The 72,089-nt window shown below is 37.3% G+C and overlaps 1 long non-coding RNA gene across 2 annotated transcripts; it reads right to left on the bottom strand.

Moving 5' to 3' along the window:
• Nucleotides 1-24,088: 24,088 nt before the first annotated feature.
• Nucleotides 24,089-61,370, bottom strand: LOC139187373 (uncharacterized). Of its 2 annotated transcripts, none has more exons than XR_011570946.1 (4): nucleotides 61,337-61,370; nucleotides 42,951-43,097; nucleotides 26,180-26,244; nucleotides 24,089-24,385 (listed from the first exon to the last, which is right to left on the bottom strand). It is a non-coding gene; the product is annotated as an uncharacterized lncRNA (long non-coding RNA). The 2 variants fall into 2 exon arrangements; XR_011570947.1 differs by lacking the exon at nucleotides 61,337-61,370 and adding an exon at nucleotides 45,302-45,610.
• Between the last annotated feature and the right edge of the window lie 10,719 nt (nucleotides 61,371-72,089).

Genomic DNA, 72,089 nt, shown 5'->3' with positions numbered 1-72,089 from the left:
TTTTCCTCTCACACTAACACAGATTATTATAAAATGATGATTTTCTTTTCTTTTCAAAAACTACAAATCCTAATAAACATTATAAATGTATTCCTGGGATAAGCCATATTGAATAAATGTCCTACTGAGACATTTCTCTCTGAGTAAGTTCAGAATTGACACTATATGACAACAAGTCTTAACTAATTTATTGATCCTACAAAACGGACAAAGTTTAATCATTCAAAATGGAGCTTTGTCAAAAATTAGATGCTGATATGCAGATATTGATAAATTATAAAATGTATTTCATAGTTTCCCTTTTTCTAACACCACTTTCTTTCTACCACTGTAAACTCTAAGAGATGGATAATGCAAACAGAGTGCTGGATGGGGCTCCACTTACATCCCTAATAGGAAAACCCTAGTTTCTCAGAGGTTGATGCTAGGTAAAAACAATGATAAACCTTATATTTTTGGTGAAGTGTTCATATAGGCCAGCCACACATTAACACTGAAACATAGTTTTCTTACCCAATGAGTCAGTCTTTTGAAAATACTATTTATTATCTAAACATGTCATCATTATGCTGTTTTTTAAAAAATGATCAAGGAGAAAATGTAGAGTCCAAAATTCACAGAGAAAAATGCTATCAATTCAACTAGATAGTTGAATGTGAACTAAATCATGAGATGAAATTAAAAGCCACAATATATACGAATGGACATTCGCTTACTTGAAAACCACCTTAGCCCAGAGAATGTTAGCTCTAGTAGACCCAAAAGAACATGGCTGCTGCTAAAGCTAGAGAAGACAGACATCTACCTGATTTGATTGCTGTAAACATATTTTATTTCCTACCTTCCTTGACCCCTATTATAATCAATAGACATGATTCAGTTTAAATGGGTTCTGGACTGAGTTCCAGACCCTCTTCTATCACATAATGTACATATCTAATGAGTTTTTCAAGCTCCAGGAGTTTCAGTAAATCATGTTTACATAGTTTTGGGGATCACTGGAAGAGTAAAGTGAGATAATAGATACCACACATCTTTGATATCCATAAAGAACTATGTATATAAAGATTGCTTATTATTACAATTAATATCAAGATTTAGGATTAAAGCATTTGACCCAGTAAAAAGGCTATTCTGTGCATAAATGTGCTTGATAGTAGTAACTCTTCATTTGGTTAGTATCAATGGGGTAATTCATTAGAATCTGTAGGAATGATGCCATCTGATTAAATTAATGCTGGCTGAACACATCCTATGTACTGGGTTTTATGGGAGGCCAGTTAACTTACACCCTGGAGAAGGAAATGGCAGCCCACTCCAGTATTCTTGCCTGGAAAATCCCATATACGGAGGAGCCTGGCGTAGGTTAAAGTCCATGGGGTCACAAAGAGTGGGACACGACTGAGCAACTTCACTTTCATTTTCAGTTAACTTATAGATGGCACTTATCCCAAACTAGTACCATCAACCCCAACTTACAGATCAAAATACCAAGGTTCTGAGAGGCTCAGTGTTTGCTCAAAGCTACCTAACTCTTAGATTATAACAGAAATTTTCTATAGCTAGAAGCATCACCAGAAAGAAAGAAAATTATACTGGATACCTAAAAAGCCAAGTTACATGTTCCAATCTGTGTGAGTACTAAGGTGACAATGAAACTGAATATTTTAAAACTGGTTCTTTTTTGCATTAAGTGTAGGACATAAGAGAGAAATATTGCTTCCATCCCTGTTTCTCCCTAAAAATCAATGTTGTTACACAAAGCCACCTACTATGAACTAGCTGGGGATAACCAGAGGAGGGTAAAACTCTCTAGACTGTAGTCATGCTGTATCCTAGATAACTGTTGGGAGTGGTTGCAGCCAGAGTTTGTGGGGTCTATGTGAAGAGCTTCAGAAGCAAAGGACTAGCAATCACAAGTTAAAAAAAAAAAAAAAAACTTAAATAAACATGACCTATTAGGGCATTTTATCAAGCTGTAAGATAAATAGACTCCTCTTTTCAAAGAAAAAAATGTTGATATATTTTTCTCTTTCACTTAATCTCTGATCGCCTTTCAGGTGATTGGGGAAAGGATGAAGTTGGAAGTGAGAGCAAAGTGATGAAGGAAAGCAGCCGGAGTCTGTCTCTCAGACATTGCTGCTAATCTGCTCCCTGCTGCCAGCCCTGTCACTCGGCAGTCTCCTAGGGGCTGAGCAAGTATTACAGAGAACCAGGAAAGGGAGCCATGCAGGGGAAAAAGAAAAGAGAAAGGGAAGAAATGGACATGGCTGGGGGAAAAGGAAGCACTAAAATCTTGTTTATAATAGACAAACGTGTACTTCTCCAAAGCCCTTAGTCAAGTTTCCGTTCAGTGTCAATCTCTTTTCATGTATTAATGTAGATAGATACCTATTTACCTACCTACCTACCTTCCAACTGGCTATGCATTTATAAATTATAAGTGACTTCTCATGGAGAGCATTTGAGTTTATTTTTTAAATCATATTTCAGCATTTCATCCACAACTAGCTAAGTATACATACATAAATAGGGTCACATACTCTAGATGATAAATGAATCAGATAAATCTACTTATAAATAGTTATTGATTTGCTGCTCTCGGCAATACTGCCACTATTGCCACTTCACACAGTAGACCCAGATGATCTATTTTGCTTCGGGACCTTCAGTTTGGCTGTAAGACAATGAAAATGATGTGTTGCTAGAAGGTAGCCCGTTAGGTTTTTGTCCTAAAGACACTGAAAAATAGGAGATGAACAAGTAGGTGAGCTAGAATCATTCTCGTTTGCTCATTCCCAGTTAATCTGCAAGACTCTTTGCTGGGATAAATCATCCGACAGGAGTCTTTACTATGGCAGAACAGCCCAGCAGGTAATACACAGTCAGTAAGCTGCCAGCTTGTTGACAGCCCGTGTGGTGGATTTCATACTCTATGGGGATGTCAGCTTCTAGGGAGTTCAAACAGAAGCCCTAGTGAAGACAAACTCCAAGACAGTAATTTTGCCTGTCAGGAATGCATGCCAGCCAGATTTAGCAGTGGCCTGACATGTCCAGACTCTAAAGAATATTTTGAAAGGACAGGAAAATCACCTAGGATCCCTTTGCTAGCCATTCCCAGCCATCAGAAACCACAGCCTTAAATTCAAGAAGGTCTCAGCAGGAGAACCAAGGGTCATAGGAAGAGATATTTCCATGTGTCAGGGGCAGACGGTCTACCTGGAACTCCACTCACTTCCAGAGTGCTGTCTTCATTTTAAATCAGAATCCTTCTATCCCCAGAGTGCTTCTTATGGCAGGTAAATCCACTGCACTGCAGCTCACAACACCTTCCACTGTGGATTTCTAGAAATTGTTTTTTTCACAAAAGAAAAAAAAAAAAAAGGCTAGCAATGGATAAGAAAAGTCTTCTAAATAAGACAGATTTTTTTTCCCTACATGAAAGCCTATGTTTACCCCACAAATACACAATATATTTTCACTTTCCCTCAGTGCCTGAATCTTATTAGAGAGAAAAGCAGAAGGCATTTAAATTGTTTAATTATAAAAAGCAATTACTAATCAAAAATGTGAAGGATCTCACTCTAGAGTTACTACTGACTTGAAATTTCTACTTTACAATGATTAACAAATAAGAATATTTCTTCAAACAGCATTAACTTGGATTTCTTTTCCTTCATAGAGAGAAATGTCAAATGGATGGCAACTTAGCAGATTGTCCTAGACTCTTAATATAGACTATCTGCCTCAGTCAAATCAACCAAGCTTTGTGAACATGATCCACGTACTTAAACAGGGAGATAATTTTCTAACAGAAACTGCAACATATTGCCTGCAGTTCTTATAAGGCATTGATGATATATCTATAAAGGGATTTTTTTTATAAGTTGATTTCAGGTAGATCGAAAAATCATAGGCAGAAGATAGATTGATAAAGATACTAAGTAGATATTGATTAAGATATAGAAAAAAGTAGATATAAAGTGATAAATATTCCTCACATTTTACTCTCATGTGCCATTAGCACATAAAGGTCCTATATTTGAATCTGGAACCAGCAAGTGAGAATGTTCTTAACCTCAGCCCTCAACACCAGTATTTCATACTCATCTTTGAACCACCCACCCTGGCTTGCCTTATAAGGCATCAGCAATATCATATATTCTCATTCTAATCTGGCCTTGTTTAGAATCAGATCTCCCTGGAGGATAATAAGCAATTGCCCTAAGATGATGGTGGGGGTACAGGTTCGGGTATAGGGCCCAGGGGGATGTGGGGAGGGAGGAAGACAAGGCAAAAATATCTCAGTGCTCCAGGAATTCCATCAAGTGGCCCTACTTCAGGGCAGAGGTATGCTAATCTTGATCCTACCTGAACAACAACTCCTAAACTGTACTATTTGCTAAGCACTACCTTTGCATTTACTTAGTATCAATATTTTATTCATATATTTATTTTTAATGATTGTTCCATTGTTCTTTAGTTGTATGGAGTCAGTCTTTGCTTGTAAACTCTTACAGGTAAGAGAATATGTTAGTCTCACCCTAATTGACCCCCATCCCACCTTTCAATTCTGAATGTAAAGAATAAGCACTTAATCATATTGTTTGTTTATGGGTTTAGTAAGACACCTTACTATCATTTTGAAGCATATCATATTCTTCTACCTTATGTAAGTTCCTATACTGTACAGCTCTATTTATTTATCTACAGGGTTATAAACCCTTCCAGAAATAAAATGTTTAGTAAGATATCTAATAGCGAGGTCCCAATATATATTAATTAGCCTTTTGAGACAGTATCCAGAATGGTAAGTTCAGAGGCTTCAGATTCTATCATCCTCACATTAAAAGCTCCACTATAACACTTTGCTGTTTGCGCTTAGACAAGTCACTTGGTACATCCACAGGTAATATTACATTCTCCATAGCCTTTGACATGGACTAATGTGAAACAATACGGTTCTGGTTGTATGACAGAAACTTTAAAAAAACTACTATCATCCCAATAATTTGTGTCAGGCCATTTAATATTGACTCTCCTTCTGGAGACTTCTGGAACTTTTTCAGTTACAACCTAGGCTTTTTTCTCTCCTTCTGTTTCTGTGTCCATCCAATCTGATTCTTCTGCACACATTTCTCTTTCTCCCCTTGATCCTTTAAATGTGGAGATTCTCTAAATTTCTGATCTCAAAACATTTTTTTCCCCTCAATACCTTCTAGATTTAGATCACTTCTTGCACTCTTAAAGGCTGCATTTCTATATCATCATGTATAATCCGGCTTCATATATCTCAGAGGGAATAAAAAGCTTTAAGTCAGAAATACCTCCATCTTTTGCTTTCAATCTTTCCCAGGATCAGGGTCTTTTTTAATGAGTCAGCTCTTCACATCAGGTGGTCAGAGTATCGGAAGGCAAAGGGAGAAGAGGGTAGCAGAGGATGAGATGGTGAGATAGCATCACGGACTCAATGGACATGAATTTGAGCAAACTCTGGGAGATAGAAAAGGACAGGGAAGCCTGGCAGGTTACAGTCTATGGGCTCACAAAGAGTCAGACACAACTTAGTGAATGAACACCACCACCACCACCCTCCCCCTATCAATCTCTAAGCCCACCTGCATCCGCCCTGTCCTTATTTTAACACTCCTGTACAACGTAGGTATGTATCTTTCCTATAAAAAAACAAAGACCCATTCCTCCACCTTTACAGATCTCATCAGTTTCAGCCTTCTCCAGGGCTTTGTACATCTGTTTTCATCTCCTGTTATTTAATCTTTCCCTTTCTACCAAATTTTTTCCCTAGGCATTGAAATATGTTTTATGGTTCTTCCATTTAAAACAAAATACAACAAGCAGCTTCCCTTTTCTCTACATCTCCTTCCAGCACATGCTTTATATATATATATATGGTGTGTTTTTTTTTTTTTTTTCTCTTTTAAAATTAAGCTTCTGGAAGGCATTGCCTGTTTGCGTTTCCTCCACTTCCTCATCTCCTATTCACTCTTCAGCTCAATCCAGCCTGACTTTGGATCCCATAGACCAAAACAAACTTCATTTAGGTCACCTGTGATACCCATGATGCTATCTAATGGACACTGGTCTGCACTTATCTTTCCTGACTTATTAGAAACATAAGTAAAATACTGGCCTACATAGCTTGTTTCTACGACACTGGACTCTCTTGGCTCATCTCAGACTCTTCTACATAATTTTAACTCCACTTTGATTAGTGTCACCTTACCTTCTACCCTATCTGTAAATGGTGATGTGCCTCAAATCCTGGCTCAGATCTGTCTCCTCACTCTTCTACCTTGTCCAAGCAACATCATCAACTGGTATGTCTTTAAATACCTTCTGTGTGCTAGATATTTCTATATCTCTGTAACTGCCCACACCTTGTATTCTGAGCTCAAAAAACTTCATAAGCCATCTACACATTATCTCCAGTTAGAATTATTATAGGTACGTTAACTTACATTTTCAAAAACTGGGCTCTATTTTTAAGTTTTTCCAGCCTAGGATGATGGCATTCCCATCTACTCAATTATTCTCGAAAGAAATCCACTTTCATACCTCCTTCTCTCTTACTTTCTATCTATGATTCATCACCAAGTCTCCCAACTCTGCCTCTACTTCCCCTTTACACTACTACCATGCCAATCCAATCCCTGTCATCTCTCACTGGTATTATTTTTTTTTATATAGTTTTTGGTGATGCCACCACAGCTTGTGGGATCTTAGTCATCAACCAGGAATTGAACCTGGGCCCTCCGCAGTAACAACGCAGAGTCCTAACAACTGGAATACCAGAGAATTTCCTCTCATTGGTATTACTGATATAACCTCTTAATTAAACCATCTCCTTTTTTGATCTCCATTATCCACCTCACCTTTGAGAAAGCACACACACACACACACAATACAAATCTTAAAAGTCATCTATAATTTGCCACGATCTTAAATCCTAAAATCCTTAGCACAGTCTAAAAAGCCTTGTATGATCTAGTCTTTCACTCCCTTTACAATTTCATCTCAGAGTTTATCTCCCTTTTATTCTCTAACCTTCAGCTCCTCTCAGATTCTCTGAGTTCCATGAATACTTACAATTTTCTCTTAGCTCAGCATTTCCATACATGCTGTTCCTTCTGCCTGAACTATATATCCAGCATCCTTAGCCCAGGTAAATCTCTTTTTCTTCAGGTTTCTATATAAACATCTTCAGAAAAATCTTTCCATTTCCCATAATTAAAGTCAGATCTCTGCTATAATGCCTAATTCTATCATTAACTTTTTCTTCATAGAACTAGCAACCATTGAAATTATATGTCAATTTGTACAATATCTGTCTTCCATGGTAAGATCCATGGAGACAGAGACCATGTCTACTTGTTTACCACCATTTCTGTAATGCAGAATTAGGCAGATAGTGGGTACTCAATGTATGTTTTGATTGAATGACTATTCAAATGTCTAGAATCTCTGTCTAGCCTTAATCCCACTTCTGAAAATCAAATCTTCATTTCCAAATGCCTACTTGACATATCCACAGAAATAAAAACACCTTATCTTAGCAAGTTAGCAAACAAACATATCATCTGTCCCCTCTCAACCTGCTCCCTGCATTCCCTATCTTTGTTATTGGCATTCATCACCTTCTTCCATTTTGAAATCTGCAAGTCATTTTTATTTCCTCTCTTTCCCTCTTGATAGCCATTTAATTGCCCAAGTTGGTCACTTCTTCCTCTGTGGCATTTCTCAGATTTCTCCTTCTACTTTCATTTCTACTGCTAACTTTCCATTCAGGCCTTTACCATCATTCTCTTAGACTCACTGAATGGCCTTTCTGCTTCCAGTATTTCATTTAGTCACTTCACTTTCTACATTGGAAAGACTGAGATAGCATAATGGTTAAGGAACACAGATTCTGAAGACATTATGCCTGGACAAAAATCTGGCTCTGTTTTTCCCTAACTCTACCATTATCAAATTGCTTAACCCTCCTGTGTCTCATTGTAAAAGGCAGCTAATAATATTAACTGCATAAGGAACTATGGTGAGGGTTAATTGAGTTAACATACATTACACATGCTCAATCTTGATTCCAGCTTGTGCTTCCTCCAGCCCAGCATGTCTCATGATGTACTCTGCATATAAGTTAAATAAGCAGGGTGACAATATACAGCCTTGACATACTTCTTTTCTGATTTGGAACCAGTCCGTTGTTCCATGTCTAGTTCTAACTGTTGCTTCCTGACCTACATACAGGTTTCTCAAGAGGGAGGTCAGGTGGTCTGGTATTCCCATCTCTTTCAGAATTTTCCAGTTTCTTGTGATCCACACAGTCAAAGGCTTTGGCATAGTCAATAAAGCAGAAATAGATGTTTTTCTGGAACACTCGTGCTTTTTCGATGATCCAGTGGATGTTGGCAATTTGATCTCTGGTTCCTCTGCTTTTTCTGGTTCCTCTGGTTTTTCTAAAACCAGCTTGAACATCTGGAAGTTCACGGTTCACATATTGCTGAAGCCTGGCTCGGAGAATTTTGAGCATTACTTTACTAGCGTGTGAGATGAGTGCAATTGTGTGGTAGTTTGAGCATTCTTTGGCATTGCCTTTCTTTGGGATTGGAATGAAAACTGACCTTTTCCAGTCCTGTGGCCACTGCTGAGTTTTCCAAATTTGACTGAACTAACACATGCCCAACAATACCTGACACTTACTACTGCTACTGCGAAGTCACTTCAGTTGTGTCTGACTCTAAGCGACCCCATAGAAAGCAGCCCACCAGGCTCCCCCATCCCTGGGATTCTCCAGAGTGGGTTGCCATTTCCTTCTCCAATGCATGAAAGTGAAGTCACTCAGTCATGTCCGACCCTCAGCGACCCCATGGACTGCAGCCTTTGAGGCTCTTTCGTCCATGGGATTTTCCAGGCAAGGGTACTGGAGTGGGGTGCCATTGCCTTCTCAATACTTACTAAGCACTCCATAAATGCTAGCTGCTGCTGCTGCTGCTGCTGCTGCTGCTGCTGCTGCTGCTAAGTCGCTTCTGTCATGTCCGACTCTGTGCGACCGCACAGACGGCAGCCCACCAGGCTCCTCCGTCCCTGGGATTCTCCAGGCGAGAACACTGGAGTGCTATCTTACTGTTAAGACTAATATTCTAAAAATTCAGACTAAATCATGTCACTCCCCATCCATGCCTCCCCAGTGCCAACAGAACAATACTTGAACTCCTTTCTATTTAAGACATTCAACAGTTTGAACTCAACCTATGTTTACCACTACCTAGTTCAATTTTTCTCAATTCATAAATTCCAAAAATACCATATTAATTCAGTGTCCCTAATTACAACATTTACTTTTATGTTTCCATGCCTTGGATTATTATATTTTCAACTTGGGAGGCCTATTCCACATCTTAAAGGCTTACACATTCAATGTCAAGACTATTTCTGTGAGGGTATCCCTGTGTCTCTTCAGTTCAGTTGCTCAGTCATGTCTGACTGTTTGCGACCCAATGGACTGCAGCACACCACGCTTCCCTGTTCATCACCAACTCCCAGAGCTTGTTCAAACTTATGTCCATCAAGTTGGTGATACCATCCAACCATCTCATCCTCTGTTGTCCCCTTCTCTTCCTGCCTTCAATCTTTCCCAGCATCAGGGTCTTTTCAAGTAAGTCAGTTCTTCGCATCAGGTTGCCACAGCTTCAACATCAGTCCTTACAATGAATATTCAGGACTGATTTCCTTTAGGATTAACTGGTTTGATCTCCTTCCAGTCCAAACAACTCTCAAGAGTCTTCTCCAACACCACAGTTCCAAAGCATCAGTTCTTTGGCACTCAGCTTTCTGTATGGTCCAACTCTCACACCCACACATGACTACTGGAAAAGCCACAGCTGTGACTGGACAGACTTTTGTCAGCAACGCAATGTCTCTCTTAGTCAGAATTAATTACTTTTTATTGTGTCTCCCCTAGCACTTGTGCCTCTATTTAGCACTTATTTTGGTTTGCTTTACATTATATTCATTTCAGTCCTTTCTGCTTCCTTACCTCACCCCCTTACCAACCACCCCTAATGATACAATAAGCCTGAAAGCTCTATGACATAGCAACCACATCTTAAGCAGCTTTGTGTATCATACAATATTGGTAGTGCTATCTGGCAAGTTTACCAGAGAAAAGCAGATACTCAACAGCTATCTGCTGAGTTTAACTGAAAAGGAATTGAGTAGTTAGATTTGACAAAAATAAGACACTTTCCCTTTTCAGAGACACTACCTAGACAGCATAATGATAGACCAGCATTTATTACTGACATTATTGCCAACTATTTAATCATGTATTGGTGAAAAAACACTATTGTAAACATTTTGTTGATATAAACTATTATTGGAAATTCCTTGGCAGTCCAGTGGTTAGTCCGTGCTTCTACTGCAGGGGGTGCGAGTTTGATCCCTGGTTGAAGAACTAAGATCCTGCACACAATACAGCATGGCCAAAGGCAAAAATACATATCTACGTATATTAAAAATACATGTATATATTTATATGTCTATTTGTGTGATGGTTTGGTTGCTATGTCGTGCTCTATTCTTTGAGACCTCATGGACTGTAGCCCACCAAACCCATCTGTCCATGGGATTTTCCAGGCAAGAATACTGGAGTGGGTTGTCATTTCATTCTCCAGGGGGATCTTCCCCATCCAGGAATTGAACCTGGGTCTCCTGCATTGCAGGTGGATTCATTACTAACTGAGCCACTAGGGAAGGTGCTATATTTGTGTATATAAATAAGCTAAATATACATAATATAATTTATATAATTATATATAAATTATAAGTATATAATATATATATTATATAGTAATATATACATACTTTCTATTTTAATATTTCTCTGTGTGTATATATTTCTATTTTAAGATAAGATAAATATACATAATGTAAGATAATTTATCAGTAAACTATTTCCCAATAATAAAAACCAGGGATATGATAACCATCATTCAAGCATTTTATATTATAAAGGTTGACAAAGCATTCTTAAGCCTTCTTTTTTTCAAAATAAAAAAGAATGCTTTGTTCACACCTACATAATCTCTGTTTGCCAAATTTCAGAACAGTGAGAGGTTTGAATTTTTTTCTTTACAGTGAAATTATTAACCTGAGGAAATGTAATATCTTCAGGCGATAGTAATGGGATTCTGAACAAAAACTTGAAATCGCCTAGAGATGTAGTGTCACTTAACTAGAAGTTTTTACTTCCCCCTTTCCAAACTGCAACCTGCCTCTGTATGGAGCAGGATTTTTGTCTTTTTGGCAACATCTTTGACCAAATTTGAATCTAAGCATCCAGTGCTCTTTTAAAATAGTTCAGTAAGGCCAGAAAAGACAATTGTGCTGACCAGTCCTCCTGTTCCAATACCTACAATGCTTGATTTTTAGACCCAATATCAGTCAAGTCAGGGTATCTCCTGGCTAGGATCTCATCTCATTATTTTTTCAATTCATATTGGATCCACTGTTAAGCTATTTTCAGTCATACACATTGACCTAGATTCTCCCACAGTGTAAGCTACTCCCCAGGAGTATGCGAGGTACTTGAGGAGACTGCATTAACACTTTCAGGTATGGTATGATAACTGGTTTTCTGGTGATTAAAATGAGCTACCTCCCAGGATATTAAAAGATACCTTCATATACTAAAGTGTCTGCTGTGCAAACCAGGGGAACTCTGAAACTAGGAGAAACTATTCACTAAATAGAAGGAAGGCAAATATTTAGATAATAGATTTTTTAAGTCTTCTAACAGAAATTACAGCGAACATTTATCAGTTAGAGCTTCATTACATAAAAGTCTCTGATCCAATACTAAAGTCAGCACAAAATTAAAGTCCTATTTTGAAGATCATAAATAATAACTTCCCCATGAAAGTATCCTCCCTATCAGTCTCTGCCACCACCACCAAAGGGTCTTCTGAAATCTTTTAAAGGTATTTCTTTACTTTTTTCTCAATTGAACCTTAAAAGTAGATATATATTCATCTTTTTAACCACATTATTAATTAGTAGAGAAACCCAACTCAAAGTAGCTTCAGCACAAGCAGCTGACTGTTGTTGGCTCTCCTAACTAAAAAATTCAGGGATAGATGTTAGAATGGAGTCAGGGGATCAAATACCAGCCAGCTCATTTCAATTTCTCCACTCTTACTTCGCTTCTTCACCTCTGAGCTCCCCTTTCTTCTGTATTTGGCTTCATTCTCTGGTAGATTCTTTCTTCATAAAGGTGGCCCTTTTATAGCCCCAGGCATATCAGCTTAGCAAATAAGCAAAAAACAATGGTTTAGTAAGAGTCCCAGCAATGAATCTGTCAACTGGCTAGAGTCTTTTTACCTTCAATATTTCGCCCAGTTCGTCTTCTACATTGGATAGACAGAAAGGAGTAAAGCATAGTGGCTAAGAGCATGTGCTCAAGGTCTTTACAGGTGATTAAAACCCCAGCTCTGCCCCTTCTTGACTGTGTGACTTTTGTCAATCCCTGAATGAGTAACTGCAGCCAGAAGACTGTACACTGCCTGCATTATGTCCCCAGTCCTGGGCAGGCACAGTAGAAGTGAGATCCATTCCTTCTAGTCTGAGATAAGTAAAGAGAAAAAAAAAAAAAATCAAGCAGCTGTTATAAGAAAATGAGTAGGCAAAAACTACAGACATCTATTTAACCCGCTATGGACAACTACCACGCATCTTAGGGTTAAATACAAAATGGACACTAACAGCATCGGCACCCACATCATCGTTTTCTCATCCTGTATTGTTGTTGCTTGTTTACAAGTGTCTCTCTCTCAATAAACCCTGAGCCTCTCAAGGTCAGAAGTTGTTTCTAGTGAGGCAAGGAGTATCTAGTAAGAGGAGAGATTTGGTAGATGTCTGCTGAATATGGGAAAAGTGGCTCCAACTTCAAACGACTTTCAATAATACATTTACAAATACTTGCACGTTTCATTTTACTCCCAAGAATTAGGCAGCAATAGTTACTTAGAAGACGACTACAGAATTCAGTAGGATTTAATGGGCTTCCTATTGTTAAAAAAAAAAAAAAAAAAAGTACTGATGGATACCAATATCTTTGATGTTTACTGCCTGTTGTATAGTACTTGAAAAAATACCGGTTAGGGGACAGAGATGAATTAGAACTTGAATTAAGCTAAGGTTGTTGATGGTTCAAATTTATTACCATCAAAAAACCTGTTTACTTGCGTTTTTGAAATATGCCAGTGGGTTTAACCCTGTGCTTAAAAGCTAAGCTCTCTTCTCTCTTCATGAGAATCTCTTCTAGGCAGGAACAGAGGTGTACACAGAGGTCCATGGTTAGACTCGCACTCATTTTTGGTGGCACCCAATTTTTATGGCTCCAAAATAAATTTACTGTCTCAGATTATCAATTCATTTTACAGCTTAACTTCTTTTTAAAAATGGCCACACAGAAGCTTCAATAAATATCTGGCTTGGAAACAGGCAAGACAGGAGCAAAATGTTCTCTTATGGTGGTATATAAACTCCTCCAAGCCTTGAAGAGGTTATTTGCTAAACGTCTAAAAGAGTTAATGATCTTCCAAAAGGGAATAAAGATCAAACTCGGTGTCCTCCAAGCGGCACTAATGGCCCAGTACACTAAATCTTTTACTCTTCTCTAAGTGACTTCAGTCTCTTTCTTTTTCCCTATTGAGACTAAAATCCTACCTCTTTAAAAAGGATAAAGGATGAAACTACTTTACATTGCATTAAAACCATATGCTGCCCAGGAAATTCAACATTAGCAGGCAGTAAATTACACTTTTAATCAGTTTGTTGTTCCTGGGTGTTGCCACAAACATACTGCAGTATGTAATACCGCTTAGGGGCTGGATAACCTATCCATGTCTTTTGGAAAACGTGTTGTATTAATGATGGACTTCCATGTTAACCCCTCAAGCTGGTTTAAATCATAGCACATCATTTTTAAGTATAAGCAATAAGTGCTTTGGTGCAAATTAATTTAGATGCCTCCATTTTGGAAAGTGAAATTAAAGAGAATTTTTTTTAGCCTAATCTCAACTACCTATTAAAGTTGTGTATATAAATAAGCCAGGTTATCTTTTTCCTTGTGAGAAATGCTGTTTTATCTAACAGCTGCTCTCCTAGCAGTTCAGTACCACACCACTCTAAATTAGGACACTTTATCTTAAGGCTTCATAATCTTACACGACTATAATTGGAAAGTTTATAAAAAAAAAAAAAATCCTGCTTTGTAAGCTTGGCAGCTGAGATAGAAGGAGGGAATGAGAAGGGCTACAGCAGAATTACACCATCACTGCTAGCCTGACTCCGCTTGACAGAGCCGTTTAATATTTTGACAAGACAAAATATAAAGCAGCATTTTATTCTGTAGAGACTTCACTAGACACAAGCATGGAAGTGCCTGTGATCAATAAAGTTTGCGGTGGAGAGTGATTTATTTACAGCAGGGTATTATGTAGAGAAAGAGCTGTGATATTTCCACAGGCTTTGACGGCATAATGGGCCCCTCTCAATCCTTACATGGAAGGGTTAGATTGTCATGGTTGCTCAGGCAGTATTCAAACGTTATCTGATCAGCCTTAAAGACTTCAGAACGAGACAGATGATTAGTTACCCTAAACGATCCTCATCATGCAGAAATTGATGATTTAATATAGTCAATGACAGACGATTCCATTTGTACTAGATAAAGTGTCTGCGGTTTGTATCAATCATAATAGAGTTATTATTGAGCATAAAAGAAAAGCATGTTTAATATCATTAATTCCAGATATGTCGCTTTCCACATCTGGCATTCATCCATAGACCAGAACCACTCCAGGCTATCATTCCTGCCTCTATGCTGGCGACTCCAGTGTTTTTTGTAATTTCAAAATGTTTTTCAGCACCTCCAGCTAAGCGCAATAACAGTTTACAGATTACCTATGTCATCACATTTTGACAAACTTCTCAATCTGATGTGACCTTCATCTTTAGCCATCTGCTTGCCTTTGTTCCTGTTCTTTTTTGATAAACCTCTACAGCTTAAAGCTGTAGTAGTTTGTTCCATATACTGTACTTCTAGGTCAACACTTCACCTGTGTAAATCCAGAAACGCAGACTGCAGTGTAAAGATGGTGACCTGGGTTCAAGTCCCCAGGTACCTGACCTTCCCTCACCCCTTTAGTTATATTTTTCATCATTCACGTCAATTTCATTTTGATTGTATGGAGGGGAAAGCACACAATCAGAAAAAAAGGAAGTACAAGTGGGAGTTGGGGTGAAGGAAGAGAGAAAAAAGATTAATTAGTACACCTGAGAAGTTATAAAAGATAGGAAAAAAATGTCATTTCTAAATTTGCCTTCTCTGCAAACAGTGTAACAATGGGAAAGCCATATAAATAATGAAGGAAGAGACACAAACTTTCTAGAGAACAAAATTATGATTACCTAAATTAAATGTGTTTCTTATTTTAAATACTTTAACTTCCAAGTGATATGTTGAAATAACAACAAAAAGTTCAGCTTCAAATATTGCACATCAACTTGTTAGGGAGGAAAAAACTCAGTTAAAACAAAGAAAAGAAACCTCTCAGATTTAAATTACTTCTACTCACAAATGTTTTTGCAGTTCTCTAGGTTGTAAAAGACACTAGGGGTCTCTTTTTTCTTTTCATAATAAGAGCTAATTTGGAGGTGATTTTTATGTATTTATTCAACAAATACTTATTGAGCACCTACTACATGCCGGACACGGTTTAGGCACTGGGAATATAAGAACAACAACAAAAGACAAAATCTCTGTCCTCATAAAGCTCACATTATAATGTTAATTACTAATAAAAGGGATTGTGAGAAGTTAATTGTTAAAGAACATTTTCAAAGGTTAAGAACAGGATCAAAACAAACCTCAGGGAAGATAAAAATCAAGATCTCTCACTATCTTCAGAGGTGTTGTTTAGTTGCTAAGCCATGTCCGACTCTTTGCAACCCCATAGACTATAGCCCACCAAGCTCTTCTGTCCGTGGGATTTCCCAAGCAAGAATACTGAAGTTGGTTGCCATTTCCTTCTTCAGGGGATCTTCCCAACTCATGGATCAAACCTGTATCTCCTGCTTGGCAGATTCTTTTTTATTGAGCCACCTGGGAAGCCTCAGAGGTGTTAGGTGTTAGGCATATGTACACTGGGAAACAAATAAATTTCATCATTCCTAGATTAATTTAGCCTAACTAATTTTCAGTTAAGACTTCCCAGGGGGCGCTAGTGGTAAGGAACCTGCCTGCCAATGCAGGAGACAAATTAGCCATGAGTTAGATCCCTGGGTCAGGAAGATCCCCTGGAGGAGAGCATGGCAACCCACTCCAGTATTCTTGTCTGAAGAATCTCACGGACAAAGGAACCTGGCAGTCTATAGTCCATAGGTTTGCAAAGAGCTGGACACAACTGAAATGACTTAGCATGTATGCACCCAATTATCAATACTAATATATTTGTTTCCTCTCACTTCGCTTGATGGGGTAGAGTAAAAGACAGTAATACTTCTTCGGGGCAAAGAGTAAGTTTTCAACTTTACTCCCGTTGACTTATAATTATGCTTTAGCTATCAATGCCTCAACATGACTAGTTTTCCATGACAAAGTCCAAAATATTCTCCATATATGACTACTCCTTGTAAATTATAGAGGCAACTAAAAGGTTACATAAGTACACATATTAATAGCTTTCCAATTATTTTGTTGAAAACTGTTGATGGCATTTAAGGTGTAAATATTAAAGTATTCAGAGCAATAACTTAGCAGATGAGCCAAATCACATTTAAGTACACAAATTTTATTAAAGACCCTCTATAGTAGTAAAATACTCAGATTTCTAGTATTGAAGCCAGCCTCCAAAATTTTCTGACTATTCGGCAAACTCCAAACCTCAGGTTTCTTGTTTTCAAAGTAGGACAAAAATATCTACTTCACCTTGTTGCAAAAGGTTACCTTAGGAGTGATTTTTAAAAGTCAACTATTTTGCAATATGAAAAACCTGAGGTATGATCTAGTCAAACTCTTCCGTTTCATTAATGAGAAAATAAAGGCCCAGAAAACTTAAGAGACTTACTCCAGGTCAGTCAACTTAATAGCAGAACCGAGATTAAATCATTGTTCTCAATTTCTTGTCCAGTGATCTTTCTTCTCCTCCATGAGATAATGTAGTAAAAATGCTTTGAAAGCTATGACATGCATAAAGAATATGGTATTATAATGATGAAGCAATATGATGTGATCTTTCTACGCCTTTTGTATTTGTCAAAAAGACATTCCTGAATATCTTACAATGGATTCTACTAAGAATTAAAAGAAAATTTATGCAAGACACATTAGATTTCTGATAACAATGATTTCACAGCTTGCATAAAATTTTATATGCAGATAAGACTAATGAATGTCCATCAACAGTCATCATTAATAGATCATGGCAAGTTTGATACTTTAGTTCTCTTACAATTTATTCAATTGTCACTACCAACATCATATTGATTGAACCTTATAAAATAATAAATCATGGTTTTATTTTATTCCTATGACTAAAGTTAGGTTTCTAGTATCTTTTTGATAATCTAACATTCTCAAAGTAGACAGCAGAAAGCAGTAAACAAACACACTGTTATTTGAGAAAGACTTTCTGTTCATTGATGGGTTTAGCCTTGACACTAAAATGTATATAGAGAAAGTGTCAGTCAACTTTTGACATGCAAAATGTTTGTGTCAGACTCACACAAAGCAGGATCAGAAAGCAAGTGACCATAAAGTCACCTAAAGCTAAAAACCAAAAGCTTTCTCAATCAGGGCCTAAGAAGAGCAATCTCTGGTCCTACTTCAAGCTCATTACTGATTTTACTTTGACCATTAATCCATTCATTGGTCCTCAACATATTTTAGATGGCTATTCCTATTCTCTTGCTCCAAAATCATGTGTTGTCAATTGCTAATTTATAAAGTAATCAGAAACAAAGAGATTTTAACTATATAATTGTAGATTTGCATGTAAAAGGAAAGTGGAATCTATATGGTATTAATAAAATCAAGGTTGTGGTCCTCCATTTCAGTTTACAAATCTAAAAGGCTAAAAGACACTCACTCCATGGAAGAAAAACTATGACAAACCTAGACAGCATATTAAAAAGCAGAGACATCACTTTGCTGACAAAGGTCCATATAGTCAAAACTATGGCTTTTCCAGTAGTCATGCATGGATGTGAGACTTGGACCATAAAGAAGGCTGAGCACTGAAGAATCGATACTTTTAAATTACGGTGCTGGAGAAGACTGTTGAGAGTCCCTTGGACAACAGGGAGATCAAACAAGTCAATCCTAAAGGAAATCAAACCTGAATATTCATTGAAAGGACTGATGCTGAAGGTGAAGCTCCAGTAATTTGGCCACCTGATGCAAAGAGCTGACTCACTGGAAAAGACCCTGATGCTGGAAAAGACCCTGATGCTGGGAAAGACTGAGGGCAGGAGGAGAAGGGGACAAAAGAAGATGATAAGATGGTTGGATGGCATCACCAACTCGACAGACAGGAATCTGAGCAAATTCCAGAAGACAGCGAAGGACAGGGAAGCCTCACATGCTGCAGTCCATGGGATCACAAAGAGCCAGACACAACTGAGTGACTGAACAACATCCATCACTTTGAACTTGGTCAGAGGCATAGATACTCAACTTAGAACTAAAATTATGCAAGGAGTTAATGTGATGCAAAAGGAGGAAACTGAAAAAGGGTTTGCCAATCAATTTTCCACTTCTGAACAACAATCACTGTAAGTAGCAAATAATTTTTCAAATAGAAAAATAAAGAATATCAGTTTGGATAACTTTTCTCATTTCTCTTTTAAAGACAAAAATGCTATTCTAAAATATATTAAGTTTCTTATCTGCAGTTACAGGCCAGCAGGAAACCTGCAGCTCTAAGCTTTAGAAATTTCTCTTGGCTCATACAATTTAAAAAATTAGGGCTAATTTTAAAATTTGCTATTTTATCAATAAATATTTTCTTGTATATGAATGCAAGGCATTTTATTAATCTATACTTATTTTCCTCTCATTTTTGTACCTTTGTTTATGATATACCTTCATCCTGGAATTTCTTTCCTTTTCATCTTCTCCTATAAAAACACTACATTTCCTCTAGTGCCAACTAAAAGTTAAATTTAACCACAAATCTTGCTCTGTTTCAGGCTTTAAAAAAAAAAAATCCTAAAGCTACCGTGGTCTGCACTGCATCCTCCAGGAAAATGCATTATTCACTAAACACATGTTTAGTGCCTGGCCTAAACAAAATTTGTGTTAGGCGCCAAGACTATTAAGAGGACAACACATGAGACAGTATTCCACCTTATGGAGTAAAAGAGAGGAAACTATGCATCTGGTTAACTCAGAAGAAATGTTTTACATATTATCTCATTAAATCTTCATGGCATGTCAGTAAGGTAAAATTATTATCCTATATCTCACTTATACCATCAGTGAGAAAACTGAAGCCTTAGGAGATTGGGTTACTAACCCAAAGATTTCAGAGACAGATTGCTTCCTAATCATTCTCAGTTTATAAATCTCATCCCCACAACCACAATGATGCCCTAGTTCTCTGAGAATTTGGGCATTACTTTTTAAACTCTTTTTCAATCTATGACTTGCTGGGCATACAGTATATTCACTAAAATGTTTATTGATTCATTGCAGAATGTGAGTTCAATTCAAATCTTAGTGAAAAATCTAATTTAAAAAAAAATAGATATCACAGTTGGAGTGCTTTTCTGTATTATTAAAAAGGGTATTAAAATCATTTAATGGTCTAATTAGGACTCTCATAAGGCTGAAGGAAAATGAAACAGATAAAAAACTCAAAAAGCAAAATATTAACAAATCCTAGCTTCTTTCCACTATGATAAAGCTATAGAAATATACAACTGTAAGTTCATTTTAGAATTTTGCAAATTTAAGAGGTCAAATTCACAGACACCTTATCTTAAAAACCAAAAAAAATCTCAAAATATTCTCAACTTTTCAAGCAACATGCATTTCAATTAAAATAGCAACTTAAGAGTATGTGTGTGTGTGTGCCTGTTATGTCACTGCAGTCATGTCCAACTCTTTGTGATTCTATGGACCATAGCCTGTTCAAGCTGGATTTTAAAAAGGCAGAGGAACCAGAGATCAAATTGCCAACATCTGCTGGATCACTGAAAAAGCAAGAGAGTTCCAGAAAAACATCTACTTCTGCTTTATTGATTATGTCAAAGCCTTTGACTGTGTGGATCACAATAAACTGTGGAAAATTCTGAAAAAGATGGGAATACCAGACCAACTGACCTGCCTCCTGAGAAATCTGTATGAGGGTCAAGAAGCAACAGTTAGAATTGGACATGGAACAACAGACTGGTTTCAAATCGGGAAAGGAGTACACTGAGGTTGTATATTGTCACCCTGCTACTTTAACTTATATGCAGAGTACATCATGAGAAATGCTGAGCTGGATAAAGCACAAGCTGGAATCAAGATTGCCGGGAGAAATATCAATAACCTCAGATATGCAGATGACACCACACTTTTGGCCGAAAGTGCAAAAGAACTAAAGAGCCTCTTGGTGAAAGTGAAAGAGGGGAGTGAAAAAGTTGGTTTAAAACTCAACATTCAGAAAACTAAGATTATGGCATCTTTCCCCATCACTTCATGGCAAATAGATGGGGAAACAGTGGAAACAGTAACAAGCCTTATTTTGGGGGGCTCCAAAAATCACTGCAGATGGTGACTGTGGACATGAAATTAAAAGACAGTTGCTTCTTGGAAGAAAAGTTATGACCAACCTAAACAGCTTATTAAAAAGCAGAGACATTGCCAACAAAGGTCCATCTTATCAAAGCTATGGTTTTTCCAGTAGTCATTTATGGATGTGAGAGTTGGACTATAAAGAAAGCTGAGCACTGAAGAATTGATGCTTTTGAACTGTGGTGCTGGAGAAGACTCTTGAGAGTCCCTTGCACAGCAAAGAGATCCAACCAATCCATCCTACAGGAAATCAACCCTGAATATTCATTGGAAGGACTGATGCTGATGCTGAAACTCCAATACTTTGGCCACCTGTTGCAAAGAGCTGACTCATTTGAAGAGACCCTGATGCTGGAAAAGATTGAAGGTGGGAGGAGAAGGGGATAACAGAGGATGAGATGGTTGGATGGCATTACTGACTCAATGGACATGAGTTTGATTAAACTCCGGGAGTTGGTGTTGGACAGGGAGGCCTGGCATGCTGTAGTCCATGGGGTTGCAAAGAGTCGGACACAACTGAGTGACTGAACTGAAGAACTCGACCATAGCCTGCCAGGTTCCTCTGTCCATGGAATTCTCTAGGCAAGAATACTGCAATGGATTGCCATGCCCATCTCCAGGGGGTTTTCTGGACCCAGGGATCGAATTCATGCCTCTTCCCTCTCCTGCATTGGCAGGTGGGTTCTTTACCACTAGCAGCACCTGGGAAGCCAAGAGTATGTATGTGCACTATCTTAAAGAAAACCATTATTCTTTCTCAAGATAGCTTTGGCTATTCGAGGTTTTTTGTATTCCCATACAAATTGTGAAATTATTTGTTCTAGCTCTGTGAAAAATACTGTTGGTAGCTTGATAGGGGTTGCATTGAATCTATAAACTGCTTTGGGTAGTATACTCATTTTCACTATATTGATTCTTCCAATCCATGAACATGGTATATTTCTCCATCTATTAGTGTCCTCTTTGATTTCTTTCACCAGTGTTTTATAGTTTTCTATATATAGGTCTTTAGTTTCTTTAGGTAGATATATCCCTAAGTATTTTATTCTTTCCGTTGCAATGGTGAATGGAATTGTTTCCTTAATTTCTCTTTCTGTTTTCTCATTATTAGTGTATAGGAATGCAAGGGATTTCTGTGTGTTGATTTTATATCCTGCAACTTTACTATAATCATTGATTAGTTCTAGAAATTTTCTGGTGGAGTCTTTAGGGTTTTCTAAGTAGAGGATCATGTCATCTGCAAATAGTGAGAGTTTTACTTCTTCTTTTCCAATTTGGATTCCTTTTATTTCTTTTTCTGCTCTGATTGCTGTGGCCAAAACTTCCAAAACTATGTTGAATAGTAATGGAGAAAGGGGGCACCCTTGTCTTGTTCCTGACTTTAGAGGAAATGCTTTCAATTTTTCACAATTTGTATGGAAATACAAAAAACCTCGAATAGCCAAAGCTATCTTGACAAAGAAGAATGGAACTGAAGGAATCAACCTACCTGACTTCAGGCTCTACTACAAAGCCACAGTTATCAAGACAGTATGGTACTGGCACAAAGACAGAAATATAGATCAATGGAACAAAATAGAAAGCCCAGAGATAAATCCACACACATATGGACACCTTATCTTTGACAAAGGAGGCAAGAATATACAATAGATTAAAGACAATCTCTTTAACAAGTGGTGCTGGGAAATCTGGTCAACCACTTGTAAAAGAATGAAACTAGAACACTTTCTAACACCTTACACAAAAATAAACTCAAAATGGATTAAAGATCTAAATGTAACAACAGAAACTATAAAACTCCTAGAGGAGAACATAGGCAAAACACTCTCCGACATACATCACAGCAGGATCCTCCATGACCCACCTCCCAGAATACTGGAAATAAAAGCAAAAATAAACAAGTGGGACCTAATTAAACTTAAAAGCTTCTGCACATCAAAGGAAACTATTAGCAAGGTGAAAAGGCAGCCTTCAGAATGAGAGAAAATAATAGCAAATGAAGCAACTGACAAACAACTAATCTCAAAAATATACAAGCAACTCCTACAGCTCAACTCCAGAAAAATAAATGACCCAATCAAAAAAATGGGCCAAAGAACTAAATAGACATTTCTCCAAAGAAGACATACAGATGGCTAACAAACACATGAAAAGATGCTCAACATCACTCATTATCAGAGAAATGCAAATCAAAACCACTATGAGGTACCATTTCACACCAGTCAGAATGGCTGCGATCCAAAAGTCTACAAGCAATAAATGCTGGAGAGGGTGTGGAGAAAAGGGAACCCTCTTACACTGTTGGTGGGAATGCAAACTAGTACAACCACTATGGAGAACAGTGTGGAGATTCCTTAAAAAACGAAATAGAACTGCCTTATGATCCAGCAATCCCACCGCTGGGCATACACACTGAGGAAACCAGAAGGGAAAGAGACACGTGTACCCCAATGTTCATCGCAGCACTGTTTATAATAGCCAGGACATGGAAGCAACCTAGATGCCCATCAGCAGATGAATGGATAAGAAAGCTGTGGTACATATACACAATGGAGTATTACTCAGCCATTAAAAAGAATACATTTAAATCAGTTCTAATGAGATGGATAAAACTGGAGCCTATTATACAGAGTGAAGTAAACCAGAAAGAAAAACACCAATACAGTATACTAACGCATATATATGGAATTTAGAAAGATGGTAACAATAACCCTGTGTACGAGACAGCAAAAGAGACACTGATGTATAGAACAGTCTTATGGACTCTGTTGGAGAGGGAGAGGGTGGGAAGATTTTGGAGAATGGCATTGAAACATGTATAGTATCATGTATGAAACGAGTTGCCAGTCCAGGTTCGATGCACGATACTGGATGCTTGGGGCGGGTGCACTGGGACGACCCAGAGGGATGGTATAGGGAGGGAGGAGAGTTCATGATGGGGAACACATGTATACTTGTGGTGGATTCATTTTGATATTTGGCAAAACTAATACAATATTGTAAAGTTTAAAAATAAAATTAAAAAATTTAAAAAAATAGTAATAAAAAAATTTTAAATAATAATAATAAAAAAAAGAAAACCAGGCAATCACCAAAGGCAAAATGTTGCCTTCAGATTGCTATGAATAATCTGGACTCAGATTCTGTCCTTTCTTTAAAGAAAACAAAACAAAAAAACCTCATTTAAGATAAACAAGAGAAAGGCAAATTTGAAATATGGCTCATTATCCTTTAATGATACTTTTTACTATATGTATATTTTCACATATTCACATACATATTGTAGGGAACAAAAACATCAGATGCCATTGGAACGTTACAATAACATTATATGAATTTGAAGATAAAATTCCTAAGGGAAAAGGAAAACTGTGGGAATGAAATCTCAAGTGTTAAAATACAGTTAGGAAATATTTCTACAAACCATTTCATACTCTTAGAAATTAAAGTTTTATTCTTGCTTGGTTTCTGTATATGTCAGGATTAAATATTTGTGTTTCATAGTGGATAGAAACTTCACATCTGTAAAATAATAAAGTAAAAAAATTAGAAGTATGTAAAATTTGAAAGAATATATTATTAATTATCTGCATACTAGAAATGTCATTTAGAAAATATTTAATCTCAAGTAGCCTATTTATCCCTGACACTCAGTACCCTATGCACCTATTTCTCTTTTGTCAGGATCAACATGCATGTGAAAGGCTCTAAATGGCCAGGTGCTATGGCAAAGAATTACACACATGCCACCCTGGCCTGTCCTCCTAAGGAATGTGGATATAGTGACTAAGGGTTAGCTGCCAGGGCTTAGGCTGCCTTAGTTCAACTCCTGGCCCTACCGCTCAGTAGCTACTTGACTTAGTATGGATTACTCAATTTCTCTGGACCTCAGCTCCATGATCTTAAAATAAAGCCAAGTAATTCATGTCTTATGAGCATGCCATAAATATCAAATGAGATAATGCATATAAAACACTTAGTACAATGCCAGGCACATAAATAATGGTCAGGAAATATTAGCTATTATAACTACTATTATTAGCCAATAGGAGCTTGTCAGGAAAACCAACTTGCCGTTAAGAGTTTAAGTTGTTCAATAGCAAGATCATGTCTTAACTAGTTTTGTGTTTTTGATGCACTAGTGAATGTGGATTGAATGACAGGCTGAATGTGTAAGTGAAAACCAATAAATACAAACATATATTAGATATACATATTTATGTATACACACACACACATATACATGGTATAAGACATAAGATATTATATATACATAAGATCTTCAGCAAAATTATCAATCAAGTAGATTTAGCCAACTCATCAATTAAGTGGAGATAATAAGCAAATCGAACAAATATTTGACTGAATTGGCCCACTGACTGACTAAATTCTTATAGGTTCATTCTTGTGGTTCAGAATATTCGAGACCCACTAGCATTTAAGGAAAAGAAACACAAAGTCAGTTGAGAAAGTAAAGTGAAGAATTTCAGTCTTAAGTAGAGCAAACATAAGTATACAGAAGCTGAAGAAAGGGGTACACAGCATATTTTTACATCGGTGGGAGCAGGGAGGTTGCAGAGTATGAACAAAACGGGTTTAGGCAAAAAATCCAAAGTGGAGGAGGCAAAGGGTCTGAAAGTAGAAACTCACTCTCTTTCATAAGAATAGCATTAGAAAAATAAATACACTATCTTGGAGAAATTACACCAAGCATTCCAACACCATGCAAAATAAATGCTGAGGTAGCCAAGTACTTGTCCCTAGAAAGGAATCCCTCCACTTTGAGCCTTACTGAAATCATTATTGCATTAAAGACACACACACATGAAAACATGCATGCAAGCACACATGTGTACACACACACACACACAGTCCTTGTCTCTTGGTTGCCTAAACTAGAATTTCATTCTTGAAAGTTCTGAAACCATAAATTTCAGTATAAACAAACAACAAACAGTGACAACAACAACAAATCTAACAAATAATCTTTAAAACAACCTCTGTATCTGGAATATACAAATTAGTTTCAGACAAAAATCTATGTTCCTAATTGCAACTCTGGCACAGGTCTGATTGTAGTGACTACTACCACTCACTTATTGCATTAATTTTTCCAGGGTCAGCTATCCAATGACCCACCATCACAGATAATTCCACTTCTATGAATTTGCTTCTTGTCACAATCATATCAAAGGAAAAGAAAAATGAGTTAACGGCCAGCACTTAAGGGTTGTTGAAGTGGCAGAAGGTTCAGTTCCTTTAAAACAATGACTCCTGCTTGACGTTGTATGATTGCAAGGTAAAATAATGTCCTACCTGAAAGAGCCTTTGTCTATGCCAAAAGGAAATAGTGTGTCTATTCCTGCAAGTGAAATATGGATCTGCAATTTGATGAGAAAATATGTCATTAGTCATCGAATATATTCTGAGTATATTTTTAAAATTATTTCTATTCTGTCTTACAAAAGATATTAGGGACACTGCCCTCTCTAGTTTTCGGTCTCTGGCTCCTTCTCTTTCTCTCTCTTACCCACAAAAACACACACACATACACATGACATACACATGCCAAAATGATGCTCTACAGTTGGAATTCTGGTATCCCAACGCAATGTGTTTGAAGGAGAGGTGTTACATTCTTCACAGTGAAGGGCAAGATTGAATCACTGGAATGTAGTCGGTCTACCAGACTGAAGTACCACTTATCACAACACAGTTCTATCAAGATGGATATGTGTAGAAAACAGACACAACAAGACACTACAAAGAGCTGTTGTATACTCGTGAGGCTGAGCAAAAAAGGTAAAAGAAACACTCTAAGAGTTACCTGGAAAATAACATCTAGGAGGACAGCCTGGATACCTAGGCCTTTATAATATGAATCTTACCACACCAAACTTTGAAGTCAACATGGAAAAAAGAACACAGAGTGAGTATATCTGCAGAAAGGCTCTGTAGTTATGAGTGAAAATTTCTGAAGGCAGTCCAGGTCTCAAGATCTGTTGTGACCCCTTCTGCAAGATTTCTGTTCTCAATCACTTGTCAGTGTCATCCTCTGTGATAAAAATTAGCAATGTGTGTCATCATATTTGACCAAATCATGATTAGTTTGAGGAAAATCACTAGCAAGTATAAAGAAAAATATAAGAAACAAAATTCAGAAATCTAAATAATAGGCATTGAAAAAAAAACTTTTTCAAATGGTTTGCTCCTCAAATGAATAAAAACAAACTCCATATTTTCATTTGCAATTAAACAAGTTAGACTTCTGGCTTTAATCTATCTTCCACCAACTTAAGGCTGTCTCATAAAATTAATGGGTCCAGAGAGGCTCTATATTGGGCTCTGCAGTAGAACTCACAGTCATTCCTGCTGCTGCTGCTAAGTTGCATCAGTCGTGTCCTACTCTGTGCGACCCCATAGACGGCAGCCCACCAGGCTCCCCCGTCCCTGGGATTCTCCAGGCAAGAACACTGGAGTGGGTTGCCATTTCCTTCTCCAATGCATGAAAGTGAAAAATGAAAGTGAAGTCGCTCAGTTGTGTCTGACTCTTAGGGGCCCCATGGACTGCAGCCTACCAGGATCCTCCATCCACAGGATTTCCCAGGCAAAAGTACTGGAGTGGGGCGCCATTGCCTTCTCTGCACAGTCATTCCTACTTGAACTCAATCCACTTCAACTATTTCACTGTACCAGTTCCTCCTTTATCCTCTATCTCACACACACACACGAAATCACTATACCAACTGGCTATCTCTCACCGTATGTTAAGATGACTGACTCATACCATCAATTAGAGATTTCTTTTTGATCATTCACAAATGCCCAAGTGCTGTAAGTCTTCAGATTTTGATCATTTCCAGCACCAGTTTGATCTATCCCACACTAAATTCTCCAATTGTTGAAATTTTTCATTATCGCTTCCCAATACAGGACTTACATCTGTCATAAGAGGTACACTCCATGCATTAGTTCAATAAATAAATGAGTAACTCTTACTTTCTAATTATATATTCACTCTATTTTTTACTCATTTAAAATAACTTGAAAAGCATGTTCACAACTCTACACTGATTCACTATGCCCAACTGCTAATAATTACTCCATCTCAGTTCCTGTCTTTAATCCTGATGATCATAAAGTTCATAAGGCTGGTACTCATACAAATGGCCTCTGTCAGTATGACATAAGATCTAAATGAGGGACTTGGGGCTTTTGGAAATTACATTTGTGAATTATCCAGGATAAAGGTAGTATGTATGTGGCAGGTAATATGGTCAGAATATATCATTGGCATGTAGAAACCATTCAAGTGAACCAGATACAGGCTTAAGGAGTCCACAATTAAAAAACTTGGAAGAACTTTAAAGCAAACAGTCGGAAGAACATGGCTGACAGTTCAGAGATATTAATACAAATATTCTATTTAAAAAGTCAGCTATTATCCTTCACTGATGTTTCTTCACATTGTATTCCATGCTGCACCAAAGATTAATAAGTATCACTTCATTTATTTTCAACATGTTTAAATATTTCACTTCATTGATGAGCTATCACAAACATCAGGTCTTAGTAGGCAACACTGGTAAGTGTAGAGGCACAGAATTGTACAATTAAAATAGAAAGATAATATGTGTGTGTCATACTCACTTATCATAATGAGTATATCAGTGACAATTCTGAAGAGGAGTGATTGTTTCCTAAAACCAGCTCACTCCTACTATATGGACAGGAAAAATTCTTTGGTACTTTGTAGAAAACAGTATGTGCAGAAGTTAAGCTATACTGCAGGGCTAATGTTAATTGGCTTTTAAATGGTAAGGTGGTTTGCAACATACTGTAACACAAAAACTCTCTGCCTTAGTGGAATTTTTACTTCTAATCTTGATGGTTCTAGAACAGAGTCTGTGGCTTCTCCCTTTTTACCCACTCCCCCGCCCCCAACCCCATACACACACACAAATACATACCCTAACATCCCCAATTTCCATAATCTTTTAAAACCAAAGCCATAGGTCAGGTTAGTTCAATACCTGCAGAGAGAACTCTGAATGACATTTAAGTCAACCTTGGAAATAGCCAGTCATCTCTTTGCTTAGAATGAATACCAAGAATGTCAATTTCACTTATTTTTAAGTAACAGTGCAGGCACTGGAAAAAGAAAAGGTTGATGATGTTGTGTTTTTGTTTTTTGCTGCTATTGCTATTTCTTTTTAGGAGTTTTGTTTTGAGTTTTGATTGTGTGGGATTTATTTACAAGCTGCTAAATGGAGGTTAAAGACTCAAAAACATAATACTATTTTTTTTAAATTTTATTTTGTTTTTAAACTTAAGTTTTGCCAAATATCAAAATGAATCCATCACAGGTATACATGTGCTCCCCATCCTAAACCCTCCTCCCTCCTCCCTCCCCATACCATCCCTCTGGGTCGTCCCAGTAATACTATTTTTGAGTTTATAAAATCCTGCTGACCTCTGATAGCATAGAAAATTCCATATACTACAAGGTCAATTTCTTGAACTGTTGACAAATCTATTATTTTATTAATTCCTAATAATTAATTGTTTCCACATACTAGTCTTAGTTATCCAAAAGAACTGTCAATTTGGTCATAGGGCAAAATTTTATTTTTTTATGGGAGAGACAGAGAAGGTAATAACTACAATGTAATGTGATAGAACCTATAATGTATTAATAAAGAGAAATTAAAGGAACTGTGCAGAGGGCTGCCTGACAAGAACTGTGACCCTATATCAACGGATGCAGCCAGCTCGTGTTGATCCCTCAGGGAGGATGCTGAAGCCGTAAGTAGCCAGATTTTTGTCTCCTTCTCTCTCATGCCCTACTTGTGCTTGTCAAGTGGCAGCTCAACCAGAAGCTGGAGAGCAAGAAAGCAATTGTGGCTGTCCAAGTAGGTCCACCTTCCAGAGCACAAAGCAGGTGCTTATGGGAGGAAAGTAGATCTTGAAATATAAAGGAAAGATAGCCAACACAGACATAGGCTTGAGGGTATGAGTTTAGTTTTGCACATGACAAGAGGCATATGTTTATAGGATATTCAGATGGGGATAGAAAGTCAGGGTCTGGAGTTCAGGAGGAAGATTTGTGCTAAACAAATGGATTTAGACCTAATAAACTACAGGTAGTTGAAACCATGAGAGTAGATGTACTAACTAATGAAGGGTAAAAAAATAAGAGCCAAAGGAAGAATCCTGAATAACTCTAACAAGGAAACGGTGCACAAATAATACAAAAGGCCACACTGACTAGGTGAAAAGAGAACCAGGGGATCAAATTATCATGAAGTACTGGGAAGAAATGGTCAAAATGGGTAAATGCAGTGCAGAGTTCAGATAAAATAAGAACTGCAAAATGCTCATGCAATTTAGTAATGAGATCACTGGTAACCTCAGTGAAGACAGTTTCACTGGAGAAGTGAGGATATAAGCCTCTGCAGTAGAAGAAGTCTAGTGTCCTGGCGATCGATAGAAATTAGAGCCCAAACTTAATTGCATCATTGGGAGGTACAATCCCAAGGCAGCAAGACTGAGGGAAAAAAAGGATACGAAGCAGGCAAGAAAGAAAGCAAATACAGAGTGCATTATAAACAGTCTACAGATTTTTGAGAAATCCAGCTGGCCAGCTGCTTGGTGTCTGGATAAGCCATATGGAACCACCCATAGTGTGGGATAATCTAATGGAAGGGGGGAAAAAAAGAGAAATTCATCTTCTGGATCTTCTCCTATCCCACGCTCCGTCTCCTGCTACACAGCCCTTCAGGGCAGTCACTGCCGCTCGGCTCTGCATCTGAGTCTTAAGTTGTAGAAGAAACCAGAGCATTGTGGAGCTAGTCAGCTTAGATCTTGGCACTGGAACAACTGGGACTCTTTCCTATGATCCAGGCCATGCCAGTAGTGCCGAGCTCCCATTCTCAGGGATTCCCGACAGATAGTAGGTGAGGAGGCAACTTAGGATACAGAAGTTATTCACTGAGCAAGCAGCCAAGAACCTAGGAGGCAGCAGGCCCAAACCAATCTGGAGAGGTACAGAAAGTGAGTGGAATACAGGTAGAAAGTGAAATCTGATAGCGCAGACAGCTCCTTCAGGAAAAGTGAGAAGAGTCGGGTAAAAGGTAAAGAGGAGTCCAGCAGAGGAGTTTGACTTAGCAGGAAAAGCACAGAGTATAGCCAGATAGCTTGGGTTTAAATTCTTGCTCAACTTCTCACTATCTGTGTAATCTTTAACAATTCATTTGACTTTTCTCTGCCTCAGGGTCTCTATCCATAAAACACAGAAATAATACCTACTCCATAAGGCTGTTATGTGTTACTTATATAAAAGATTTAGAACTGTGTCCAGCACATACTGGGCATTATTTTAATGTTTGATAAGGATTAAAAGAGGATTCTTTTGTTTCACAGACAATTGAACATATTTTCATGCTGAGGGAAGAAAAGAGAATTTTAAGGGAAACTGAATATACAGGACAGATAAGGAATTACTGATGGAAAAAGCTATCAGAAAGGATAAGATTTCTTAGTTAAGTACAAGAATTAGTGCATAATAGGCACTTACTGACTATATTCTTGCTGAATGATTAGAAATAAGTATTAAATCAAATAAAGTAATTATGTATGGCTTGGGTGTGTGCTTGTTCGGTTGTGTCTGACTCTTTGCAGCCCCATATATAGCCTGCTGAACTCCTCTGCCCGTGGAATTTTCCAGGCAAGAATACTAGAGTTGGGCACCATTTCCTACTCCAGGGATTTTTCCAGACCCAAGAATCAAACCCACTTCTCTTGCATCTCCTGCATTGTCAGGGGGATTCTTTACCGCTAGTGCCACCTGAGAAGCTCATATGTATGGTTTACATAAGCAATATTGTAATATTTACTAGTCTAATTTTTTAAAGAGCCTCTTGATGAGGGTCAAAGAGGAGAGTGAAAAAGCTCGCTTAAAACTAAATATTCAAAACACTAAGATCATGGCATCTTGTCCCATCATTTCATGGCAAAAAGATGGGGAAAAAGTGGAAACATGGACAACTTTATTTTCTTGGGGTCCAAAATCACTGCAGATGGTCAATGCAGCCATGGAATTGAAAGATGCTAGCTCCTTGGAAGAAAAGCTATGACCAACCTAAACAGCATATTAAAAAGCACAGACATCACTTTGCTGACAAAGGTCCATATAGTCAAAACGATGGTTTTTCCAGCAGTCATGTACATATGTGAGAAATTGGACCATAAAGAAGGTTGAATGCCAAAGAATTGATGCTTTTGAATTGTGATGCTGGATTATGAAGACTCTTGAAAGTCCCTTGGACAGCAAGGAGAGCAAACCAGTCAATCCTAAAAGAAATCAACCCTGAATATTTATTGGAAGGACTGAAGTTGAAGTTCCAATACTTTGGCCACCTGATGTGAAGAGCCAACTCATTGGAAAAGACTATGATGCTGGGAAAGATTGAAGGCAGGAGGAGAAGGGGGCGACAGAAGATGAGATGGATGGCATCACGGACTCAATGCACATGAATTTGAGCCAACTCTAGAAGATAGTGAAGGACAGGAAAGCCTGGCGTGCTGCAGTTCATGGGATCATGAAGAGTTAGACGTGACTTAGTGACTGAATAATAGCAATTACTTTTTAAATGTTATATAATAATGGAATTCACTGTACACTTTAAAAGCCTGGAATAAATATTGCTTAGTGAATGAAGAATGAAGCAATGATTAGATGAAAGTTAATATTTACTACTCTGTCTATTCAGTTGCTACCTTTTCCAGCCCAATCTGTACTATAACCTTAAGTCTTAAATTCTTAAATTAATCCAGAGCAAGGGAGGCAGAATATTACGTGAGCTCAGATTCATCAGCCATTAGAACCTGGAATTAATTTTATGGTATGTGATGAGCCTGCATTACATACTAAGCACTCATGTATTTGTCATATTATATACAGCTTTTCTCTAAGGCCGTCACGTTCCCTAGTCTGTGTGCCTAGGCATCGGCCTTAAGTTTACTATTCAGAGCTCCAATTATCTTCCAGAATTAAAGTTCAGGCCTTAACGTCAGCCCACGTACTCGAGTCTTTGGTTGCCTTCCTATCTTTTGTCAGAGTAGGAAAGGCTGGACTCTGTCCCTTGCCTCCATCCAATGGCTTGGTTCCCTCTCCTGATGACTGACAATGCCCAAACACAATGCTTCTCCCAAACTGGCTGCATGGCCATTACCTTAATTTCTTTCCAACTGGATAATGAATGAGTTGAGCCTACACTATCTCAGGTTCACCAGGTTTCTCTGGAAATTGTAATACTAGACTGTTGTTTCCTTTCTCTGGAGCTGCCACTAAAATCAGATCATTTCACCCAGCCCTTGATCTTTGTCGTTTTCTCTCCCAGCTTCCTTTTCCTCCCCACTGGCCTATTTTTGCAGTGGAGATTCCAACAAACCTGATGATCAAGCCTGTTTCAGGTAAAGCAAGTCCATTCAAAGCATGATTTTATGCTTCTCCCAAAGATAATGTGAAAATGACCGTTTGTCGACTCATGTTTGTATGCTTTCTTGTAGAAGTACTGTTTATGATCCTAAAAGGCATGCAATGTAAAATTATATATTAGCTTCAACGGGCTACACTTATCAATTCAATGATAAGTTAAAAAATGGGCAACATTTTTAACACTCCACAATCCCACAACTCTTCCTTTAATACCAAGGTGAACACCAACCAAGTTCTCAAGTTTTTTCTGTGGACAGCCTTCTGATTCCAGAGGCAGTTTAATACACTGGAAAGTACAAGGGCTTTGTAATCAAACAGCCATGAGTTCAAATCCTATCTGTGAAAACTACTTTGTGTCACTTGGGGCAAGTTACTTAGGATCTGAGCCTCACTTTCTTCAGTTGTAAAAAGAGGGTTGATAATAACTGCCACAGAGAGTTGTTTGAAGGATAAATGAGATCACAGATCAAAAGCACTCAATCCAGTGCCTGGCACTCAGGGAAAGGTAATTCCCTCCCTTTTCTTTCCTTTCTCCTGGTAATATGAACTAAAGATCAAACAGACTTCAGTATTACTCACAATCAGTTCTATTCCTGAAGATATCCTACAATTTTTATAAGCCGCCCCAATATCAGAACTATGACTATCAAAGCTTAATTGTCTGTGTTTTTGTCCATGTGTAGATTAAGCAAATTTGACCAATTCCATAAATTGGAAGCATTTTAAAGCATTTTAAAAACAGAAGCTTATCTATTTAATCATTCTACAGCCTCTGGTCATTCTGAGTGAGCAATCAGCCGTATTGTTATGGCACAATTTTGCTGCTGTGAATACAAGGCATATATGTGTAAGGTCCCCTTACAACTGTGGGGTTTTACATTCCCTTTCCCCAGAATTGGGTCTGTTTAATCGCTTCAACCAAAAACCTAAAACTTGAAAATTTTTTCTTGAATGCATCGAATGGTCAGGACCTTTTTCAATTAACAGGAAAAAATCACATGCATTTCTTTACATGATCACTGAACAAATGGATGTGTCTGGTAGCTTCAAAACAGTGCATGAATCGATCCTCTTTGTGCATCAGGACAAACTTCGTATCACTGCAGTTCTAGGCCTCAGGTATCTCTATTAAATTCTATGTCATCATCCAAGCCACCAAATTCATGACTCATACTTCCTAAATTTTATATTTGCTTCAACTCCTATGGAAACTTGCTCCCCAGATTCTTTGAGATGCCACTTATTGATAAACGTAGTCTACATTCCCTCCTCTTGGACTCTATAAATATTTGATCCATGGAGCCTGGTGTAAATGTCACCAGCAGGTTTCATTTTCCAATTTTCTTGGGACACTTGTTCTTGACACCCACCCAACATGCTGTGGGGAAGCCCAGGTGTCTCATGGAGAGGTCAACAGGCAGAGGAACCAAAAGCCAGAATCAGCTTGGCAGCCATGTTAACAAACCATCTTAGAAGCAGGTCCCTAACCTCTTTCAAGCTTCCCTAGTTGTCCCTGCTGAGCCTTGCCAAAATTTTAGATTCAAAGGCACAACAAATGATTACTATTCTTTTCGACACTAACTTTTGAAGTGGTCTGTTGTACCAAAATAGATACCTGGAACAATCCCCAGAGGTTAGACTCTCCACAGAGAGGAGCTCAGATAATATTGGGAATGTAATCAATGGGCTATAATCATTTATCTTTAAAAGGGTAATGGCCCTCGGCTTTCTACAGAGTTTCTACCTCTGCACTTCTTCCCTCTGCCGTTACCTCTCCGATTTCCTCTACTGTCTCTCCCTTTCAATCTTACATTCCTGGTCTCATCATAGCTCTTCATATATACAAAACAGGCACCCAAATCAAGAACTTTGTATTACTGTCCCTCTAAACCCTCTTTGCTCAGATACCCTCTCAGATAATCTACAAATCTCAGCTCAAATGTCACTATCTCAGTGAGAACTACGGTATTTAAACTTCATATTCACTTTTACCAGATGACTCATTATCTCTTCTATTCTGCTATAATTCTTTTTTCATAACATTCATTAACTTACCTATTATTTATTTCTCCATCAGTAAAATGTAAGTTGAATAAGGACAACGATTTTTGAGGGGTTTTTTCCCCTTTTTGTTCACCAATGTATTCCCAACAACATGGGAATATTGTATTTGGTGTTCAATAAATATTTAATGATTGAATACAGAGATCAGCTATTGCTATTCAGCTTCCCAGGTGGCTCAGAGGTAAAGAATCTGCCTGCCAATGCAGTAGACACAAGAGAATGGGTTCTATTCCTGGATCAGGAAGATCCACTGGAGGAGGAAATGGCAACCTGCTCCAGTATTCTTATCTGGGAAATTCCATGGCCAGAGGAGCCTGGCAGCTACTATCCATGGGGTCACAAAGAGTCAGACACAGTTAAGCGACTGAGCACATATGAACTCAGAGTAACTACTTAATATTCTCCTTACTTCAAGTCGAGTGCCCCCCAAATGAAGCAGCTACTCCTACCCATGAGTCTTCTTCTATGGCCCCCTTTGAAGGTCTTAAACTATCATTGTTTACCTCTCAACTATAGGGAGGCAGAAGGACAGTGATCACATACAAACTTTATTGGATGATTTTCTATTCTCTTCACAGGGTTTGAAGTCCTCCGACACAAGCTAAGCCACTCTATTCTGTTTATCTACACTGGCTCAGTCAGGATGCTACTGTTATTCTGCACCACAGCTGTCCAAAGACCGAAACATAAAGCAGGAAAACTGGTATTTGGCACCATCTCAGCATCCTTTGAGCTTCCCGGGTGGCACTAGTGGTAAAGAACCTGCCTACCAATGCAGGAGACTTAGGAGACGGGAGTTTGATCCATACGTCAGGAATATCCCCTAGAGGAAGGCATGCCAACCCACTCCAGTATTCTTGCCTAGAGAACCCCATGGACAGAGGAGCCTGGTGGGCTACAGTCCAGGGGTCACAAAGAGTCAGATAGGACTGAAGCAACCTAGCACGTCAGCATCTTTACACTTGCTCTCTCATATGTGGAAACTAGGCTTTTCTTAGAGAGCACAGTCTAGATTCTCTGCCTCATAAAATAAATTTTAGTTTTTATCTTCTTCCCACCTATATCGGTCTCCTCTAAGATGTTAATGACTGATTGCAAGTTAATGTGTTAGCTACTAGAGGAAAATCTAAATTTTAACTGGGGATTTCTAAAAGAGTAATGATTTAAAAAAAAAAAAAAAGAACAAATAAATTTTAATAGGAAATTTCACACAATGCAGTTGGAATGATACTTGCAAGCAGGGTTCTTTCTAGTAGCCTTCAAAAAAGAAAAAAATCAGGCCATGTAGCAACTGTCATCCCCCTTTCCCTTTATACAACAGCTTACCTAGCAGTCAACGGGCACTGTGTATCTAGACATACAGATACATCCTTCTGCCTAAGGAACCCCTCAGGAGCTTAGGGGTTTTGAGGCTGAGTGGGCTCCTGAGACCCTTCTGGAAGTCACACTACTCGGGCTATTAAGGTGACCCTCGATGTACTAGAATATACTGCTCACTCAAAAAGGAAGACTTGCAGGGTTTGTAAGAACCTCTAGGATCCACAAAATAATAGATTTGCATGCAGTACCCATTTCAACTAAATCCTTTCATAGTTCATAGGAGAATTTCACATGCTGAAAATCACTTACTCAGCCTAAGAGTTTAATTATTCATTTGGTTCTGAGCTGCACCAGGAATGCAGCAAAGGCTCAACTAAGACAGACTCTGAGCAAGGAAAGAGCCCACATCAGTGTTTCTAGGTCTTTTCATAAGAACAGATGCCAGCAAAGGACCTGAAGCATTCATGGTGTGGGGCCCATGTGAAAGGCTGAAGATCTTGCTAGTATTTTATCATGAATAGCTGTTGTCCATGAACTCAAATTCTTGAAATAGAAGGGAAGAGAGGCAGAACTTTTTATGAAGCTAAGACACTACGCCAAGGACATGTGACTAACTCTATCACATGTCTTCTCTGGCTTCTCTTGACTTTTTGAAGGGCTGTGTTCACTTCTTTGGGTCTGATTCAGGCTGCCAAATAGTAATGCTTTGCAATCCTTAGCTGAGTAGCAGTTGACAGATGTCACAGAATCAGCTCAAAATTACATGATGAAAAAAATTATGTATTATGATGTTAGTTATTAATAGAAGCAGTAGATTAATAACTAACATTGTCTCTAAAACAAAACCTGTTCTTTCTAAAAATTGATCCAAGCTCTAATGTCCACATCTCATTTTTTAAAATGAGATCAAAGTAGATATTGGGAGACTTTTAGGTGCCAGACTATATACTTTAACCTTCCTAACACAAATAAAGGAGCCCCATTTTACAGATGAGGAAACTGGCCAAATTATGTGCCTGCTAGTAAATGGGAGAACAAGAATCTAAGTCTGTCTCCTCTGGCCAGTGTTTACCACTGCACCAAGGTGTAATAAATTATTAGTCACTCAGTTGTGTCCGGCTCTTTGAGACCCCGTGGACTGTAGCTCACCAAACTCCTCTGTTCGTGGAATTCTCGAGGTAAGAATACTGGAGTGGGTTGCCATTTCCTTCTCCAGGATATCTTCCTGACCCAGATCTCCTGCATTGCAAGTAGATTCTTTACTGTCTGAGCCATCAGGGAAGCCCAGGGTATAATATTACACCATCTTTATTTCTAAGCCCATGGAAGTTTAGAAGTTAAATACTAGCAGATATTTACCCTCAACAACTAAGTCAAACATGTCTGTCATTGTTGTTCAGTCGCTAAGTTGTGTCTGACTCTTTGCAACCCCATGGATGCCAGGCTTCCCTGTCCTTCACTATCTCCAAGTTTAACTCTTCCTATATATCCAAGCATGTAACCCCCCTTACCAAAGAACACTCAAAACTTCAGCCTGTCTAGATGTCCATCGGCAGTTCAAAGGCCTGCTACCTAAAAAGGATTTTGATAGTTTCCTGGAGTTGTAAGACCCAGTTCCTGATATCTGCTCCCTCATCTTAACTCTTGTATCCAAAGTCATTTCTGCATTAACCTTAGCAAGGTGCCTTGAGTCTGGAAGGGTCATTCTATCAGGGTTCTTTAATCCAGTGGGACATATAACAGATATATCCCTTTAAATACAACCTGCATGCTGATGAGTCACATTTATACTTCACTTCAGCCTGTTCTGAGTTCCAGAATTATAGTCTTCACTACCTCCGCACTATCTCCATTTGGACATGCACTAGGCATCTCAACACAGTATGGCCAATAAAGAACTCCTGATTCCATACAAGGTCTCCAGCTAAGTACCTGCCATTTTGATGTCTCTCTTTTCCTACCATCCTGTATCCAATCCATCAATATGTCCTATTGTCACCTACCATTTCTTACCAATGCAGCTGCTAAAACTAAATTCCAAGCCAATATCATCAATAGCCTGAATTAATTCTTAATGGGTCCCCATACCTTGTACCCTACAATTCACTTCCTCCACAGCACTTTCTAAATTATAAATTATATTAGTCTTATGCTTAGATACCTCTCATGAATTCCCATCATGTTTACAATACAACAAAAACATGACACTGTCTATGAGGTCATGATGATCTTGGTCCCACTCACTTCTCCAATCCTATCTCCCTATACTTTCCAAGTCCTTCTGCTCTCTTGAGAAGTCCAAAAGTGTTCTTCTCTCAGTGCCTTTTTACTTGCTATTCCCCTACTCAAAGGAACTGCCCTCCTTAAAGAGACCTTCTCTGCTACCTCAGGGAAAGCACCCCTTCACTTCTGTCATTCTCCATCACTTTACACCATTTTATCTGATTGGAGGCACTTTCAGCAAACAGACTTGGCTTCATTATTCATTGATGTGTTTATTATCTCCTCTGTTAGAATATATTAATATGTTCCTTTAAAACAGGGGCATGAATATTGTTCTCTGCTGAATTTTCTGTGCCTAGATCAGTGTCTGACACACAGAAGGCACTCAGCAGGTAACTGTTTATTGACTCTTGGACAGACGATTCCAGAAAAAGAGGTATCAGACTCTAGAGAAACACTGACAGAAGGAACACCGAGACGAGAGACTGCTACTTGCCTTGACTTCCAGTAAAGAATGTATACTTCGTATTCCTCTGGTATCAAAGGTCAGGATTCTTTCTCACAACTAGCACAGATTGAGTAAAAGTCAGTGACTGCTCTATTTTCCTAAGTAATAGTTTCTAAGAAGTATCAGCCCCTGAGAATCAATTTATTGAGTTTTGCCTCTAGATCTTGATAGAATTAGGCCTGTGTCACCATTTCATGGGAGAGAAGTCCTCTCAGAAAAAGTAGTCTTATTTATGGAGCCATTCCCAGTCCCACCACAGGTCTCCAAACAGTTCCTCAGATTGCAGCCTGGGTCAGCAACCACTGTTCCTGAATGCCATGTGAATTCTCTGACTCTTGAAACTTGGGAATGAGATATCAGAGATGACCCTAAACAACCCACTAAAATATGAAGTGATCCTTAGGTTTTTCAAGGTCTCTCCTGTAGGCAGCTACCAACACTGCAGGACACAGCTCCTGAAGACACTCACCTCCCCAGCATCTCTGCTAGATGTTCCACACCAGCCTGTGAGGATCCCGGAGCAGCACAGTAAGCTTGGTAGCTTCCCTGCTGAGGGCCAGGCAAGTGGTATGAAACCTACAACTGAAGAAACGATTCCACTTCTGCAGATTAGAAGCAGTGGAGTTCTATCTCTAATTTTCTTTCATCCATTATTCTGTTAATTAAATGATTTATAGTTTTCAGTGGAAAGCAGAACAGGACTGTTGGATAAGCAATCAGGTATCTGACACCTATGTGATCTTGGTCAAGTCACCCAGCCCCCTCATACTTCAGTTCTGTCACCAGCTCTGTTTCTTGTTTATAGTGACAGTAAATGCCCTTGCTTTGTCAGAGAGATGGGCCTCCTGTGCTCCATAAGTATTCATTTGATGGTGATTATCACCTCCCAGTCATGGTTTCTCTGTTACTATGAAGTTGTTAATATTTGCTACCAGATGGTATTTTCAAAATAACTTGGATAGAAACTGCTATTGAAATGCTAATGATTACCTAGCTTATTCCAGAGGACCAATTCATAATTCAGGGTAAAATCAGAAGATAGCTGAAGTACCCTGGGGAAGGTGAAGAACAAAAATCTCATGGCCTAATATATAAGGGACTGAGCAGCTTAACTGTTACCATTTATATACTAGAAAGCACAATGACAACAATATGTTTTTCTTTTTTTTTTTTTTTTGCCATGCCACACAGCTCGTGGCATTTAAGTTCCCCAACCAGGGGTCCAACTCAGGTCCTCAGGAGTGAGAGTTCAGAGCCCTAACCACTGGAACATCAGGGAATTTCCCAACAATACGTATTTTTTAAACTACCAGTTTCTGATTATTAATTTTAAAAGTGAATATTTCTGTGGGAAAAACCACTATGAATGAAAACATAAACCACTGCCAGTTTGGTCCTCAGAGCAGAGCATCAGCACCCTCTGAGAGATCTGGGGCCACCAGCCCAGACCTTCTTAATCAAAATTATCTAGGTTGGCTCAGTGATTTTAACTCTGAGTTCTCCAGATGATTCTTACACACACTAAAATTCAAGAAGCACTGTTAGTGCACCAGCATCACGTATAATAGCACAGGGATCTCAAACTCAAATGCTTACAGAGGCAAAGCCAGTAATAAATAGTGACTCAGCCTGGTTTGAACTAACTGGAAAGCGCAGGTCCCATTTAAAGGAAACAGCTACCATGCAGCTTTGGCTGATGCTGTTATCTGGAAATGTGAGTCCATCAGCGTCAAATTTCCTAATATTTCAAAGGAGGCCACACATCTAAAATTTCAAGTAAAAACTGTATCCTAAAATGCTATCAAATAATGAAAAATTTTAACCAATACTCAGGTAGAACAAAAGTTCTGGTCTGAGTATGTATAGGATATTTGAGGAATAGCCTAGAAGTCTGCCGGTAATTCACATGAGACAAACAGGAGATGAAGCAGGGAGAAGAAGAAGAAGAGAGAGAGAAAGAAGATTAGAAGCTATAGAGCCTTGAAAGTAAGAAAGGATTCAGATTTTTCTCTGATGCAATGAGAAGCACTGGAGAGCTATGAACAGATAAATGGTATAATATAATTTGTATTTATAAAGATTACTCTTATTACTGTTTTTCAGTGGCGAGGCCAGGACCAGCACTAAATCTCCAGCATCTCATTGCAAGAAAACCTATAGTTGTATTCATGAAAAATGCAATCATTTGATGTTATACACCTCGGCATTAGGTCTGGACAGAAACTATTAATATTAATATAGTGGATTCCTGGAAACTGTCTCTCTAGTTTGTCATGAGCACCTCCAATGATGCCCTGAAATGTTCAAGGTGGCCAATTCTATTTTCAGACTCCTCCAATCCTTGGGACTAAACCCGAGTCTCCTTTTCCTTTGCTTGCCATGTGGCCAGTGTTGCTCTAGAATTCAGATCTAGGAAAAGTCAAATCTATGTTCCACACGATAATGCTCCATTTTTTCCTCAGGTTCATTCAACTTTTCCAATTTAATATGGTTTTATGTTTCCTCTTAAAGTTCCTTTTAAAGGGAATGCCAAAATTTAAGGATAAATGCCCTGTCAAGTCGGGTCATCACAGAATGAACCAGAATATAGTCAAGATATTGTGGTCTGGTCTTATTATGCTATTTACTCCTATCATGCCTGTTGTTGAGCTTCCCTTGTGGTTCAGCTGGTAAAGAATCTGCCTGCAATGTGGGAGACCTGGATTAGATCCCTGGGTTGGGAAGATCCCCTGGAGAAAGGAAAGGCTACCCACTCCAGTATTCTGGCCTAGAGAATTGGCAAAGAGTCAGACACGACTGAGCAACTTTCACTTTCACTTCATGCCTGTTGTTAAATTAATTTCTTAAGTACTTTTTATTTCAACATCCAGAAATTGTACAGTAGGTTTTTTGATGCAAGTGTAGGATTCTACATTAATTCCAGTTACATTTAATTTATTAGAGCAATGTTGCCAGCCATAAATTCATTTTGATGTGACTGCTGCCCAAAATATTTGTATTCTTCCTAGTTTTGCAATATCTACAATTGTGATAAGCATACCATTTGTGTCTTGTAGTCATTCTTATAGTGTTGAATAAGACAAAGGTCATTGACAGGTTTGGGAAATCCTTTAACCTCATTAAGTCACACTACTGTCCTGTAGCCACAACAGACATTAATTATTTACTGTAGCAATCTTCTTTACAGAACTTGGGCCTGGTTTTAAAGTCCTAAACACAGCACTCTTAGTAGCCACTAATCAATGATATTTAGCACTTGACATGGCAATAATTTGACATCCCGAGCTCAGAACAAAGCACAGTGACATGCTTCAGATTCACGCCCATCATGTTTGCTATGGCATGCTATTAAACTTGCTTTGCATTGCCCACTAAGTCTTCTCTTGTCAAGTTCAAAAGTACTAAAAACTAATCATTTTTAAAGTTTCACAAAACATGTTTTGTCTGCTGAAATGTTTTAAATGGAGACTCACCAAACTTCACCAGGTGCCACTTCCTCAGGCTGTCTCCCTCTCCGGTCCGTCCTCTCCATCACCAGCAATTATCTGCTTTCACTCATCATCCATTCCATTCAATAAACACATTTTGTGTGTGAGCTCTATTTTCAGGGGATTCACAACCTAGAAGGACAGACACACATAAACTTCATTACAATGGAGCATGGAATAAGGGATGATTTTCTTTCACTCTTGATAACCAGACCATCTAATCAGGCACAAAGGAGGTAAGAGTTCACAAAGAGCTTCTTGGAGACACAGTTTGTGTGTGGATGGGTGTGCAAGTGTGCATGCGCATGCTCAGTTGTATCAGACTCTTTGCAATCCCATGGACTGAAGCCTGCCAGGCTCCTCTGTTCATGGAATTTTCCAGGCAAGAATACTGGAGTGGGTTGCCATTTCCTTCTCCTGGGGATCTTCCTGACCCAGGGATCTAACCTGCATCTCTTGCATCTCCTGAATTGGTAGGTGGGTTCTTTATTAGCTGAGCCACAAGGGGAGCCTTATGAGTGGAGATAAATTCAGTGGGTGTAGGAAAACTGAGAACGGCATAAAGGAAAAATAGGGTAAGAAAACAGTATGGACGGGTAATACTGCCTGAAAAAGTACTAAGGGATAAATGTTGGTAGGCCTGGGTCAGAAATGGAAAGTCTGCATGAATCTCTTGAACTATTACCATTCAGCAGCTGAAAGAATGTAAGCAAGGAATGACACAATCAGGTCTGAATTTCAGATGAATCACTGAAAGCAATGTTGTAAATATAACAAATGAGGCAAGACTAAAAACAGTAACTTAAAGATCATTTCAGTAGTCCAGGGAAAAGATGAGCGTCTGAATCAAGACAGTGGGGGTACACTTTAAAAAAAAAAAAGAGAGAAAGATTAGAGAAAAATATAGAAGTATATATAATGTAATAAAACTTGCTGAGTGATTTGATATAGAGAAGCAAACACAGAAGCATTAAGCATAGCTGTTTCTGTATGAACAACTTGGATAAAAGGCATGGTCACCAACTGAGAAAGAGAACAAGGAAAGAAGTTAGGAACAAATTGGACCATGCTTAATTTAAGATGTGTGGGGACATCCCAAGTGGGCATGTCTTGCAAATAGACTGTTTTTTTTTTTTTTTTCTTTTTCTTTTTTTAATTGAAGGATATTTGCTTTACAGAATTTTGTGGTTTTCTGTCATATATCAACAAGAATCAGCCATAGGTACACCCATGTCCCCTCCCTCATGAACCTCCCTTGCATCCCCTCCCTAGCCCACCCTTCAACTTTTTAGTCTCCTTAGAGTGAAGGAGAGATCAGAACTAGAGATTATTTGGTTAGTTCTTCCCAATGGAATTTAGGATAATGTCAGACCTAGTTTATCATGCCAAGTCTTCTCTTAACACTGCATACCTCCATTTACAGATACTAGGCTCCTAATCATGTCAGTATGTTTTATTCCACAGCCTTGCATCTTTCTGCAATGTTAGAACTGCTTTTCCCTTTGAACTCCTATACACAAGCATATCATACATACAGGGTGAGGTAATGGTCCAAGTTCATTTTACATATGGCTATTAAATTTCCCTAGAACCATGTCTTGAATAAAACTTAATTTTCCTATTAAATTGTATTGTCAACACTATAGACAATCAATTGACCATAAACAAAAAGCTTTATCTCTGACCTTTCAATTCTGTTTCATTGTCTCATTGATCTCATAGCAAGATGATATTTCCTCGATACTATAATTTAGAATAAAGTTAGAAATTAGATGGAAAAGGAAATGGCAACCCACTCCAATATTCTTGCCCAGAGAATCCCGTGGACAGAGGAGCCTGGTGGGCTGCTGTCCATAGGGTTGCACAGAGTCAGACACTACTGAAGCAACTTAGCATGCATGCATTGGAGAAGAACATGGCAACCCACTCCAGTATTCTTGCCTGGAGAACCCAAGGGACAGAGGAGCCTGGTGGGCTACCATCTCTGGGATCACACAGATTTGGACACAACTGAAGTGACTTAGCAGCAGCAGCAGAAATTAGATAACATACAAGGCTTCCAACTTGTCTTTCTCAAAATTGTTTTGGCTATCCTAGGTCCTCTGAATTTCCACATAAATTTCAGAATCAGCTTGTCAGCTTCTAAAAATGACAAATCTGTTCAATTTGTCTAATGCTTGGGTTGGTGAATATAGTCCCTCTTTATTTTCTGATTTAGTTAGAGTCTTTTTTTTGCTTTGTCAGTCCCAGTTCAGTTGCTCAGTTGTGTCCAACTCTTTGGGACCCCATGGACTGCAACACGCCAGGCTCTCTGTCGATCAACTCCCAGAGCTTACCTAAACTCATGTCTATCGATTCAGTGATGCCATCCAACCATCTCATCCTCTGTCATCCCCTTCTCATCCTGCCTTCAATCTTTCCCAGCATCAGGGTCTTTTCAAATGAGTCAGTTCTTCGTATCAGATGACCAAAGTATCGGAGTTTCAGCTTCAGCATCAGTCCTTCCAATGAACATTCGGGACTGATTTCCTTTAGGATGGACTGGTTGGATCTCCTTGCTGTCCAAGGGACTCTCAAGAGTCTTCTCCAACACCACAGTTCAAAAGCATCAGTTCTTCGGTGCTCAGCTTTCTTTATAGTCCAACTCTCACATCCATACATGACCACTGGAAAAACCATAGCTTTGACTAGATGAACCTTTGTTGTCAGTCTACCTAAAGGTATATCAACTTTGCTGAACTTTTCAAATAACCAACTTGTTTTTTTTGGACCACACCACACTGCATAACAGATTTCATTTTCCTGCCAGGGATTGAACCTGTGCCCCCTGCAGGGGCAGCCTGAAGTCTTAACTACCCAAAGAATCAACTTTTAATTTCACTCATTTTCTCTATAAAATAATAGATAATAAAAAAATATTATTGATTTTCACTCTGATCTTTATTATATTTTTCCTAATAATTACCTTCTGTTCATTTTACCCTCCTTTTCTGTCTCCTAAGGTGGAAGTTTAGGTTATTGATTTGAGGCCTTTGTTAACAATATAGACATTTAAAACTATAATTTTTCTCTAGGCACTGTTTTACCTGTTTCCTACACTGTGATATGCTGTTTCTATTTTTATTCAACATGTTTTCTAAATTTTCTTCTGATTTCTTCTTTGGCCTATAGGTTATTTAGAACTGTGTCACTTACTTTGCAAATACTTGGAATTTTCCTAAAAATTATTTTTCTTGATGACTTCTTAAATTTAATTCCATTATGGTCATATAACATACTTTGAATGAAGTCTATCTTTTAAAATATACTGAAAAAGATTTTTGTGGTCGAGTATATGGTCTATCCTGGAAAAAAAATCCTGTGTGCCCTTGGAAATATGTATTCTGCTATATTTAAAGATATGTTCAAAATTTATCAGGTCAGTTAAGTATATAGAAGTGTTCATGACTTCTATATCCTTGCTAAGTTCAAAGTTTTCTATATCCTTGCTGATAACCTGTCTAGTTGTTCTACAGTTTTTTAGAGTAGCTGGGGAATTAAACACCAGGTTGAAATTTCCAACCATAATTTGTTAATTGTTTTATTTTTTCTTCAATTTTGTCAGATTTGGCTTAATGTATTTTGGGCTTCTGTTGATAGGTGTGTTTATAGTTATAATGGTTATTTGTATGTTTCTGATATTGGCCCTCTTATTACCATGAAATGTCCTTCTCATATTTCTTCACTTAAATTCTATTTTTGTTTGATGTTAATATAGCTACTCCATCTGTTATGATTACTGTTTGTATAATATATCTTTTCCCATATCTTACTATCAACATATTTATATCTCTGTAACTTGAGTCTCTTATACAGCATATAGTTGATTCTTGCATTATTATTTAGTCTGACAATCTCATACTCTGATTGGAATGTTTAATCTGTTACTATTTAATTACTGATATAGTAGGATTTATATTTGTCACTTCACTATTAGTTTTTTAATAATGCAATGACTTCATTCTTTTCTGCTTCCTTGTGTTAAATATACTATTATGATTTTAATTCCTCTACTAAATTTTTAATGATATTTTCTCAGTGTTGCTCTAGGAATTGCAACATGCATCTTAATTTATCAAAATCTATTTTAACATTGGCTTAATTCTAGTAAAATATAGCAACATGTTCCTGTATGGTTCCATTTCTGCCTACCTTTTTATGTGCTATTTTTATCACATGTAGATATGTTACAAACCAACAGAGTGTTATAAGTATTGTTTCAAAAACCATATATTTTTAGATAAAACAAGAAGAGAAAAAATATATTGCTTTTTTTAAAAACATTTACATGTATACTTTCCAGCACTATTTATTTTTTCATGTAGATACAAGTTACTCTCTGGTTTTATAATTCTCTTCACCTGAAGAAATTCCTTAAAGAATTCACCAGCCAATGTAGGAGACATGAGTTTGATCCCTGGGTTGGAAAGGTCTCCTGGATGAGGAAATGGCAACGCACTCCAGTATTCTTGCCAGAGAATCCCATGGACAGAGGAGCCTGGCGGGCTACAGTCCATGGGACTACAAACAGCTGGACACAACCTGGTGACTGAGTAACAACAGTAAATCTCTAAGGCAGGCCTACTGGCAACAAACTCATTTTTCCTTTCAACACCTTAGACCTGTCACTACACCACCTTTTTGCTTCCAGTTGTTTAGATGAGAAATCAGCCATTATCTGACCATGTTCTCTTACAGGCTTTCAAGATTTTCTCTTTGGCATTGGGTTTCAATACTTGACAGGTCATGAATCTCTTTGTCTTTATCTCATTTGGAATCCACTGGGATTCTTGATCCTGTATGTGGTTAAACAACAAATTTGAGAAGATATTTGACCATTATTCTTCAGATAGGTTTCCTATATTTCTTTTTCCTCTCTTATGGGAGGTGGGACTCAGTTATGCATATGTTGGCATATTTGATGTTATCCTACAGATCTCTAAGGTGCTAATCATTTTTCTTTATCCTTTTTCTATATTTTAACTGGATTATTTATACTGATCTATCCATCATCTACTGATCTATCTTCAAGTTCTCTGGTTCTTTCTTCTGCCATCTTATATCTGCTATTGATTTTATCTAGTCGATTTTCCCCTTCCATTACTGTACTTTTCAACTTTAGAACTTGTTTATGTTTTTTTCTATTTCTGTATTAAGATTTCCTATATTATGAATCTTTCTCATATTATCCTTCAATTACTTAAACATGATTTCCTTTAATTATTTGAAATATTTACAATTGTTGCTTTGAAATCTTTGTTAAAGATCTAGGTCCTCAGAGACAGTCTATTGACTTTTTGTTGTTATTGTCCCTCAATGTGGGTCACACTTTTCTCTGCATGGTTCTTTATTTATTTATGTTTATTAAAAGGTAGATATGTTAGATTACATATTGTAGCAACCCTGGATGATATATTTCCCCTGAGAACTATTGTTCTGAATATTTTTTTTTCATTTTTGTATGTTTATTTTAGTATCTAGTCAGGAATTAATCTGTGGGAGCTGTTTCCCTCATAGTGTGTGGCTACCAATGTCTTTGTTCAGTATATTTTATACTAATCTTAATTTTTAAACCTGAAGTCCAGTGGGTCACCCCATGTATATCTGTGTAGTAGTCATCCAATGACTAGACAGAGGTGTTCAAACTCCTCAGATCAATACAGCTTTCCCCTTGTGTGTTGGTAAAGGGTCAAGTTGAGCTAGTTTTCAGGTAAAGGAACCAGGTGTTTGACTTATCTCTGGGTCACATTTACATTCTATATCCTCAGTCTAGAAACTCAGTCTTTTTTCTGTTGCTCAATTCTAGTTTTCCTGTTTCAAATTCTGCTACATATTAAAGTCTAAGGGCTAGTCCTATTCTTGAACTTATTATCTAACCTTGTATTCATTCCCCACTGCACCCTGACACTGGATACTTTACCTAGATAACCACCTACTAGCCATGAGTAATCTCTTCTGATACTGGGTTTTCTCTCTTATGCATATCACGTTATGGTTTAGCCTGTGTCATAAGCAACTAACCTTCCACCCTAGGTGAATAAGGCCAAGAAAGAGGAAATTTCAGAAAGATAATAATTTATTTATCATGGTTTTTCTTATGCCTGTTACAGTGTGGTGTTTTGCTTTTTACAATCACCTAATAAGTGTGGCATTACATTAAACAAAATCACTACAATTGTTTTCCCTAATTATCTCCTTAACCCCATGTAAATTTTTTAATTTCCCAAATCTTAAGGATGTTTTGTAATTTCTGAGCTTATTTTTTATATGCTACTTATCATCAGAGAAAGGCAATTTAAGAGTGGTATTAAAAACTTCATATATGCACAGATCAGTTCAGTTCAGTTCAGTCACTCAGTCATGTCCAACTCTTTGTGACCCCATGAATCACAGCATACCAGGCCTCCCTGTCCATCACCAACTCGCAGAGTTCACTCAAACTCATGGCCATCGAGTCGGTGATGCCATCCAGCCACATACACATTTACAAATTTATGTTAAGAGCTTTATAGAATTAAAATATCATCATTAAAGAATCTCTGTTTTAGCAATGGGTTTGGCCCGAGTAAGTAACCATCATGACAGCCATACTCTCTCACAAAGATACACATGAAATAATGATTTTTACTGGAATAACATGCATATTAATTAGTTCCTACAGCACTTGAGAAACTTCTGTTCTCACCAGTAAGGTCAGAAAATGCATCCGCCTTAGTTAGCAGCACAGTTAAAAATCCTGAAGCAAGTTGGGGTCACGTAGAAGACTGGGCAACTCAAAGGAAGGGCAAAACCAGAGAGAAGAATTTTTCACAGTCCTAAAATGATGCCATGTGATCTAATCAAGGCACTATATTTTTGGCATCCTAATCCCTATTATCCACAATTAGAATGGACAGTTCTATTCAATTAGCACATGGCCAGGATGGCTTTGAATTTAGTATTGAAAATTTGGGCATGCCACATTAACATTCAAATAATCAAATAAGAAGTCTCAAGGGAATTTAGAATTTTTCTTAACATCTAGCACCAAGCTATGAATAATAATATAAGAAATTTGCCTAAAGAATTTAAACTTGAGTTATGATTTACTCTAAGGTAAAATGCCAAAATTATCTCAAGTTTGTCTACAAACTGCCAATCAGCTTTTAGATTTTAAAGGTTAAGGACACCCTCAATATAAAAACCTCCATGCACAAATCAACAAAGGGTTTTTCTTTCATTTTTATATTACAGAAAAACATGCTGATATTCTCCATAGCAAGATACTCTCACTTACTAATCTCTGATTTCTAGAAGTCTAAACTTGACCTAGTGAAATATACAGATACATAACCTAATCTGAAACATTGAGTTAATCCCAAAGAGTTAAATTATGTATTTGAGTCTGGTGAAATATTAAATTGTCCTAGTATATTAAAATGTCATAATAATAACAATAAACTCAAGGCAAATTGGAGAAGGCAATGGCACCCCACTCCAGTACTCTTGCCTGGAAACTCCCATTGGCGGAGAAGCCTGGTAGGCTGCAGTCCATGGGGTCATGAAGAGTCAGACATGACTGAGCGACTTCATTTTCACTTTTCACTTTCATGCATTGGAGAAGAAAATGGCAACCCACTCCAGTGTTCTTGCCTGGAGAATCCCAGGGACGGTGGAGCCTGGCGGGCTGCCGTCTATGGGGTCACACAGAGTCAGACAAGACTAAAGCAACTTAGCAGTAGCAGCAGCAAGACAAATAATTTCAGATAATTCTAGAGCATGACAAAGGTTCATGGGAAGATAAATTCATATATTTGGAGAAGATACACAAACTGCTTTTGAATGTTAAGGTAACAGTTTCTTGATCAAATCCACTATAGAGACACTTCACTTAAGAATGAACTAGATGATTCTTTAGTGTAAGGAAAGAATATCATCATATATCATACCTGTAAGCTAAAGAAAAGAATATATTTCCAAAACATCACATATATGTTGAAAGGAATGAAGAAGCAAAATGGCCAAATGTGGCAGGTACCCTTACACCATGGGGCTAGAGATCTGAGTTACACTTGTTTTGCCACATCTAACTTTGGGAAAGTTAATTTGACTGTGTTTCAATGTCTTCATCTGAACACAAGATTATCAGTATCAGATGATCTAACAGAGGTTCCAAAATGGCAACCTGTTATGTGGATCTGGCCAGTAGATATATTTGGTTCATATTGGTGTTTTTATACAACAACAGGATTTTCAACTAAAAGTTTTCACATAAAACTTTTTTCTTCTTTTAACTCAAAAATCTTTCCCAAGACAGTGTTGAAATCACCATATGGCAACACTTTGCTTGAGCTGTAAAGTGACTGCCCTCTACAGATGTAAGCTCCCTTTAGCTGGTTTCAGTTCTTCTCTTCAGGTTCTTTTTTTTTTTTCTTTTATTATTTTTTATCTTCTTATAAATCTTATAAAAATTATTTATATTTTCTTTTAATTTATTATTATTTATTAATTTATTATTTTTATCAAGGTAAAGTTGTTACAGAACACTAATCAGTTTCTTCTGTTCAACATTATAATTCAATCTTTGTATATACTACAAAGTGAACGCCACAATAAGTCTAGATACCACGTCACCATAATAATTGATCCCTTTCACCATTCCACCCACCTACCTCTACTCTTTAGCCTTGAACAGTCATCTGCACTCACCCAGAACATTTTACTTATTTACTATATCTGCTTAGCCTTGTAGGCATTTGAGATTGTGATCTCTAATTCATTAGGTCCCTTCAAGCTCTAAGATTTTGTGACTCTTCTTATTAATAAAAATACTTTAGCCTGTAATTTCCTAGAATGGTTACGTTTCTACTTAGATAAAACCAGAGAGAGTGGATAAGAGAATGGTTGCACTCTAGGGAACAGATACATTCAAGGAAAACAGAAGGATGGAGTATCACTCATTTGGATAGTAGACTTAGACCATCAGAGCAAAACATGATTTCCCTGGGAAATGTGGACATAGGGAAAATGTCACAGCTTGGACAAAAAAATGCAAAAATAATTTTAGAAATGGAATCAAGGAAGAAAATAATCCTTTGTTTTAACAAATGCCCTTTTGAAGCCAGACAAGGTGCTAGTCTCAAATTATTACTTGATTTGTTAAACCTCATGAGCTGCTAGGTATCTTCCCTATTGTAAGGATGAGAAAATGTAGGTTCATAAAGATTAAGTAACTTGCCCGAGGGCACACAACTAGTAACTGTCAGAGGCAGAATTTGAATCTAACTCTAGAGCCACACATCACCAGACATGGGGAGAATGAACATACCTTGTTCGATTTGCAAGAATATGACCAAGTTCTGAAGTTTTATTAAAGACGCCCTGTCCAAGAAGTATAAATATGTAAAACTTGGACCCTAAATCAATTACCTTGTCACCAAGTTTTCCACAAATTTTTTAAAATAAATAAAACAAATGCAAAAGCACAAAAACAAAAGCACATCAAGAAGAGCAAATGCTAATGCTAAGTTACTTCAGTCATGTCCAACTCTGTGCAACCCCATAGACAGCAGCCCACCAGGCTCCTCTGTCCGTGGGATTCTCCAGGCAAGAGTACTGGAGTGGGTTGCCATTTCCTTCTCCAATGCATGAAAGAGAAAAGTGAAAGTGAAGTCACTCAGTCGTGTCTGACTCCTCACGACCCCATGGACTGCAGCCTACCAGGCTCCTCCGTCCATGGGATTTTCCAGGCAAGAGTACTGGAGTAGGGTGCCATTGCCTTCTCCGAAATAAAACAAATGCAAAAGCACAAAAACAAAAGCATATCAAGAAGAGCAAAAGGCATATCTAACTGACCAGGCTAAGAGGCTGCCAGAACATTACTCTGCTGACAAAGGTCCGTATAGTCAAAGCTATAGTTTATACAGTAGTCATGTATGGATGTGACAGTTGGACTATAAAGAAAGCTGAACTTCAAAAAATTGATTCTTTTGAACTGTGGTGCTGGAGAAGACTCTTTGAGAGTCCTTTAGACTGCATAAAGATAAAACCAGTCAATCCTAAAAGAAATCAGTCCTGAATATTCTTTGGAAGGACTGATGCTGAAGCTGAAGCTCCAATTCTTTGACCACCTGATGCGAAGAACAGACTCATTGGAAAAGACCCTAATGTTGGGGAAGATTGAAGGCAGGAAGAGAAGGGGACAACAGAAAGATGAGATGGTTGGATGGCATCACCATCTCAGTGGACATGAGTCTGAGCAATCTCCGGGAGTTGGTGATGGACAGGGAAGCCTGCCGTGCTGCAGTCCATGCGATCGCAGAGAGTCAGACACGACTGAGCGACTGAACTGAAGTCAATTAACAACTGAAAATTGGAATACCTTCCCCTAAGTTATAATAGTATCACATAATCAACTATATCATTGAGCCGAAAATATCTTAAGGTCATTCATTCACCTTGAAAAATTTAGATGTTACTATTTCTGAAAGTAAATATTTGGCAATTTTAAAATATCAGGAAGAATTTTGTGAATACTTACTAAGAACTCATCTAGTCTTATTTCAATCATTTCATGGATGTTCATGTGAATGCCTATTTAGTCATATTCTGTTTTCACAAAATTGACATTATGACAAGGTTTTATTAAAGTATGAACTGGTGAAAATTTTCATTAGACATAATAAAATGTGAATACTCAGCTTTTCTGAATTTCATAGAGTACTGGGGGCAATATATGTTATACTGTGTGCCATACACCCCTTGATCTCTCTTGAAAAAAGAGGAACTCTAATTACATATGAGATCAAAGAAAGACAAATATTATACAAAAACTGCCTTTCAATTTTTGAAATATGGTTGTGTTCCTTTAAGGTTCATTGTATTCCTTTATAGTGAAAGTGAAAGTTGCTCAGTCATGTGCGACTCTTTGCAACCCCATGAACTATACAGTCCATGGAATTCTCCAGGCCAGAATACTGAAGTGGGTAGCCTTTCCCTCCTCCAGGGGATGTTCCCAAACCCAAGCATTGAACCCAGGTTTCCCGCATTGCAGGCAGATTCTCTACCAGCTGAGCCACAAGGGAAGCCCAAGAATACTGGAGTGGGTAGCTTTTCCTTTCTCCAGTGGACCTTCCCAATCCAGGAATCAAACTGGGGTCTCCTGCATTGCAGGCAGATTCTTTACCAACTGAGCTATCAGGGAAGCCTTGGTATGGTCATCACTAATTGCAATAAGATTTCAGAAAAGTAATTCTTCATATTTATTCAGTCATGTTTCTTTCTTATCATGTTATGCTGTTTCAGTAGTCCATATACTCCTAAAAAATACTCACTGAATTAGACAGCTGTACAAAGATCTTACACAATGAATTTTTTTCTGCATTTTAAAGATGAGGAGTATAAGAAACATTTATTTATGATCCAAATTTAAATCACTTTTGCTTTAAAAACAAGGCCAAATAGCAAAGCCTCTTCTACTGCTTGTGCTCTATAGTATAACATCTCTTGATTACTCTGACAGAGTTCCAGTCACAGGTTGTGAGTCAGAAAGAGGTTTTTCAATGTCCAGCAGCTAAATGTGTCAGCCATGACATTTCTGAAAGTTCTATTTTTATATACAGAGAGAAGGAAAAAATCACTTCTTTGTATCTGTCCCTTGCAAAATTCTCAGTTTAACTCCAGCTTTAGATATGTACACTAGTGAATGCATTCTTAGTTAACACGACAAGCGACTAACATTTTTAAACTGGAATAATGCATGTAATGAAAAAATAATCTATACAAGTTTGTCCCTTCTGCATTCTTATTCCCTCTTTTGGTCATAAAGACTGTTAAAATGCAGTTGAAATAATACAAAATGAAATTCAAATCTCACTATTGTCCTAATCCTTTTTTCCCACTCTTATATAGCTTATCTAAAAATGTTGAAATGTAACTTGCTTGAGTTATAATATTATGTGAATTAAGAGTCAGCATTGTTTGGAAGCTCCTTTTAATTGGTCTACAGGGAGGTTTTCTGTATATATTAAAATGATTGTATGTCTGAATTATAACAAACCTACCTTTAAACTTCCTTTGTGTTTAAACATGTATTAGAGGCAAACCATTTTAATACTTCTTGGAGCAGGCTTTATTGCTAAAATTATTGGTTTGGCAATCTTGGCATAAATGGAAATTTCTGATTGGCTGTCATATCAATGTCAGTGGAGCCAGGAAGTGCATGGCTCTGGCTGTTTTCCTTATTTTTATTTATAAATTCTGTTTCATAACAGCAATAAGATGCTTCAGGCCTTGCAGTTCTAGGGGATTATTGCACTTGTCAGGTGGTAAAAATCACTGGCCCCTCTGCCTTGTGCCTCAGAACACCACTAGAGGCATGTAATCACTGAGAAATGCAATTCCTAGAATTTCTTAATATTTTATAAAGACATATTTAACTTTTAAAATAAATGATCTATTTTGAAGGTTAGAAGTGTCATAAGAGTATTCAACCACTAGCTGAGAAATGAACAAAACTTAGGTCATAGAGGCAGAGAGAAATGGCCAAGCAGTGACCATCTTTCAGTAAGCCCAAAAGGATATATAAATCTAGAATAAAGTATATTTTAGATGTAAATTGATAAGCTGGACTATGAATAGTCAACATTTGTATATTAATATAAATTGTCTTGCCATAATATTCTAAGTTTGTTTTCATCCTTACAAATAAATATTAATATATTTATATACAAAAGCATGATATAGATTGCAAGTATAAGTACATGAAAGTCATACTTGAAAAAGTGTAATTTACTTACATTGAAGGAAAAGATACACACTATTTTTTCCTACTGCTGCTGCTGCTGCTGCTGCTAAGTCGTTTCAGTCGTGTCCGAATCTGTGGGACCCCATAAACGGCAGCCCACCAGACTCCCTGTCCCTGGGATTCTCCAGGCAAGAACACTGGAGTGAGTTGCCATTGCCTTCTCCAACGCATGAAAGGGAAAAGTGAAAGGGAAGTCGCTCAGTTGTGTCTGACTCTTTGCGACCCCATGGACTGCAGCCTACCAGGCTCCTCTGTCCATGGGATTTGCCAGGCAAGAATACTGGAGTGGGTCGCCATTGCCTTCTCCTAATAAAAAAGTCCTACCTTATATAATTAGAAAAATACTTAGAAAAAAAAAAAAAAAAAACTTGAAAAGTATACTCTTGAAAATATAAGCAGGCTGATTTCTCTAATAAATGAAATGCAAAATTCAGACACAAAGTATACAACAGTGGACAGATTGAAAAATTAAGATTAAATTTTTATTTGCAAGTAATTGTTTGGAAGTAAATTTCTGTATTTTATCAATTGTTCTAAATAACAATGTAAGCCAAAGGAGACCAAATTATCTTTCCAGGGAAAGAATACCAAAGTTTTTCTTGGAAAAGGGCCAGTTTTAGGTAGGGGGTGTTTATGGCCTGGGGAGTTACTGTAGCAATAGAAAAAGATTAATAATTTGCACATGTTAGATTCTTGGAAGGCAGGATACAGCTGTAAAGAATTAACCCCTCTTGAGAGATGTAAAAACACAGAGCAGCTGAGAGGAGACCTATTGGGAGGGACTAAAAACTATTCAGGCTACAGATGTCCTCAAAGTGAAGCAGAAAAAGTACTTTTGGGAACCAACATGCCTTTGTCTTTGCTTATAAATGGGCAGATAACTTTGTAAAAAAATTAGACAAAAGGAGCAAATTGTGTCCAATTAAAATGTATTATTGAAATATTAAGCAAGCACTATAATGAATTGCTCAAAGAAATGAGTACTACATTGCTTTTCTCAAGGAGGTCCTAAAATAAAAGCCACTCTGTTAAAAGAAAGTGTGTGTACCTGTGTTGCTGCTGCTCTGTATCTCTAACTTTCTGAAAGGTCGCTTTATTGAGTGACAAAAGACTTTTTGGAATACACAAACCTATAAAAGAAATAAGCAATCAAATGAAGATGTTTTTTCAATGGCTAAATGAGAGGTCCAAATGCTATTTTAACTGATATTGGTGGTTGATTTTTGCTTCTTTGGAGAGAAAAGTGGCTGCTATGCTTCAGTGAAAGAGCCTAACATAACTTTATAAAGATTTAAAAACACAGGTGTAAAGAGTGATGATACTACCGAAAACATAAAATCTCCTCAAAGTGACTCTCAATCATCATTCCAATTTCAATGGAGCCTCAAGCAGAGATGGAAAAAATACACACCCGACTTAATGTATAATTCAGCACCTTGGTGTTTCCTTCAAAATACTGTGTCAGTGGTTCTCAAAGTGTGGTCTTGGGTCCCCTGGGGATCCCTAAGACTCTTTCATGGGCCTTACAAGGTCAAACTTGTTTTCGTAATAATACTAAGACATTGCTTTTTTCACTTTCATTGTCCCATGAGAGTTCAAGTGGACTTTTCAGAGGCTACATGACATGTGATGACATCATCACCCTGGTGGTTAATGGAATATGCACGCATGGGTACTCTTCTATTTAAGGGGATTTTCTAGGTAAACTCCTTGGGGTCATTAATAATTTTGTATATAGTAGTCTGGAGACCAAAAGTTTGAAAGGCATTAAATATGGTCACCTGACCTACCTCACAGTAACATCCTTGCCTGTATCTTTGATATTGCAATGCTTTCTACATAGTGTTAAACACACTGCAGTTGCTATTATTATGATTAAAGAGTGAACATACTTGTTACATGTACATTCCAAACTCTGTTCCTAGCAGCAGAGCCTTTAACAATCAACAAAAGAAAGTTGTGTCATCAGCTTATCTACTTATAGATAAAAAGTAGAGCTGTGTCCAAGGGAAGAAGAAACATAGAGCTGCCTATGGGGCTGCCTCCAAAAACTCCGCCAGAGTTTCTTGAATTCCTACTGAGACACTGCAAAAACCACCTGTTAGATTTTCCAGACACACAGCCTAGACACACACACATATATATGGTGTGTGTGTTGTTCTACACATAATATTTTATTTCAATAACAATCTGGTGAGGTACAAGAAATAGATGTCACCCCACAATAAATACAAAGAAATAGGAAATACAAAGATGGGAAAGGTCACACACTAGTTAAGAGATACAGCCAAGCCTTACACCAACGCCTTCCAATTCCATGTCCAGAGACCTTATTTCTATATCATTCTAGCTCTACTTGGCACTTTAAACTGCTCATAAACTTAAGCTCAATTTTTATAAGTATTATATATTTAGCTCTCTTCTTCCCTAAAAATGGAGAGAGAAGAGACCCCTGTACTCATTCTGAGTTTTCCTCAAGAATTATCTTCTAAAACTCTACCTTGGCGAGCACCTCAGTGAAGATAAGAGTCACTAGGGAGATTTCTGTTAACCTTGCTCCCCAAATAGTAAATCAGCAAATAAATATGAGAGGAGGAAGAGGAGGGAGTAATCATTCGGAACAGATATATTTCAAGAGGACACTGATTCTGCTTACACTCTCTCTCTTTTTTTTTTTTTTTGCCTAATCCAGTCTCCCAATCCTTTAGTGAGCATAAAAGCTGAGAGAGAGGTATTAAGAATTTAAATTCTTCATATATTATAGTGTGAAGAATTTTAATTCATATATTATACACACATGAGGTGTTTAAAAGGTATATTTTAATTGAAGAGTACTCGCCTTACACCCTTATTTCAGGTAAGTAAACAAACACGACAGAACGAACAGCTTTCTAAGGTCATAGAGGCAACAGCTAAACCAAGTTAACAATTAATAAGGCAAATCTATAGAACATATGATTTAATTGCTATATTGTTTTTACCCCTCATTCGGCCATTGTTACTAGACCAGCTTTCCCTGTTCTACCAATTCTTCTTCATTCCTCAACCTCCAACAATGGTACCCCAACTTTTATCTGCAGCTCAGTCATGTGTTTTGTGGGGAACAGGACTTCAGCAGGAGTATGAACTTTCTGAGGAATAGGTCAGTCTCCTACTGAGTTGGAATTCTCAACCTTCTTGGGGTTGCCTGGCCCAGATATTTTGTGCTAGACCGAGAATTCAACATGGTCATTATTTCAGACTTCAGAGGAACATTCAAAAGCAGGTCTGATCTGTCTAAAGCCACATTAAAAGCTCCTGAATACCATTTCTATTAACCAGTGTATTTCGAATAATTTTTCACTAAAAATAGCACCACATACAAATCAAGTAAAAGAAGTATTTGTCAAGCTGTGTTAGTTAATAGTAACTCTAATATAAAGACTACAGAATGTTCAGAGAAAACGAATCTAATGATTTAACACAATCCTATGTTTAATTAACACAATCTTTTGCACATCAATTTATTCTACTGTTTAAAACAGCATTTTATCACACAAAATAGAATAATATTTGACTTCATAATATTTGTAATCACTACGGTGTATCTACTGTACTGTTAAAAAATAAACAGGCACATTAAAAATTTTAAGAGTTATTTGAAGCAAAAATTGATACTCATCAGGCAGCATCCAGTCTAGGATGCAGAAAAGAACTCTGAGGAGCTGAACAAAATGAAAAACTTTTATAGGCAGATTGGAGCAAGAACAAGGAAGTTATACTCGGCCAAAAAGCCAGGTTGTTTATTGCAAGGTTACTTTCCTTCAGGGATGACAGGATCTATCAGGCAGATTACCTAACTAGTGGTCACATGTGATTCCTGATTGACTGATTTAGGATTCCTTTCTGGGAGAGTCAAAACTGTAAGTCTCAGCTTGATGAGGTAAGGCTTAGAACAAGTGACTCCATCTGGGGCTTGTTGTCTTATTTTAAATAGTACACAGGGCCTTTGCCAGGTGGGTGAAATTTATTACACCATTTTACAAATACTAATAGACACCAGAGAAGGCGATGGCACCCCACTGCAGTACTCTTGCCTGGAAAATCCCATGGTCGGAGGAGCCTGGTAGGCTGCAGTCCATGGGGTCCCAAAGAGTCGGACACGACTGAGCAACTTCACTTTCACTTTTCACTTTCATGCATTGGAGAAGGAAATGGCAACCCACTCCAGTGTTCTTGCCTGGAGAATCCCAGGGACGGGGGAGCCTGGTGGGCTGCCGTCTATGGGGTCGCACAGAGTCCGACACAACTGAAGCGACTTAGCAGCAGCAGCAATAATAGACACAGAGGTTAAGTAATATTCCTGGAGCCATATCCCAACCGCTGGTATTACTGAATCTGAAAGTTGTTTTTTTGTGTTTTGTTTTGTTTTGTTTTGTTTTTGCTTTCCAGTTAGGTTCTTAAGCTTCTAGCTTACTTTGAGATTATTTTACTATCACAAATGTTTTATCCTACCCAAAGCATTGTTTATTGAATATCTACAATGAACCAGGGAATTTTACATGTTATCTCACTAAACCCTCACACACCTCCCTGCTAAAAAATGATTATTGGTGAGTCCACTGAAGTTCAGAGATGTTAAGTAATTTGCCAGACTTGATTACAAATGAATCAAGGTCCTAGTCCCAGGTTTAAGAATCTATCTTTCACTACCTTGTTCCACTTTGTTCCACTACAAGTTGTAAAGAAAAACATTTCTGCAAACAATCAAATATAATAACCCACAAAAGCTAATATATCCCAAGACAACAACAATTTATTTTTAAGGGAAAAAATAAAATGACAGTTTTTTTCCAGTAGACTTTTAATTTCTTAAATCTGAAGGCTCTAATAGCTTAATTTTTAAAGTAATAAGTTACTAGAAAAAATGAGAAATGATTAAGAAAAATTCATTTTAAAGCAGGAATCAAAATTTAGCAAATGTATATTTATCTCTGCTAAGTCGTTTCAGTCGTGTCCGACTCTGTGCGACCCCATAGAGGGCAGTCCACCAGGCTCCGCCGTCCCTGGGATTCTCCAGGCAAGAACACGGGAGTGGGTTGCCATTTCCTTCTCCAATGCATGAAAGTGAAAAGTTAAAGTGAAGTCGCTCAGTCGTGTCCGACTCTTTGTGACCCCAAGGACTGCAGCCTACCAGGCTCCTCCGTCCATGGGATTTTCCAGGCAAGAGTACTGGACTGGGGTGCCATTGCCTCTAACTATGTTAGCATTATGCTAAATCCTAGCCTCATGGAGCTTACTTTCTAGAGTATTTTGATACAGAATAAGGGGATTCAGAAATAAGGGGATACAAACAAGAAAAAGAAAAGAGTAAAGAAAAGTTAACTACAAACACTTTCAGTTAAAGTAGGGATGAAGAACCAAATGGGGCAGCAAAACAAACTCCATCAGGCTGTTTTACAAAACACTTCCAAATTATTTTAAGTCACAGACAATTGAAACTTGCTGATTTTCACTAAGGAAGAATAAGGTTTAGTTTCGGAAAAGACTGTTATATCTGTTTCTTTACCTTAGAGAAGTCTTCAGCCCAACGGGAACATCGCGAGAAAAGCCCAGGCCCTTAGAAGCCCCTTAGTAGCTTCCATTCTTTTCTCTGATTGGTTCCTTCCCCAGACAGGAAGTCCCGCTCTCTGCCTGAGGCTTGTGATTTGTTAAGGATAGCCTAATTGTGGTTATAGCCTAATGCCAGGTTTATCAGTTTGGGGATTTTCAATTAACTACTCTGTTTATGCTAACGACTTTATTATCCTGATGGTACGTGCATGTGGAGCCTTTTTAGTAAAGGAAGAAGAAATGACTACTGCCTTGGCAGGCCACCACCATAAATTGTCCAGCCCTGTGGAGCTTGCTGGTGGCACGGAAAAGTCAGGGTTTGGGGGCAGAATTCTGTCGGAGCTGGATGAGTGAGATACCCTATTGCCATTGTGACAGCAAGGTTTGGAAGAAATTTGTTTTATATGATATTAAGGCAATAAGGCCAGATTTTAGCTCACTAGCAACAAAGTAGCTGAAGTAGTCCCAAAGTAAACACATTTACTTTAATAAAAAAGACTGAAACGTTTACCTACAAATACCCTCTTCAGTTAAGCGCTTCCGAGGAGGACCTGGAAGTCTATTTATTTTTCCAGCAACAACGCATCAGACATTTTTGCTAGGGAAAAATCTTTGTCTACTTGACTACTTTAATCTTTTTTTTTAATCGTGGATTGGAGAAAGACTTAACTCAGTTACACCCCTTGTTAGCTTTTGTAATTACTGCTCAAGAGAAGCTAAGTTGCTTGCTTGTAGCTCTTGGGCTGCTTGGGGTGGGGACGGTTGTTTTTAGAGTCCCCTTTAGATAATGATTCTTCTGGGTCAGTCAGAAGAAACAATCTGCAACAATGGCAGTCCCCAGAGTGACACTTCTCCAGGGGCCTAGATTCAGCTGTCAGTCACCTTCAGCCCAGAGCCATCAAATCCATTTACACAAAAGCTGGTTATCACAAACCTTTTGAAAAGCTAAGTAAAGAGGAGATTTACCCATCCCTGAATCTTCATTCTTTTTTCTTTGATTCCCTCATTTCTCCTATCTTTCCTTTTTTTTCCCCCTAACTACCTCTGAGAACTTCTGGGATTTTCCCCCTTCTTTTGTTCCACCCTAGAGCTTACACTATTGTTATCTTAAAGCTTAAGCTTAAGCTTGAATATAACTCTTCAGATATACAGAAATAAATACCATACTCTTGAATGAAAATTTTTAATTCTAATAAGTATTTTTGTCTCCAAAAGCATAGGATTTTCTGGGGGTTGACAAAGGATTGTTTAATGTCATAATGTTGAAAAAAGTTCTGTGAGTATTTTAAATATTTCTTTCAGCATGTTTGGCTGTGCATGTACGTCTGTTCATCCCTTCCTATTGTATACATACCTTTTTATTTTTGTAATTTTTTGCACTAAAGGGACTATAATGTAAAAGCTTGAATCAGCTTGTAACTGAAATGATCCTCAACAACCTATACAAATAAAAAAAATTATTGTGTAAATATTACTGAATTTCAAATATAACAGTTCTTTCTGTGAATTCTATAACTTTGTAATTATAAGGAACGGATTTCCTTTCACCAAGAAAAGGAGAAATTATGGTCATGCTCTAGAAGTTCTGATTTTCTCTGTGTAATGGTATTATTATAAACATTTAATTTAACAAATTGAAAGACAGTTTTAATTAGTGAAAAGTATAAATAAAATGCTACATTAAAATGCAAGTTTATTTCGTTGATGTGTGTATGGTTGCCAGAATTAGACTAATAAACTATTGACTAGTATAAAAAAAAAAAAGGCTTGAAGGAGCATTTGTAATTAGTTTGTCAATTATAAGAAGTGTGAGGCTTCCCTAGTGGCTCAAAAGGTAAAGAATCCACCTGCAATGCAGGAGACTTGGGTTCAGTCTCTGGGTTGGGCAGATCCCATGGAGAAGGGAATGGCTACCCATTCTAGTATACTTGCCTGGAGAATTCTGTGGACAGAGGAGCCTTTTACATTATAGTCCGTTTAGTTCAAAAAATTGCAAAAATAAAAAGGTATGTAATACAATAGGAAGGGATGTACAAACATACATGCACAACCAAACAGATGCTGAAAGGAATACTTAAATACTACAGTCCATGGGGTTGCAAAGAGTTGGACACGACTGAGTGACTAACACTATATAAGAAATTTAGTGTAGTGGCTATGGAAAGAAGCATCAGATAGCCTGGGCTTGGTAGAGGTGTTAGGTCTGGAAAGAAGAGCAGGCCAAGGAAAAGCACACTTAGAACCAAAAGACACTTTATAAACAACAAGATATTTCACATACAATGCAAACAATGTCACTAAGACCAGTACTAACATTACCAGTTGCACATGAAATAACCCAAGTTAATTCAGACACTCATCTGGCCCTAATCTCCTAGTCACTACCAAAAGGGCATGAACTATTTCACTGAAAAATAATTGTATGTTTCATTTATTCATTCAACATTATTTCCTGAGCATTACTACTACTTGCTAGGATATAATAGTGAAAGGATCTTAAGTAACTTACCATGTGGTAGAAGGAACTAACAGTAACATGTTTTGATCAAAATAGATTATCTTCAAGTAGACATTGAAGTCTTATTTGAAAAGTTAATTTTTTTCATTAAGACTGTATAACAATGTTCACTGTGTCCCAAGAACACTGTTAGGGTTTAAGGACAAAAAATGAGTAAAGTAGGGACTGAGTCCCAAGATAGCTTCCTACTTGCCTAACTTAGCATAGGCCACTGTTATCTCTTCAGAAACCTGGGCCTGCATGCTTTGGATCTTGCTGAACACTTAGACTTCTTTGTATGTGCCCATTTTGCTCACATGACATTCTCAACACATGAGTTTTGGGGGTTTTGTTATTTGCTCTCAGTTGTTGAAACATGTCAGCTCTTTTTCTCCTCAGGGCCTTTGGGATGCTCGTGGTTCAAGTTTGTAAAATTTTATTATGTGGTTCACCGCTGAACTTACTGTGAGGACAGTAGAAGCAAGTTATTAGCTTTTATGGTTGAATGTTACCTCTGATAGGAAATTTTGATCTCTTAATCCACTAGACTCTGATAACTTTGTAATAAATATATAAAATAAACTCTTCATACTGTCACTCATTTGTTTGATAGATTTACTAATTTTTTTATGCCACTATCGTTACCACAATTGTGTATTTCAATGTAGTTATACAATTGTGAAAAATTGTTTTATCTAAATATAAATGAAATCCCAATATAACAGTTCTTTCTGTGAGTTCTGTAACTTTGTAATTATAAGGAACTGACTTCCTTTCAGTGAAAAAAGGAGAATGGTCATGCTCTATAAATTCAGATCATTTCTGTGTACTCTCTAGATTATGTAGTATTCATTTCCTGAGACTGTTTTGACAAATTGCCACAAACCAGGTGGCTTAAAACAACAGAAATTTATCCTCTCAGCGTTCAGAAGCCTGAAATCAAGGTCAGCCATGCTTCTCTATAGGCTTTGGGAGAGAATCCATTCCATACTTCCCACCTAACTTTTTGTGGTTACTTTCACTGGAGAAGGAAATGGCAACCCACTCCAGTGTTCTTGCCTGGAGAATCTCAGGGACAGGGGAGCCTGGTGGGCTGCCATCTATGGGGTCGCACAGAGTCAGACACGAGACTGAAGTGACTTAGCAGCAGCAGCAACCCTTGGCATTCCTTGATTGGTAGCCATACCTCTCTAACCTTTGCTTATTTATTTTTGCCTTCTCCTCTTCTGCCCTGTTTCTTCTCCTCTGAGTGTTTCTTTTAAGGACATATTATGGATTTAGGACCAACCTAGGTAATCCCAAAGAAAGGCAATCCTAAAGAAAGGCAATGCCAAAGAATGCTCAAACTACTGTACAATTGTACTCATTTCTCATGCAAGCAAAGTAATGCTCAAAATTCTCCAATCTAGTCTTCAACACTACGTGAACCGAGAACTTCCAGATGTTCAAGCTGGATCTAGAAGAAACAGAGGAACCAGAGATCAAATTGCCAATATCCACTGGATCATAGAAAAAGCAAGAGAATTCCAGAAAAAACTTCTACTTCTGCTTCATTGACTATGCAAAATTGACTGTGTGGATCACAACAAACTGTGAAAAATTCTAAAAGAGACGGGAATACCAGACCACATGACCTGCCTCCTGAGAAAGTTGTATGCAGGTCAAGAAGCAACAATCAGAACCAGACATGGAACAACAGACTGATTCCAAATTGGAAAAGGAGTACATCAAGGCTGTATAGTGTCACCTTGCGTATTTAACTTACCTGAAGTTAAATATGCGAAATGCTGGACTCGATGAAGCATAAGCTGGAATCAACATTGCAGGGAGAAATATCAATAATCTCAAATAATGCATATGATACCACTTTAATGGTAGAAAGCAAAGAGGAACTAAAGGGCTTCTTGAGGAGGTGAAAGAGGAGAGTGAAAAAGCTTGTTTAAACTCAACATTCAGAAAACTAAGATCATGGCAAACAGTCCCAGCACTTCATGGTAAATAGATGGGGAAACAGTGGAAACAGTGACACACTTTATTTTCTTGGGCTCCAAAATCACTGCAGATGGTTATTGTAGCCATGAAATTAAAAGATGTTTGCTTCTTGGAAGAAGAGCTGTGACCAACCTAGACAGCATATTAAAAAGCAGAGACATTGCCAACAAAGGTCCATCTATTCATAGCTATGGTTTTTCCAGTAGTCGTGTACAGATGTGAGAGTCGAACTATAAAGTAGCTGAGCACCAAAGAATTGATGCTTTTGAAATGTGGTGTTGGAGAAGACTCTTGAGAGTCTCTTGGACTGCAAGGGGATCCAACCAGTCAACCTAAAGGAAATCAGTCCTGAATATTCATTGGAAGGACTGATGCTGAAGCTGAAACTCCAGTACTTTGGCGATCTCATGTGAAGAGTTGACTCATTTGAAAAGACCCTGATGCTAGGAAAGACTGAAGACAGGAGAAAGGGACGACAGAGGATGCGATTGTTGGATGGCATCACCAACTTGATGCACATGAGTTTGAGCAAGCTCTGAAAGTTGGTGATGGACAGGGAAGACTGGCATACTGCAGTCCATGGGGTCGCAGAGTCAGACACGACTGAGAGACTGAACTGACTAGCTAATCTAGATGTTGTCTTCGAGAACCTTAATTTAATTACATTTGTAAAATATCTTTTTTCCAAGTATAATAGCATTTACAGTTTCTAGGAATTCGATGTGGACATGTCTTTTGGGGTATCTTCATTTAATCCAATATATATGGGAACTTATTCATTTGCTATTTTATATTTTTCATATGTTTTCCTTTCAAAAACAAATTATTCATGGTGCTTAATACAACTTGAATGATTAATATGTATATATACTCAACATTTAGCTTTAAAATAGTATTTAATCTATCAGATTTATGATTAAGACTTTTTATAAAATTTTGATGACCTGGTTCTAGGATTGTAAGAATTTTGCTGAGGAAAATATTTGGTTCACACTGTGTGTAGGAAATTATATACCCTTTTTCATTATCATAGGCTCATTTTCATAATCTTAGAGGAAGAGGCTGAGATAATGACTATCAAAATCAGCCATATGTTACAATCATTTATTTGAAGTATTGAAAAATAATTAATGGTTTGATAGGAGAAAAGATACTTTAGAGAGACATATACATTACAGTTAACAATAATTGGGGAAATTAGCAAATTGAGCATCCAGTATGGTTATTTTTTGAATTTCTTATACTTACAGATAGCCTTACTTATAAAAGATTAGAAAGACAAATAAATATGTTTTTACTTGTGCACATATATATAATCATTATGAGTCATATAGAAATAGACTCTTGTGTTTTTTAACTGAAATATTCACAGATTACAGCTGAGTTGATTGTTTCTAAAATTACATTTTTTCTTTATTTTTTTTTTTAAATTATATTTAATGAATATTATCTTCTTTTGGAAGTGTACTTGGAAGTTAGGAACTAGAGTGAAGAAAGAATATTAGGTAAGGAAACTATGGTTTAGAGAATGACATTTTGAGAAAAGGAAAATAGCATTAGAAACAAAAGTGTAATGGACTTCAAAACAGCTATATTATACATGAAAAATGTATAAAAATATGTAAAAATACTGGAAAATAGTACTTAAATGGAAAAAATTCAAAATCTAATGCACTGTTTTGTTTGATTAGGAAATAAAAGATAATTTGTATTTTTAACTAAACTCTATAGGAAATTATGATCATCTCAACATGAAACATTGTATCAAAGCCATTGTCCATAGTTTACACAAACCTTTTCATGGATTGGCTGGGAGCTATTTGACCTAGCCGGAGAGTTTTTATGTCTCGGATTTTCATTTTTAAAATGGAAGACTATCTGTCATCCATGATTTTTGTGTTTATAATGAAAAAAAAATGTTAATTTTTCCATCTGGTAGCAAACCAGGCACTTAGGGAGGCATATTAACTCTATCACAGCAGTAGCAATTCACCAAATCAGACTTAAGTTGTCTCAACTAGTTTTTCTTTCCCTGATCTCCAACCCTCCAATATTTGAGTTATTAATATACTGGCAAGGAATGATCAAATCACAGCTGAACTGTGTAAGGGAATTCTGGGAAATGGATTGAGTTGAGAAAGATTTTCCATTTAACAAGGATTCCTCATTCCAGATTGCTTTTAAAAGGAGAAACAGATGATAAAGAATGTTAGAAACTGATGAGAGCAAAAAAGGAAAATAGAAGATTATGTATAATGATGTGTATGTAGAGTGTGTGTCTGTCTGTCTGTGTTAACTTGAGAATCTTTGACACAGGAGTGAGTGAAAACACAGTGATATGTTGGAATCTATTTTGCAGTCTCTGCTATATTGTTTCAGTCTATTCCTTATAACCATTTCCAGCTCTCTCTTTTTCTCACACAGCACCAGGATTTACTCAATGTCATTTCCAAAAGTAACACCTCAAAAAACACTTTCAGAAACAGTTTCTCAATTCCAGGATACTGATACTTTTAGCAGCCAGAAAAGAATTTTTGATAATCATTTCAAAGACCATGAAAATAGCATGAACCCTTTTCCCCCCAAAACAAATTGTATACATTGTACACACATTAACACAGATGAAAAAAAATGGTAAAAATCAAGCATAAAGGCTAGAAATATTCAGTGCTTCACCATTTATGTTTGCATGTATCTGAATTTTATCTGAAAAATTTGATTTTTCTTTCAGTTATTTTTGGAATAGTTAAGATATATTGAGATTCTTTTGTAGATGGCAAGGTTTTATTTGGAAAGCTAGAATAAATGTTTTCTTTAACAAAAATTCACTTTATTTACTTGGCCAGTGAAGTCTACTCCTTCCAAGGTTTGCTTTTACTTTTTAAAATATTTGTTCCTATATTCTTAAAAAATCTAGAAAGGAAAATAAACTTGTTGAGGAGTATAGTTTACTTTTTTTTTTTTTTTAGTGAAAGGGTGGTACTATTTCCATTTTAAAAAAATAAAATATATTGCAAATGAGGGAATCTGTTTTCTATTGCATGTGTCAATGTACATAAATACATATTTATGTAGCTATATGTGTTATTATCTTTATTCCCTTATTTTCAAAGAGAGATACGTATCATGTATATTTTAATGATCCAGACCATTATTATAGCCCATAAGTATGGAAAAATCATGGAAAATCTTTCGCATTAGATTGAAAGTAAAACTCAGGTCTGAGATCTTAACCATTTAAAACTTTGAAATCTCATAAATTAAGCATCATTGAGCCTGGTCCCATCCTTCATAACAGCTCTCCAGAGAAAAGCCTAAAAGCCGGGGCACTCTAAGATGAGCTGTGGATGATTCAGTAGGTGGCACAATTTTCACTGAGTCAGTACTGAACTGATGCCCCAGCATGGTATGAGGGGGCACTGCACTGCTGGAGGTGTCGTCTAATGGATGAGGGTAAAACCAAGGTCTTGACCACCAGCAGTTATTAAAAATCCCATGGCACTTTTCAAAAGAGTAAAGATGATGTTAAACCCTGTGTCCTGGCTAATTTCCAAATTGGGCAATTATATTCTGCCTACTTAAAATTTCTCTGTAATTTTAGTTGGATAATATATTCCCCATCTTCTGCCCTATGCTTTTGCTATTTCCAGTTTAGAGGTGGATGCATTTCTGTGGTGAGGGAAGTGGTGCTTCTTTGAAATATGTCTTACAAGGTCTGAGATCAGAGAATGAAGGTACAACATCCATCTATCAGAACAGGTGCCATATTAGTTTGTTTCTCTTGTGGTTAGGCTGAGTATAAGAAAATTGCCAAATAAGTGTCTTTAAAAATAGCCTCGTCAGGTAGTCAGAGGTGCTATGCGTGCAAAGGTTTCCAAGATAGATATTTTAATTCTATTAAGTTGTGACTAAGAAATGAGGCTTCTCTTGAAGTGAATATATTATGTAAATACTAACAATTTAAGCATAAAATTATAGACATTTAATAGGAATAATTAAATTTTCCAACATTTGCCTAGCAAGGCCTATCATAGTCACTCTAAAACATTAGTTACCATATCATTTTTCACATATATTAGAATTCTCTCCAGACCAATATTTGTTAAGTGAGAAGGTCACAGTTGGGGAACAAATGGAATGCATATCTTTAAAAATAAAAATAATAAGGTAATTGTTGGTTAGCATGCCTTGGATTTGGATAAAACATACAAAAAACATTCCTAAGGAAAAAACCAATAGTGGGCTGTGTAAGGCCAGACCCACACTTCCAAACTGTGTTTCCAGTTTCACACAATACTCCTGTAAAAAAATGTATAGTAGGAATTTAGTCTCATAGATGACAACATTTACATGTATCCTATTTAGATCCTTGCCTATAAAATGATAAAAACTATCAACAACTCATTTTTCTTAAGTACAAAATATTTTTCTGCAAAAAACAAAGATCAATCTAATTTCTTAGAGAAACTTCAGAAGTACTTTCCTATGTTAACTTTTTGGAACAAAATCTTTCCAAGTAGTCTTAAAATGCTGTGTTTCTTTTTTTTCTTTCTTTTTCTTCCTTTTTTTTTTTTAGGTTTCTATTTCTAACAATTTTAAATTATTACAAAGACTTTTCCAACTAACTTCAAGTTATTCTACTTTACAGATATATTATAAACTTATTTTGTGCTCATTAATATTAAAGTTAATACCAGAGAATGCTTCAAAGCAAAAGAAAATTTTGGCAGCATGAAGAGACAGTACTAAATACCATAGTAAATAAACATAGTAATGCTGTGGCTGCCTAATAAAGAAATCACTTGAATAGGAAACATCATCTATGGAATTTGAACTTGCCTTCAGCAGAAAATATTATGTTTTTAACCTAGCTTTGACAAGTACAACAGTTTTGAGGAACAGTAAGAGTTCACTTTGTAATAGGAAAAGTAGTCACTCTGATCACTTTGTCTTTTTAGTATGCAGCCCAGAGGATTCAGAAAAAGATTACATTTACCATAATTAACATATATGTAAATGGAGATCATGGCTATGAATGATAAATTTTCATAGCAATTTAAATCTTGTACAAATTAATCAACCATACAGACACTTGATTAATGAAAGGCAGTGTCACTTTAAAATGCAACATGTTAATATATATTACTGTTATCACAGATCAAAGAATCTTTAAATGTAAACCAATTAGAACAAAGTTCAATCCACATTTTTTTAACAAATTTAATTCCCTTGTAATTATGATCATAACTGAAAAATTATGTCATTCCACTTTATATTTATTTACTAATTTTAGTTTAAAGTTGTAGAAATGAATTTTGGGTGCTTCATCATAGTGACTGAATTCCTAAAATATAGGATTACAGAACAGAACAGTGAATGCAAAAAACAATTACAAATTGGATGAAAAATATTTATTCCCATGTCAGGCCAAATTTAGAAGTTTTCTTCTAATTTCCCATTTTTGCTCTCACTAAGGGAATTATATTAAAGAGGTTACTAAATGACTGATATTCTCACTCAGTACAATGTTTGAGATGAGATTTTACTGACAGCTATTTTTCTTGGTCTTTGAGGGATTAAAAGGGAAAACTCTTGCAGACTTGAATTTATTGAGGACAGTTTCTATTTTCATGGTGAAAATGAATTCCTAATTTCCAGAAAAAAATCTTTTTTAAAAAATATAAAATTTACAGTTAATAGATAAACACATCTTCAAAATTTAAGGTCTGAAATGAAATAGAAAGTTCCTGTATAATTATGTTTTCTGCAAGCAGAAGTTAGGCATAAAAAGAAAAAGGCTGCTTGGCAAAGTCAATATAGTTCTATTTTACAAGGGAAACCCTACAGTTGGTCTTTAACTTTTATCAGTAAATTGGAAGCCAAAGTTGTTGCCAAATTTACTGCTTTAATCAGTACATCACAAAATGTACTGTTGATAAAGAATTGATACAATAAATCAAGAAAGAATCCTGTACTAGATGGAAGGATGAAAGCAAGGTGACATTGAGTTCTGTGCTAAACTCCTAATAGCAAACTATGTTCAATATGCCTAATAATTATTGGGCATTTTCTATGTGCCATATGCTGTATTAAGAACTTGGCACTTTAAAATACACATTTGTGATTTCATTATTAAATCATTTAATTCTGATAACACCCCTATAGAAAAGAATTATTACTTCTCTGAAATAAGTAAAATTGGAATTTTGATCTTAGTTCT

Source organism: Bos indicus, chromosome 2 (genome assembly GCF_029378745.1).
Source record: "Bos indicus isolate NIAB-ARS_2022 breed Sahiwal x Tharparkar chromosome 2, NIAB-ARS_B.indTharparkar_mat_pri_1.0, whole genome shotgun sequence".
NCBI lineage: Eukaryota > Metazoa > Chordata > Mammalia > Artiodactyla > Bovidae > Bos > Bos indicus.
The sequence above is the reverse complement of the archived record's forward strand: the minus strand, read 5'-3'. Positions and strand labels throughout refer to the sequence as shown.